Below are 72,089 nucleotides of genomic sequence, written 5' to 3'. Positions count from 1 at the left end.
CAGAAAGAGGATCACTTGCGGTTACAACCACAATGGAAACAGTGCCCTATTATACCCACTATTGTCTCCATGAAGCATTTTTCGTCTTTGGTAACTAAAGTCTCTAACCAAGAAAATATACCATAATATATTTATATTTGGTATTCTATAGATAAAGAGCTATATGTAGTATTTGATTTACTCATGTATTAGCCACATCCATTGCACCAAAATTTTTCTATTCCTACTAGGAAACTATGGGTGTGTATACGACTGTATGTGTGTTTGTATATAAATAATAAGACTTTGCTTGGATGCATAACCCTGGAAGGAATTGTGGCATGTGGAGAACACTGGCTTCTCCAGGTAAATGTGTGAAATTTGCTCAAATAAGCTAGACTCTTCCTCTGGAAATAGGATGGATAATACTGCTACAGAACAGACCTGGCCGGCGGTGGGGGGGGGGGGGGTGTGGAAGTGAGTGATATACTATAACCGAATGGCCCCACCCTGGTGCTACGGGGTCCCCCATCCCATACTAGGTTTGCCTTCCCCACCACCAAGGAAAGACATCTCTCATGCCAGAGACTGGTGAAAAGGAAAGGGATTATTTATTTAAAGAGTTATACAAACTTAAGAGCAATAACTTATTGTCTTCATTGAGATCCCAAAGTCCTTTAGACTACTCACAAATGCACAGTCCTTCCTTTCCCACTTTGCCCAGTCTTGGGTACCATATCTCAGAAAAAGAAATAGAAGTCCGTGGTTTTTCTTTGCCCACACTGTGTGATCCCAAAAAAGACCTGTGGTCCCAAAAAGACACTGCATAGCTGCCAAGCCTGGATTTAAATCCCAGCATCAGTCTTTCTCTGCCACACCATTTCTGACTCCTCCCACAATTGGCCACAGCTACCAGCATTCCCATATTTTTCTAGCTCTACTGGGCTGCCACAGTAAGTGCAGGCAGGTGTGGCCCTGTGGTGTGGAGCCAATCATCTCCAAGCTCTTACAAAGGATCTGTGATTAGGGGGAGTTGCCTCCTAGTTACATCATGGGTTGAAGTCATTCCCATCCCCCTGGCTCAAAGCATGGCCACAGCTGTTTAAAAAAATCTATGAAAGCAGTTAAAGGTTATAGATATGTTAAGTGACCGTTCTAGAGGTTATCTGAGAAACTATTGTTATTCGAAACAACTCTCAATGGTCCTGCTCCATGTGTACCATCCCCCCAGCTCAGACTTGTGGGGGTGAAATCATACTATATGTAATATAATATATATAAGATATATATAATATTTTCTGGACACTGAGTCCTGGAGCTGATTACAAATCCTTACGTGCACCCCTGCCAGCTGCACCCTGTTACAATACCACGCGTGTTCTACCTCAGTAAAAAGGTCTGGCACTGCTCGTGAGACGGCAGCTCTTCGTGCTGTTGATAGAGGAGCCTGCCTTAGGGAAGAGCTGTCTTCTCCACAGACAGAGTATACTGCCTGAGTTCCACAAACAGATGTGTCTGTGCCCTGGCCTGTTTCAGGAACCTTTGACTGCCCAATCCACCATCCCTGCTCAAACAGCTCCCTCTTTTTTTAATTTTTTTAATATATTTTATTGATTATGCTATGATTGTTGTCCCATTCTCCCCCGACCTGTTCCCCTTTGTCCTGTACCCCCCTTCCACCCTTACTTCATGTCCATGGGTCATACATATAAGTTCTTTGGTTTCTAGACTTCCTGTACTGTTCTTATCCTCCCCCTGTGTATTTTGTGCCTGTCATTTATGCTACGTATTCACTGTACCTTTCCCCCGTTTTCCCCCACCGCCCTGCTGATGCTGCCTCTTATTCAACATTGTCAGCTTCTCTAACAGAGGAAGCCAGTTAGAGAAAAGCACAGGGACTCAAAATAAGGTGTCTAGACTCCCCACTCTCACCTTATTTAAACCTGGCACACATCAAAGAAACTCAACCTTAGCCATGGGAGGCAGTTTCTCCGAAAAAGGAGGAGAGAAATCATTAGCATGTTTTAAATTAATGTGTTTTTTAGGAATAGAAGAATGACAGTCTATTACCTAACTGAGCTTTTGAAGGACATTATAAAATGGGGGAATGTGAATTAACAAGCAGCCATGGGAGGGAAATGTCTTGGACTGATCAAAGCAAAAGTAGAAAAGAAACTTCTAAAAGGCAGTGAAGGAAGGAGGTGGCTGCAAGGTGGCAGCAGGCTCGGATCAGGACGAAAGCCAACCTGAGTGACATATACAGGCAGATCTTAATAGGGTTGGGCCCCAAATTTTCCCATGACTGCAATTTTGAATGTGTATGCATACTATGTACTAACTTTCAAATCAGAAAACTAGTTTAGAGGGAATGTGGGAATGCCATGTGTTACAATACCACAGCCACACCGCACACATACACCACCACCACCACCACCAGGCAGCGATAACTAGAGAGCTAAATGCATAATAAGTGAGCTAAATTTGAAAATGTGGAATAATATTGTAAAAAACATAAAGAAACTTGGGAGATAAGCACTATATCAACTTCACAAAGGCCTGGAAGCTTGTCTTCCCTCATGTTCTGTGGAATTTATTCTTTACGCTCTCCTATGTTATAGAAGTATATACGGTGTTTGGAGGATATACAATTTGTATGAAAGAGGCTATAGAAAAGAAAGATGATTCATCCTAAACATATATAACCTGCAACCTTTTCTCCTTTTCCTGTATGTCACAAAGGAAGAAAGTGAGCCTTATCTGATATATGGCATTGGGCTTAAAAGTCAATAAGAATGGTTCACAGGGATCAGCAGCCAATATATGCTTGTAGGTTGTGTATTAATTTGAAAAATATTTTCAAACGGTTTATGGTGAGCAGTCTCAAATCAATTGCAATACCATTATTATTAGGAGGAAAAAAACCAAAAGACTGAATTCTGTCTTTTGTGAAGGTTAAGCTGAAGATAGACCTGCCTGTTTGTTTCTGTAGTCCTGCCTTTTCAAAATGTTAAAGGGTGAGCCCTAAAAGGCAGACGGAGTAAAGGGGCAGTGAGCGGATCTTCCCTCCTCCCCAAGGTCACATTCCTCCTTAATGACTCTCCTCTTCAAGTTCCAATATAGAGTGCTGGTGTGAAATGGCCTCAGTGTGGTCTGAACTTGGAACTTTTTCTAATTAAATTTTGAAGTGTATAGTGTGTTTTCATTTTGGTTTTCTAATTTGATAGGTCTCATTTGTGTCATTACTATGGATTTCTTAAACCCTTGCTTCGGTTATTAATTTCTCAAATTGTCCCAGGCCCAGTTGTTACGCTTTGATCTACACATAACAGAGAAGAGAATTGGAGAAATTATCCAGAGAATTTAAGTTCAAGTATCAAGATTGTCTGAAAAAGCCTCCATTTGAGATAAAGTGTTTGGTTTACATAAATTACTTGTGTGATGCCTTGACCCTCCACTTCTCTGAAGGCAATCGTACCCTTAAACTTCAGAGAACTGACTCTCCTTCTAATGATTTAGAGGAAATTTGGGGGTGGGGGATTTACAGTTACAAGATTGTAACTCATGATTTCAATCTGAAAGAAACCTTGTCATGTCAGGAAGGTCAATTATATCTATTGAGCAGTTTCCTGTGTTAATCCCAAATAAACCTTCATGGATCAGTTCTCATTTAGCTCTTCTGGATACTATGGGGTAGAGGTAAGGCAGCAGACGAGTTACCCTGCTGATATAAATCTTCAGAGGGCTTTTCTTTATAATTTATGACAAACAGGATCCTATATTCATGGGCCTAAACAGTGGACTGAATACTGGTTATGAAATTCTGTTTGCTATGATGTGTTAAGAGAATTCACATTTTTCTTGCTAGCTTAAAGAGATCAGGTTAACAAATCCTGTAGAAGAACTATAGCAGAAACTTGGAAAACTGAAGCATCCTTTATCTCATGGTGTCTCTGGGTCAATTCTTGCTTATAGTTGAGGACATCAGGAACACTGCTGCCTATAATCTCTTATGAGGGAGTACTGTTCCATTTTCTTGAGGAAGGTAAGACTTTCCTCAACTTACATATTGATCTGGGAGTGAGCCACTATTCCCAATATGCCCTGTCCCCATGACCTCCATTATAGAGTGGATTTGCTGTGACTTGTTGAGAGAAGGACTAATAATGGGTCTGGGGTAATGAGGCTTCTGGATTGAGTTAGACCTTTTAAGGGGTCTTGAGAAACCAGAAATGAGAAATCTTTGGAAATAACATCTCAACATAGTCAGTGGCTAGGAGCACAAGAAAGAAGTGGGGATGCAGGTAATGTGTAATTGTGTTAGTTGGTAGAGGCGGTCCTCATCGGAGGACACATGTAAAACTCTTACTTGAAAATTACTAAGCATGTATACATTACCTCAGTAATATTGCCAAGTCTCTGCAAGGATAAAGTGTTCAAAAATTGTAAGGAAGTTTGCAGTAAAAAACATTAAACATTTCATTTAGGTTGATGCAGAGAAAAAAATCTATACTAAAATTGTTTGAGGTACTAATTTAACTAGCTAAATCACACTACCTATTTTCATTAACTTCCATTATTTTTTTTCTGAAAGAGGTCAGGTCTTCTTTATATAAACTATATGCTATATAACGTTAACACATTAAACTGCTACATTACCAAAAATCCCCCTACCTGCAGTGCAAGTAGCATAGGTCAAAAGACAATTAAGATTAGTGGATCATATGTTGGCAGAACCCACAACGCTCTCTCCTGAGTACTAGAAAGTTAATTAGATAATGCCATTGCATTTATCAGAGACTTTCAGCACAAAATACACAGCACACTTGCAAATGGGGAGCTTTCCTATTTCTCTTCCGCCATGCTGGCTTTAGAAACTTCTTGGTCCAAAAGGTGGATGCTAATAATAGACATAATCAAGTCCCTTTAATCGACCCCCAGGCACTCCACCGGATGTTGTGGATACACAGATAATTAAGATACAGGCTCTACCTTTAAGAGAGGCAAATATGAAAAACGTTACCACATTTGGTGGTAGGTTCCACAACAGAGGAGAGTTCCAGGTGCCTTTGAAGTGCATTGGAGGGTGTACCCTACCAGACTTAAAATGAGAGATGGCAGAAGTGTAGAGAGAAGTAAGGGGAGGTTTCATTTACAGGAAACTTTTCTCCTGAGAGATTAGTATCAGCCCCACCTATTGTCGTGGGAACACTAGCAAATGTGAGGTGAGGAGGCAAAGAAGAGCATAAAGGATATTCATTCCAGTAACTCTTCCTGAAAGGAAGCAGGAAGATAGTGCAGAAGACAGAACATTCTTGAGTGTATTTATATTCTGAGAGAATGAAACCATTCGAGAGGGAGAATTTGAAAATCTAGGAGAAAGAGAAAAGTGGCGGTGCACAAAGACCCGGGCGGGGGCGCGTTGGAGAGGGAGCATAAGGAATACAGAAGTTCGGACTGGCCACTGATGTGACTGAGGACCCCAACCCCCAACACTGAACAGTGAGTCACAGCCCTGTTCACACGTATCTGCCAAATAGAGTGTGGATTGAGAACCCCGTTGTGGAAGGGAGTTCATACCACTGCTATCAATGTAACCCAGATACTGGAGTCTGTATCTTCATTTGCTGCTTTTTCTACAACTGTGTCTAAAGAATACCACTATCACTGCCAGAATAAAGAAAGTAATCCCTGTTGGCCATGGATTTAGATTTACTGATATTCTCAGATAATATTCATAGAGACACCACAAAGTGCTATCATATTGGATGCTTAAAAACAGGTTAAGGATTGGGGGGAGCTCCCATATGATACCCATTCCAGCAATCACAGGCAGTTACTGCAGACACACATTAAACAAAAAGGAAGTTCAAGACGAGTGGACAGACATACCCTTTTTGAAGAAGGGTGTCACAATATGCAGAATGTTATGCCCTAGCTTTGAAATGTATTCTAAAGAAACTACGTGAATTTATTCTATCTCAGAATGCATGGCTTATTTTCTTTCATTTATTTTTAGTAGTACATTTTTATTGTATGTTTTCCATTACCATTTATCCCCCTTATACCTTCCTCCACCTCCACCCACCCCCTGCCCTCTGCAGAAACCATATTGCTGTCCATGCTCATGAGTCCATTTTCTATTTCGCCTGTTCCCGCCACTCCCACCCCCATCGTCAGAGCTGTCAGCCTGCTCTCTATGAGTCTGTCTCTATTTTAAACATTGCACTAAGTGAAATAAGCCAGTCAGAGAAAGACAAATACTATATGATTTCACTCTTATGTGGAATCTAATGAACAAACTGAGCTAATATGCAGGGCTTATTTTATGAAATGCCAGTTTGCTGGATGAGGAGAGGAGATATAATTTTGTCCAAAACATCATGCACAGTATGAGAGCTAGATTGCAAACTATGTATCTAAAGCTTCCATTTTTAGGTTTGGAAAATTGACCCTATGTAAGTTAACCACAGTGGTAATCCTTGGAGGGACACGGACAGGGTCAGGCAAGTGCTTGGTCCACAAGAAACTTGCAATCAGGGCAGAGTTTCCAAATTGCATTATGTAGAACTATGAAACATTGCTGTCCCCTAACATGTGGTTAGGTATTTGATCAGAAAAGATTTTTCTATGGTCCAGAATGACATTTCCTAAGGATTCATTTAAAAAATATTTAATTTGCTGTGGGCATTTCCCAAAACCTTCACTATGAACAGTACTTGATCAGGGTGAATCATCACGAGGTGGGTTTCCTTCAAAATGTACCTCTAAATTTTTAGAACATGGAATAGTTTTCCTCATTAAAAATACAAGCAATATCTTGTACAATATAAAGATACTTTCCAGTGTAATCCCAACTGCACCGTAGCTATGTCACCATAATGGGAGCACAGCTGTAACAATGTTTGTCCTGCAAATAAATATATGGCTGAACTAAATGGCTCAAAAAATGGACACTGTTCTTTCAACTAAAGAGGGTTGGTATAATATTGTAAAATGAAATTGACCACTATCCAGTGAGTTCTTCTGAAATAAATCCAATCCAGGTAATTCAAGCCATTGTTAATATTTTTTTTCTATGTTATAAACGGATTTATGTAAATTCAGTTTTCACTTGACACATGAAGAGACAATGTTTTTCCTTGCCTTTTAGATCAGGGACCACAAATAAATGAAGACTAGTGAAGCTCAAAGTAAATATAGTAAAAAAAGGAGAGCAAACAAGTGAATCTCAGGTTTTCAGGTAACTGGTCTATTAGTATCTGTTCCTTTTTTCCTTGTGTCCTGATGAGACTGTCACCCTTACAGAGTGTGGTTCTAATTCACTCCCTCTCTGCTCCCCCACTAAACTCACTTGGCCGTGTGGCAGTCTGGTTTTCAAGTAGATCTGGATATGTGGGATTTTTAAAGGGAAATATTCATAACATACTTTTTTCTTTTTGTACTCCTGACCTTCAAGTTTTCATGTTTAGCAATTAAATGAAATTTGAAAATGGCAAGTTCTACATACCAAATTAATCAGTTAGGTGGTACTCTAAGTATTAAAGTTTGTTTTTGATAAATGACACGTTTTTCCCCTTCCTTCCAAACAGTGTATGCCCACTAAAACTCAGGAACTCTGCTACCAGAACAAACCAATATCCCACTCAGTCTAAAATCCTAATTTCAATAAGCTGTTAATAGTGAATGCTTCAGAGGAAGATGAAAACATTTAATAATGATCTCCATCCAGTGGAAAAACCTCTGCCTCCTGCAAAAGGAATACTTACATTTAGCAATGAAATGTGGAATGAATCTGGTTTTAAGCAGGTAGCCTCAGTCTTTAGTTAATACACTATATTATTTTGAAATGTGATTTTGTTCAAGTCGATACAGAACCAGTGGTGCAAACCTGATCCTAAAATGAACCAAGCTACTAACNAATTCAGTTTTCACTTGACACATGAAGAGACAACATTTTTCCTTGCCTTTTAAATCAGGGACCACAAATAAATGAAGACTAGTGAAGCTCAAAGTAAATATAGTAAAAAAAGAAGAGCAAACAAGTGAATCTCAGGTTTTCAGGTAACTGGTCTATTAGTATCTGTTCCTTTTTTCCTTGTGTCCTGATGAGACTGCCACCCGTACAGAGTGTGGTTCTAATTCACTCCCTCTCTGCTCCCCCACTAAACTCACTTGGCCGTGTGGCAGTCTGGTTTTCAAGTAGATCTGCATATGTAGGATTTTTAAAGGGAAATATTCATGACATACTTTTTTCTTTTTGTACTCCTGACCTTCAAGTTTTCATGTTTAGCAATTAAATGAAATTTGAAAATGGCAAGTTCTACATATCAAATTAATCAGTTAGGTGGTACTCTAAGTATTAAAGTTTGTTTTTGATAAATGACACGTTTTTCCCCTTCCTTCCAAACAGTGTATGCCCACTAAAACTCAGGAACTCTGCTACCAGAACAAACCAATATCCCACTCAGTCTAAAATCCTAATTTCAATAAGCTGTTAATAGTGAATGCTTCAGAGGAAGATGAAAACATTTAATAATGATCTCCATCCAGTGGAAAAACCTCTGCCTCCTGCAAAAGGAATACTTACATTTAGCAATGAAATGTGGAATGAATCTGGTTTTAAGCAGGTAGCCTCAGTCTTTAGTTAATACACTATATTATTTTGAAATGTGATTTTGTTCAAGTCGATACAGAACCAGTGGTGCAAACCTGATCCTAAAATGAACCAAGCTACTAACCAAAAGCTAAGAGATATAAATTTATTGATTATTTTGCAGAAAATTTCTGTTCTCCTTCAGGAATTTTGGTGGCAGTGACTTTTATTCATCTTTTTTTTATTTGCAATTCTCACTTGTAGCAAAGTTCCAGAATGTAGCTGTGGAATCACATCAAATATAATTTACTCTTAAAAAACAGAAATATTCACTGATCCAAGTCTTCATGTATGCAAGTATGTGTATTATAAAGTCAATATACATATATAAATATGTGGACTTTATATATGCATAGAATGTATACACACATTTCTTTTTTTTAAATTTTTTTAATTTTATTTATTTATCTTTAGAGGGGAAAGGAAAGAGGGAGAGAAACATCAATGTATGGTTGCCTTTGGTGTGTCCCCTGCTGGGAGTTGGCCTGCAGGGAACTGGCCTGCAACCCAGGCATGTGCCCTGACTGGGAACCAAACCCAGTTCGGTCCTCTGCGAGGACCGATCCTCTGGTTCGCAGGCCTGTGCTCAATCCACTGAGCTACACCAGCCAGGGCCTTTTTTAAAAGAATTTATTTATTTATCTTTAGAGGGGAAGGGAAGGAGAGAAATATCAATGTATGGTTTCCTCTTGTGAGTCCCCTGCTGGGAACTGGCCGGCAACCCAGGCATGTGCCTTGACTGGGAATCGAACTGTGATCGTGTGGTTCACAGGCCCGCGCTCAATACACTGAGCTACACCAGCCAGGGCTGTATATACACATTTCATACCTGTAGTATTTTGATAGTTTCAGCATCAGTCTCCAGCTTAAACATAAAGTTATTCATATCTTCTTTAATTTTATTTTAAGTTGAGGGATTTACAAATGGAGGGAAAGAAAAGAAAAATTTTGTTCTATTAATATGTGTAGAGTTCAGGGCATTATAGGTCAAGGAAGTTGTGATACATTGATTTCCACTATAAAATGTGTTCACATTATTGTACATCCCCAGGACCAGACAATGCAATTAATTCAAAACCTGCACATTGAGTCTGACAGGCCCAGTGGTCTTTTTGGAGGATAAATGTTAAAAATGTCAACTCCATAATATGGTAAAACCTGATTTCTCTATACTAAGGATACCACAAACTATTTATTGATTAAAAAAAGAAAAATAAGAGGAATGATGTACCAATTGAGTAGGAAGTTGGACAATCCACATTACAGTTATGGAACTGAAGCATTGGATCTGACAGGACCACTGATTGCAAACGACTGCCAGAACATGCAGGAGAGTAGTTGCCCGCCCACAAACATAACCTAACCAAGCTTGTGTCTCTTAGAGCAATGAAGTTGCTGAAAAGAACAGTCACGGGGAAAACAGAAAGCCAAAGGCCAAATTTATATTACCTGTTTATTGTAGTCATATTGAAACATATTTTAAATTTCAAAGTTCACCAGTGGCCAGTGGCTACTGAGGGAATTTTGTTTCAATTATACTCTCTTATTGAATGGTCTGACCATCCAAAATCTGTATGCAAAATGAAATTATAATTTATTGTAGTAGATAAAAACTGATCTCCTCCTTCTTGGCAGCACAATCTTTGCTATGTGACTTAAAATTTATCCACCATCATCTAATACTTATTGATTGTCCATTTGATTAATAATGTTACATAAAGGTGCTTCTAGAAAAGCTTGTTGAAATGAAACACCAAAAGATTTCGTATTTAGACATGGAGATGTTTGGGGAGTTTATTAAGCAGATAACTGAGTAGTGATCATATTGAGAGAAAACAGGTTATTTCTGAAAGATACATGCGTCAAAATTTAACTCACTCCTTTATCTCCTCCCTATGTAAGGTATGGGAGTGGAACTGCGTACTAGCCATGGATTCTGGTTGTCAATGTGGGGAGATGAGGACTCTGTGAATGATGCCGTCTCTGGATAGTGAGAGAATGTTTGTGAAATGCTGGCATCACCCGAAGCCATCCTTAGAGGAGGTGAGCTTGCTTTCCTGAAGCAGCATACTTCCTCCTCTTCTAAGAAATGGGTCACTAGCTGTGGCAGGAGCAGAAGAGAAACCTCTTGCAGATTGCTTATATTTTGTGTTGTTTGGGGTCCATTTTCACAGGAAGAAGTGAAACCTGCTTCTTATCTGCTGTCTCTCTGTAATGGCAAAAAGTTTGTAAGGACCTTTAATAACGAAATAAATGGAAGTTCAGTTTCTGACCCACATGAGTTCAGGGCTCTATTTTCCTATTAACACAGAGGAGCTGCTGTGGCTGCCATGGGATACTGACAGTGACCCATTCAGAGTTCAGCAAGGTCCTTCAGATCCAGGGCCCAATGTCTCTACATAAAATTAAGTGGAATTTCCTGCCACTCATAGGGTCACTGAAATCATGGGCTATTTCTACGCTCCCTATCTGCAGTGTCCAAGGAACTGTGAAACATTAACTCTTTGACCCCATTTCCTAATACTGCTTTGTGGACATCTCCCATACTAGAGGAGCCCAGAAAGTGAAAACCACGGATCTTCAATCTTGTAACCTGGGTTCAGAGATACTTTATCTGATTGTTCTACCATAACTTTCTGTGACCCCTCATGACCCACACTAGCTACCAGGTAGAAATGTACTTTTTGTTGGCACACGACACTAATCACCAGTTGTTAGATCCACCCCACCAAAGTTCAATGACAAAAGTCCAGGACACATTTTCTTCTGAAATATAAAGGCTAAGGCTCTTATCAGCACCAATAATTATCTTCATTTTAAATAATTCAATAAAAGGCTTAGGTAATAACAATAACAATACACAGTTGAGGTATCTTTAAAAATATAAGGTATTTGCAGAGCATTTTAAAAAGTGCCATAGAGTTTTTTCAATAACTTTTGTGCTCACCTAAAGATACACATCTTCTTCAGCTAAAAATTGGGAAATTGGGAGAACATATGAAGGAGAAAGCTTGTTCAACCCCTTATTCTGGGAGAATTGGTTTCCATAACAACTGGCTTTATTTTTTTATTCCTGTTCCCATGTTATCTTTTCTTGTCAGTATTAGAAAGTCCCTTGCCGTAACAACAAATATCATGTAAAAGGCTGCCAGATCTTGTTGGTGAGCATCTTTTGCTTTGCAAGCAAATGTGTTATTCTTTAAAAAGATTTTAAAAAACAAATGAATGACATTTGGCTAGGTAAAAAATATCTGTGGTGATATTTATTTCTTCCTTTATTTAAAATCCATATTTTAATTACTTACTTAGAAATGGAAAACAAGTAGTACCCTGTGAAGTTAGAGATTCATCCAGGAAAAGAGTTCATTTTATGTTGTTTTATGACTCAGTTCTGCATGGTAGCATCAATATTATAATGCTCGTTTACACCACACAGTTCTATCAGTCTCTCTCATATTAGTGGGGTAAGAGAAAAAAACGAGCATGATATTGGATGGTTTAGAAACTCTCCCAAATTTCTGAATATGTAATATATCACCATTTTGCATGAGAAAATTAGCATGCAGAAAAAGTAATCTACAGTAAAAAATCCTATTAAAGGGAGGAATCCGATTTCGAATCTAGTTGCTTAGGTTCCAAAGGCTGACTTCTCTCTAGACCAACTTGCTGAAAACCACATAATTCTCCTGCTCTTGTAACTGACACCCGCCAGGTGTATAGCTTTTTACCACTGGCTTAATTCATTAAAATTTATGGTATGTTCAAATGTGTTTGAAAATTCTGATTTGTATGATGTAAGTTTGTATACAGATAGCTCTTACTTTCTTTTTCTCCCCTCCATGTCAAATCTAACGAATCAACAACAAACAGATTTGTTCCCCATGTAAAATGACCCCACTTAAGAATGTTAAAGCAGAGGTGGAAAAAGCTTAGGTTATAGAAGTAAACACGAAGTAAAAAAAAATGCAGATATGAAGTAGATCTCTGCTCCCATCATATCTATTTTGAAGATGGGTTCAACTTATTTGATCATAAACTTTTGAAGGAAATACAGTGTAAAAGTGGAATCCTTAAGTACCACAAACATGCACGCCTATTAATTCATCTTACTTGGCATATCACAGGGGAGGACAGCACAAAGAGATGGGAGATTTCACTCAAAGTCACAGGAAACGCATGTACTTTTAAGGCATTTCTTTTGCTTTAAGATGTTGATGTTGTTAGCAGACCATCATTCAGTTTGTTTGTTGAGATTGGGAAAATAAAATGAAGGAGTTTGTTCTTAGTCCTCAAGAAGAATATACTTCATGGAAAGACAGACATGCAAACAGTCACAATGTAACTTCATAGGCAGGAATTGTGATGGGTGCAGACTTACTGGGGTATTGCCACAGTTTCACAGAAGAAATGATTTCTGTACATGGAAGATGCTCCGTAAATATGTGCAGAACGAATGACTTGCAAGAATATGTGGTTTCATCTGCATTTTCTGTCTGCACTAATTTACATATGCATCCAGAAGTGTCTGAAAGTCTGAAGATTATTTCTGGGTACAGTGGCACGGTAATGTTAAGGCCAAAGTTACAGAAATAAACCTGCATGTTTTTCAACCCAGACTCTGGACTTACAGACTAATCTCAGAATTGGGGAATTTGATAGTGTAAGTCCTCTCTTTTTCATCAGACTGATTATACTTTGTAGCTCTCAGATGAATATTTTGCAATGTTTTGACAATTTCGTTACTCAAGCTTAATTTTGCTGCATGTGTTATGAAAATTTTATTCTATGCTGGCAAAAAATAACGTGCATTCTCGGAGAACAGAAACAAATTAATTTTTAATTGCTTAGAGATGTATTTTATTTTTAGGATACAGTGAGTGATACTTTTACTCTTTGGCAAAACAATCCTTACGTGGAAAACTAGATAGTGGGGAACACTACCTGACCCGTGTTGCTATGGCTGGGCCTCCTCTCTGAAGCTTTTGGAGAGTGGTCAGAGACCAACTGAACTGAAAAACAACTTCACATTATGCTTATTTCTCCCTTTATTGTCACAGAAGTTTGCAATCACATGTAAAGAGTTCACATGGATCTTAGATACAAATTTCACTCAAATTGTGTCCATGCTGAAGAGCATGATTTTAGAGAGGAATAGAGAAGGCGGATCACAAAGAATAGCAAAAGTGGCAATGTTTCCCAAAGAAGACTAGAGGACGTCTAGTCCACTTTAGAAAAGAATTGCTAAAAACACCAGACAGGTCAATTGTCCTATGTGTCTACTAAGAACAAAAAGTCTGTTAAGCCCGTAGCCTCACTGATATAAAAAATGATCATAATAACAAACAGGCTACCAAGAGAGATAGTTGAATCGTCATCTTAGAGTATTCTTAAAATAAATGGAAGCTATATTCCACTCAGGACTTCCTAATTTTGACCACACGAGGATGCTTTTCTTTACTCCAATTATTGAAATTTCTAGGCATGGAACTATTTTTTTCTCTGTAACAATGGTCATAAAAGGAGTGGGAAGGAACTTCCACCCCCAGACTTGTTCCCTGCAGTACCCCGAATGCCAGCAATCTACCAAGATGTGACAAAAGCATGGGACCCAGGCTGAACATCATTCGTATGTCCCCACATACTACTTTCAGGCATTATTATTAATATCTACCTGAATATGCAAGTGAGCCTTCCTGTTCTAGATTTCTGCAATGCTATAAAAAAGAAGAGTCTATTGATTCTCTGTTTGAGATGGAAAACTAATGTACTTTTAAAAGAAATTATTTCTATTTGTGGTAGCTCAAGGAATAAAATCATGAGAGACAACAGGGTAAATAGGAAACAAGAAACAGATAAATTCAAAATAAAGACTTGAAGCAGGGCTCTGAAAATAAAGAGTACTTCATAACTGCTTACAAAAGAACAAATAGCTTTCAAGATGCATTCTGAATAACCTGCCATGAAAATGTCTTGTTCATTCTATACAGATGGCCTCAGAAAAATGGCAACAGTGTACAATAAACTTGTCGAGAGGTAATTATCGTATGGGCAGATTAAGCTGTGTTTCAAAACCAACTAGTGTTTCTTCAAGATCCCTCAACTCCAAAAATGGGTCAGAAACAGGCTGGCCCCTGGAAAGAGAGTAGGGACATAAACATAGATGAAAATTAACAATTTGGAGTGAAGAATTATGTTTCATACTACTCGAAAGTCTAATCCCAGAAAAAGGTAATGCATTTTGGAAGTAGTCTCTGGTCCTAGGGCTATGCTATGCCCTCGTATAACTTGATGTGTGTCCTGGGAGTCATAAATGGTGGTGAAATAGCAAAAGATTTTTTTCTAGAAAACAAAGATGTGACCTGTGACATACTGAATTTTTAATATGACAGTGACAGACTCTTATACATGACCAACTGGGAAATTTTATGTGTATGTGTTTATTTGGAGGGAGGAAAATTAGAAAGAAAGCATAGGATGACAGGAATAGAGAGAGGGAGATGGAAGAAAACAAGTTGAAACTGTGGTCACTCAAATTAGTTATAATATGACTTTTACATAAATTATTTTTGTCTTTTTATAATAGTCAACTTAAGAGGAAAATAACTATTCAAAATGCAATGATTAAATCATAACACTTTGACAAGTTAAATGAAAGAATTAAATGAGTCTATATTTGCAAGAATAAAGCCTTGAAGACTTGAATTTAGGTTGTTTTTTGGACATGTAGTGCTCTTTACTTTTTGTCTCCAAAACAACCACACAGAATAAGACCCTTAGCACAGGACCTGACATACTGTAAAAACTCAAAAAAAAAAGCATTGATGATGCAGATGGCAACAGGATGATGTAAGGGAACCAGATTGGGAAGGGTCTAAGAAATTAAGGAGCTAAAGAAAAAGTGGTACTTTATGGTCCCTTGGGGGTCACCGAAACAATTAATTATAGGAATATCACCAACAAAGTAAACCTAAATGTGGATTATGGAGGGAAGCCATTGGTAAGATTATTCAGGGCTGGTGGGATGAGATGCTCTTACCTCTGGAAGGTGAGAATGGAAACCATTTTCTTCTAGCAGGAATGCAGGTTTTGTGGTTAGAAACTGCAGAGTGAAAAGAAGAGATCTATTAAATGTGTTGCCTCCCATCCCGACCATTCACAGTTTATCATTTCTAGCTACTGTGATTATTTTGCATGAAGCACAAAGATGGCAATCTGACAGATTTTTGAGCTCTGAGACTCCAACAGATTGAGGTTGAATTCTTTCTGTTTGTCAAGGAAGCAGAACTCGCCCCCATCAGTCAATGTGCCTTTTCTTACCTTGTTGAAACCATTTCTGTTCTATGCTAGTGCCAGTTGCATCTCTCAGATGTGGCTCCAAAATACTGTAACAAAAGTTGCTATTTAATTTGAAGTTGTTTTGGCAGGTGAGCTCTGCTGTTGTAAATTGTGATTCAAAATCAATAATTTACAGAGGAGCAAGCCCTTGCTGAAATATGAATGTTATTTAACGTCTAAAAAAACTAAAAAGCTATGCAGTCAATCATTTAATCAGTCTGATAATAATATTTGCTGAGTACCTACTAGCCATTGAAATCATAGCTTGTGCTTTGGAGAAATACAGAAGAAAAATGTCAGTTCTTCTCTTTAATGAATTTCTTCATTTAGGAAGGCAGAATATATTCAAATAACTAAGGACATTTTCTGCATTATTTGATTTTGTAAGAGAAGAAAAATAGTGAACACAAAATACTAGAATGTGGTTCATTCTTAAAGAAAAATGCAATTAGGTGAGTGAAAGCCAAAGACATTGTGCAGTGACGAGTGTCTCACTACTATATTTCTATGTTATATGACACAGCTCATGAGATTGCAAATACTAAGAGCAAATGAATATAAATAAATGTATATTCCTCTTACAGTGGAATAAAGCTATCTATGTATTCCAGGTAGTTACTTTCTTTAAATACCTAGTTTCTTTGGAGAACTGAGCATGTAAGTGCCAGGATGCCTGACTGAATGCACCAGTTGGCACAGAGATATGTGAAAGTTCCCAGCAGAGTAAAGACGCCTGATGTGATTGGGGCAGCAGTGAAGACATGACAGCCTCCCATTGTGCTTCCTATCCCTCCAGAACATTGGCCGCCATGATTGTTGAAGAGGCGAGCTTGGAGGCGGTTGATAATGGAACACAATGCCTGGGCTATTCCAATGATCCTATGAGAAAGGTTATACTGATAACTCTACAAAACAGTTAATACCTGGCTTGAATATCTCTGTAATAAAGTTCTGTTGTCGGGGAAGTAAAAAGGGGAGGCAAAAATAGAAGAAAAGAGAAAATGGCTATGTTTTGGCCTCTACCATAGGTTTGACTAATACTCTTGAAATCTTGGAATGAATGTAAATGTGTAGTAGGTGTTTCTCAGCCCTGTTTACCAATCTTATTTGTTTTCTAGAACTTTTTTTAATGCGTGTCCACTTGCATATTTGTTTCCCTATCTTTCCTGCTTTCTAAGACAATTCTTTATCTTTATGCTTCTCCACTCATTCCCCTTGGTGAACACTTTTGAATCTTCTGAGTCTGTTTTCTAAAGTCATGATTTGAAGTAGGTGGTACTGGAGGCAGGTTATATTAAATTTCACCTGGAATCAACAGATGGGGCCTCTTGATGGAGGAAGAATACATACCTGGAACCCTCAAGCAAATCAGTCCTATTCAGCCCTGTTTAACAATGCCAGAGCTTTAGAAAAGGTTCAACATGTAATTTGTTTAGCAAGTGTACAATGAAAAAATGAAACTCATTTAAGAATTCTTCATTGAAGTTGGGGCCATGAGAGGACCCTGTGTGTTTGAGCACTTTGAAGATTCTAGCCCTCTGTCCTCAGCATTTCCTCTTTGATACTTGTGTGGTAGGTGATATATTGAATAAGAATGTCTTACATTAATGTATACATTTCCATTTAGAAAGTATTATCGATACATAATCTGTTGCTTTTTATTCTGGTCACATTCATGTCGATAGGTAAGTTAGAGAAGTATATCCTTATTTTATAAATAGAGAGAATTAGCCTCAGAGAAGTTATGTGGCTAGGTGGGTTATATTAGAATCATATTCAACATTGTTCACTGAGCATCTAATAAGTATTGGGAAATTTGAGACACACAGACAGGTATTCAGTTTATGTTCCTGTTCACAACAATCCAGTGACATGTGTGGTGTTACTTGCACTGAGCTAATAAGTTTGAGAGCATGCACATCACTGTTGAGAATCGCGCAGCTCTTAAGGAACAGAGCTGAGATTTCAGCCCAGGCAGAGTGAATCCAGTTCCATTGCACTTTATACCGATGATGCTGAAAGTAACACTCTGAGCTGTTACTATGGTGTAGCATCTGGGGTGACCAAACAATTGCTCCAATCTGGTCCTGTTCCTACTGATTTCCTTCTAGATCCATGCCCCCAAATTCTTTTTTCATAATGCCAACCAGACAGCAGAAAGCAGACATAGCATCATAATTATATTAAGAATAATGGTAATAAAAGGAAGCTAGCACTTACTGGACATCTATCTGCCAGGTGAACTGTGCTAAATTTTTATATGCCTCAATAAAGAATGTATTTAACGATTAAAAATAAAATAAAAGAAACATGTTGATCGGGAAAAAACATAAAAAGTTCTTATTTCCTAACTGTTCTTTAAATATATCTTTATATTGAAATATAACAAATAGTCATAGGAAGAAAAAATAAGAGAATTCATTTTTGATGTTTCATTGCTGACATCTTTCAAGACCCACCACTCCTGCCCATAACTAGGCAAGCTGCTAAGAAAGCCTGGCTCCTCCCACTTTGGCTCCAGCAGGAGTTTCAACCCATGCACTCCCGGGCCTGTGCAAGAGGAGCCTCACCTCAGCCCTGCTCCCTAACCAGCAGAAAACTCTAAACCAGTTGCCCCCCTCTGCTCTCTTAAGTCATTTTTGGACCAGCTTAGGAACCTGCCCCTGCTCCTCCCATAAAGCCTTATTATACAGATGAGCAATAATCCTTTTCATGCTTACTTGGGGTGGCATGATCAGTCTTATCTGATAAGACTGATCAAATTTGCAGTGAGAGGTTAATCCTAATTCTATAGAGTCCTCAAAAGTACATTTCTACTAATCCTGCAACCATGCAGTTATTAGTACCTGTTTACAGAGGAGGGACCTGGCACACAAATGAAGAACTAATGCTCCGGTCTCTCTGTGTGTGTGTACAGAGTGATAGAAGTTGGCTGGGTGGCTAAGGAAGGAATTGGAAAGGAATTTGTTTGTACAAGCTTAAGAAAGCTTCTTAGCTTTCCCTGAAAAACAGCAACTTGAAAGACTTGAAATATCAGGTGACTAATGCTTGAGGTAGATAATGTTTAATGAAATTTTATAAGGTCTTTGGTAGGTGTTCCAAAGACAAGTGTAATGAAAATTGATATTTCACAAGTTTTTGCCCATTTATAATCAAATTGTGTCCTTCAAATGTATAAAAGCTCACCCTCAAAACAGTTTTTAGGTATGTTCTCTGAAGAAATAGATTGGAAATATATAATTCTGGCCCAATTTTCTCTCTTTGTTGATCTGGAGAAAGTATAATTAAAAAAATCACCTCCTACAATCATTCATCAGAGTTTCTGTGAAATTAGAATGCTATACACACTCTTTCCTTTCCTATCCTTTATACCCTTCCCCTAATGCCCTTCCAAAACCCTATTGTAGCACTATGCTGAGCTCCTTTTGTCACTAGTGGCTGTGATTCAGTCATCTGACTGACAGAAGCATGCGTAGACAGTGAGAGTCTCAAGGCTAAGAATCAGAGAGAAATACCTACTCGTTGCCAACATGAGAGCATTCTCTGAGTGTCTTGGCCCTAACAAATCAGAGGCATCTGTCATGTAAGGCCTCGAAGACAACAGTTGTAAGAGATATTTCTGAGAACTCAAGGCAGAGTCCATGAAATGCTACCTACTTTTCATTTTTCTTGTTAAAAATGATTGCACAGTTGTTTTGGTAAAAAATCGTGAAGCATCTTCCTAATTTTTAACTTATTGTAATGTATACTGTTTGCAATTAGTTATTCTTAAGACATGGCTTTATTTTCTTAACACCAGCTCTGTTCCAAAGTATTAAATTCCTTTGGCAATCTATATTTCTTTATAATAGTTTTCTTATACAACCATCATTTGCAATAGTCATAGATTTATTTTATCCTTAACTATAGAAAACATATCTTTATTTTTTTGCCATTGCACATTTTTATTCTACAAACTCATTTTCAACATATCTTTTCCTCTAACATACTCTTAATATGTCTAGTGGAAGGGGGTCTCTTGGGCTTCTGTAATTTGTACATAGGCCAGGCATGTGTACAGTGACTGTCTGACTATAGCTGATAAGACAGATAGGAAAAGCTTACTTCTTTGAATTCTGAGAAACTCCAAAACAATAGCTTCATTTTCAAATTGAGTGCAAGTGAAGACAACTCTTAAAAGCCACATAATTACATTAAGTATTACCAAAGTAAACCATTATTCTATACTTGTTGTTGTTTACCTGCAGTACTTACTGTGTTAGGCCAGATCTCTAAGCACACGCTGTGGAAAACAAGCACGTTACCTGACTGCCTGTAGTCAGGTCTGTGGAGAACAAGGGTGACAGAAGAGGTAAAAGGAAGACTGGGGTCTTTCAACAGTCAAGAAATCACTCATTGGTCACTTCTAGAGACTTTAGAGGATAATAATTGGTACCATGCTAGTGACACAAGGAAGTTCTTTAAAAGGACAGTGTAACACTGAGTTTGGGAACAGCTAGCTCTATCACTTATCATCAAAGCATTTTAAGTTCCTTTTGCTCAAATACAGGGCAACTAACTTCCATTCATCTACTCTCCAGCCCATTGTGTGTGTACAGTAGAGAGGGAGGTTATCTGGAGTCTAGGTACATATTCAGAGTTAATATCAGGATATTTGGATTCATATTATACAAATATCTTTATTTACTCATTGTATAGCTAAGGAAGTCCCTTAATTTCTCCGAAATACAATTTTCTCATCTTTCAAATGGGAATATTATACTCTATGTCATGGCAGTGTTGTAAAAGTGAAGTGAGATAATGCTTTCAGATCATGAACTTTAGAAAATGTTTGTTTTTCTCTCAATTTTGACTATTAGAATCCACTTTCTATTATTTGGGTGGTTTTTGAGTGTGTGTAACTGTTTGTGTATTTGATTTGATGGTAAGGATGTTGTTGGAAATAATGGTATTTTTTTAAATTTTTTTTATAAAATTCAGCTAAACAGCCAAAATTTTCCTTTCTCACCTCATTTCCTAAGTTGTGTTAAAATCTATACTGATATGGATCACAAGGACAAATGCCATAGACCAAGAAAGGGCAGATAATCCTAGGTAGCACGCTTGAAAATAAACCAGAGGGTACCTTCTTTATAAAGTTGTGCCAGGATTAATTAAAGCAAAATTTAATGAGCCAAAAAAAAAGACTTTATACCCGGTAGACATAAACACTAAACATCTAGCTCTAAGCTAGGAGTTAGAATGCCCTAAAGATCTCAAAATTATTATCAAAAATTGTCACAGTTCCAAATGTCCCAAGAGGTACTTAGTTTTAAAAAAATGAAGAGTGGGGAGGGAGCAGTAAAGTGGAGAAAAGAACTACTATCACCGGCTCTCATATCACTGTGAAAACTGAAACACTTTCACAAATCATATTTTTCACATTTGGAATCAAAATGCTATGGATGTAAATCATCTTTGCCTTGGGAGAGCCAAACATCTCAACCAAAGTGTATAGAGTGTGTGTGTGTGTGTGTGTGTGTGTGCAAGTTATATATAACTCAGAGAAGTAAGTTGATCTAAATTCACGGAGTAGATACTATAGGGAGGGATTGAAACATACTTCATAAATGTCAGATAGATGTGCCTTTTTCTAGGCAGTTTGAAGTATAAACTCCTAGATTTCATTTTTTAATTTAATTTGGCCTCATGTTCTTAGGCATTCAAGGTGTTATTATCACCTTATGGATAAAGGAGTAATGTCAAGAGGTATGAAGTGGCTTTGCCGAGGTGGTATAGCTACAAGTTCCAGAACCAAGTTTTTAAATTCAAGTTTTCTTATCTAGTAAAGTTGTTCCTCTTTATCTTGGCATGTTTTTACATGTTAAGGGGTATACCTGTTTTACTCAACTAATTTTATTAATAGCCTTCTCAGAGAAATAGGAACACAGCTTCCTGGGAAATTCAGGTTTATTTAGCCCAGAGGATAATGAGACGTTTGTCTGGTGCCCTGCACCTGTGCCCTGGCCAGGACTACATGGAGCCTTCTCACTGTGCAGAATCTGCCTCCGCCTGGCGATGCGGCACCCATGAAACGAGCCCTGGCGTGCCAAGCCCTACTTTCGAAATGTCGAAGGGTCAAGTCCCAGTGGATGATCTGCTATAATGACCAACATTGCCTGGAGACACTAGAGACATTTTGATAGATTTGTAGTCTTCATGTACTCTTATTCTGAAAAATCATCTGAGAAGTAATTTTAGTACTGTTGTTTTCATTGTTAGACACTGTTTTGTATAAAAGTATTTTAAAGCAACTTCTGCGTATTTAACTCTGGAATGACATAGTATAATACTGTACCTCAATAGATCGATGTGTATAATATGTACACATTTATGTCTTTCAGTTATTAAAATATACTAGATTTGCTCTTCTAATATCCTGTTTTGAGAAACCAAGAGGATCATATTGAAAGTGAACTGATTTTTTTTACTGAAACAAAAAAAATGAGTTATCACAAAAATTGTTATTATAAAGAAATGTGAAAATAAGCCAGCAAAAAAATACATATAAAGTGTCATCCTATTTTTAAAAAATGGGCATGTGCTCGGTAATTAACGGATGAAGCAAGAAGACCTTACCCTGCCCCATGTTTGGATTCGGTAACAGGCCTCCAAATCGCACTTCTTTAATATTCCAAGTTTTATCTTCTTCCCTCTTTTCATTTCTTGCAGAGTTTGAATTGACCTTCTAGAGAAGGCTATGGATGATAGATAAGACCAACAGCCCAGTTTGGGGTGAGAATGTAGCCTTCTTTGTTCTTCGAGTGGTGGCTGACACAGGGGAAAGGAACAGGCAGACCCAACCACTATGAGTGTGGGCTTAAGAAGCGTCTCTCCGGCCTATGAAGGACACACATTTTGTGAGGAAATGTTTTCACAATCTGAACATTCTGGGCCACCGTACTGTGTTGGTTAGGAAGCATTGCAACAGAACTACAGGCATACCTCGTTTTATTGTGCTTTGCTTTCTTGAGCTTCATAGATGTTGGAATTTTTTTAAAAATTGAAAGCAATACCTTCCACCAGCAAAAGTTTACTACTCAATGTGTTGCCATACTTACTCTATTGGGGTGATCTGGAACAGAACCATAGTACATCCAAGATATATGTGTAAATGCCAATTGAAATAGACCCAAATGCTGATGAGGGAATGGTATTATAGGTAGCATAAGGACAAGCTCTGGGGCTTAAATGGACTGAGATCTAATGGTGACTATGCTGCTTTCTAGCTGAACAATCTTGAGCACATGTTAATTAGTCTCAGAGGCTTAGTTTTCCTATCTATAAATATGGCCAGTAATGTTATTTTCCTGAGTAATTATTGCGGCTAATTATTATTGACTTAAATATGCAGTATATATTCAATCTTACTATCCATAAGTCTAGAACACCGTCTTCCTTGTAAAATTTGTATGATTTGTACAACGTTACAAATCACCTCCAACAGGAGAGGATCACTTCCATCTGTCACTCCCTCTTTCAAAGGGTGTAGATGAGCAACTGAAAACCTCCCCTATGTACGGGGTTCTAGAACACATTGTCCAAACCAGGTGATGAATACATTAACATAGCAGTTATTTTCTTCTCTTCTGTGAAAACAGTAACACCAAGCTTTAATTATTTTCCAGCCATTCTTCTCAATGCCATTAATTCACCTGCCAGGGCCAGTTGTGATCAGAATGAGCGTGCTCTTGGCGCAGGTGCCTGTGGCGCAGAGAGGGCGGTGCTACCGTGTGAAGTTTCAGACACAGAACCCTCCAGTTTTCAGTGCCCTCTCCACATTGTGCTAGGGAACAGTCCCAAGCCCAAACCTGCCTTTCCTGTTTGAAAATGGCCTGGACAAACCCTCTCTCACAGAAGTCAGGCTCAAGCACCTGAGGAGGCACAGGCACGCTTTTTTGCCTCCCCTTCCTGTACCTTTCCTCCCTCTCTCCATCGCTCAGGTACCCTACTGAAACATCCTGCTACTTGGAATTGAGTAAAAGTGGTGGCTGTGTAAAGAGGGCAATAAATGTAAATGATACCTGTGGGTAATAGGTTTGAAATTGCTGTGTTCCTTGGTAACTGGATATAATTACAAGTACCCTGGATTCCACCAGGCTACGGTGCAATTATCACTCTCATTTTCAGAATAAAAGAGAAGAATTGCAACAGTGTTGCCACAATTCAGGAATGTGAGAAAAGGGATCTGAGCAGAAAGATATCAGTAGTCCTACATATTTTTCTCAGTGCTCATTTCATATTGGGAGCCTGTGTATTTATAAGTCTAAAAGCACACAAATCTATGTGATTAAATCCGAGTAAGTTGCAATACATCACCATTACAGTATGGCTACTGCAGGGTTCCTCAGTAAGTTAAAAACTAAAAAAAAAAAAAAAAATGTGGAAAAGTCATGAGTGATATCACTGCACTGTAGCTGTGGGCAAGTTACTATATGTTTTGGAAGTAATTAAAGACAATTGAGTGATACCTCCTAGCCTAACGAGTGATTCTGCAGAAGCCTCACAGCAGGGAGACCCCTGTGTGTTTCTGTGTGTGCCCATAGTACTCACTGGGGTAATGACTGTCATTGCTGTGGTGTGACAGCAGGGTGCACTGCTCCCTGTGTTTCCCAACAGCTCTGCCATGATTAGAAGGCAAAAGTGATTGCTGTTTTGCTAAACACCAATCACAATCTATTCCTGTCCTGTTCCATAGTAATTACCAGATGACATACTGCTGCTTCACAGGAAGTTTACTTTGGAAAAACAAGAAGATAATTTAAATTAAATGTAATAGTATTGTTATTTTATGGCTTAATGACATCCTTTCTAATTTGGATGAATATGTAATTTTGAAACTGTTCCTGAGTGGTAATCGTTGAGTCTTATACCAGGGTTGCCACTGCTTCCTAGGTTGCCACCACGGGGTTGCCACCAGGTTGGTGGCATTGGTCAAGCTTCCCTGTTCAAGCAGGAGGGAGGGGATGGCAGAAAGCAGGAAAATAGACTTGTCATACATGCTTATGCTGTACACTTTAACAGTAATATCTGAATATTCCAGATCCACATGCCCCTTCTTACAGTCTCAGAAGAGTACCAGTATAGCAATCAAGAGGACACACCGTCAGCAGAACAAAACCTCAAATCTGTCAATATTGTTCTTTGACCTTAACATGATGCTATATAGAGGACTGTCTGTGTTTAAAATATTTTGATTCTGTATGCATGCAAAAATAACTTCCTCCCACCTTTCTACATTGTTTTGGCTGGGCTAATAACAAACTGACATAAGGCAGATTAACATGAGAAAACAACCAAATTCAATACATATGTACATATGTATATATGTATGATACCAGAGGACATATGTACATATGTACATATGTATGATACCAGAGGACAGATTGAGTAGCTGAGGTTTATAAACCATCTTGAGCTACATAGAAAGCAGGGAGGAGAGTGTGGTTTGGGTCTTCAAAGAAAAGACAGGCCATTCCCTTGGAGAAAAACTAAAATTTCTGGTAAATAAATGTTCCCTGGGCCAGCTTTAACAAAGGGACACAGAAGACTTTGAACAAATGGGCCTTGCTAGATTCCTCCCTGCTTATCACACTAAGCCTGTTACACTACAGTGGTGTGTCCTGCTATCTCCCTTTCTAGAGCTTGTGCTCTATTGAAATTCCTTTTGGGCAGTTACGGGGATGGTCTTTTGTTTCTTTAAAATAACCAGCTTAAAATCCTCAATATTCCAAAACACATATTTTAGGGTTGCAAACTCCGCTTCCCCTCAACTTACTGTCTACATCAATGATTATACTGTCCTACGGATTCTGACGGTTTTTTTTTTCACTTCAGAATCTGTCACTATCTTAACGCTGTATCTTTGTCTGGGAAAATGTGACTCGTGTTAGTGCAGGAGAAGCCCTTTGGGTGGCAGGTTGGAGTGTGTGATTCTGGGCTGGTTCTACCTTTATAGAGGTTGCACCCGAGCAGGGATGGTGACAGTAGGAGATACAGGCCTTGGTTTCCAAGGGCCTGAGTTTGAGGCCCTGCTTTACCACTAACATACGAGCAGGGTCTCTGTGGGAAAATGTCTTAACCTCTCTGTACCTCAGTTTCCTCCCTTGTAAAGAGGGAGTAGGAAAGATTTCCTTAAGATTTCATGGGAGAATTATGTCAAACATTTATCAAAATACCTATACAGAGTAGGTTCTCATCAAATGTTAGCTATAATTATTATTCAATGTGAGTCTTAATAGGGAAGTGTTACTTGCTCCTTAAGGTCCCTTTTATCTACACACATTTTGGATTCAGTAATATTTTATCTTTGTGGATATATAAAAGGCAGAAAATAGATACATACACATAAAATTAGAGCTACTTTGTAAATGGAAATATCTTGTTTTCTCAGCTCTCCACTTTACACACAAGCCAGTCAGTAAATCTGAATTCTGAGCTCCAGCTGTAGCAGAAACAAAAGAGGAAAGAATCTCAGACTGATCAAAGAGGAAGTAAGAAAAGCCCATCCACCCTTGGCATTGGTATTTATAGCACTCCATGTGGAATTAAACTCAGAAGTGGCAGCCCAATGAGAGAAAGCTGTAATGAGGTCAAATCGGTGAGGTATGTGGAATGTTCTTCCTGTAAGAGTCTGTAAAAAGTGTTGAGATTTCTCTAATTTTTAGAACTTCTCTAAGGAAAGGATTTTAGGTTGAACACTACTCACCTATCTATTTTTTCCCAAGTACTATTTAGTTTCCTTGTCAGTTTCTTCAACTTGGCTTTACACCATCAAAGATCCTGGGGCTAAAAGAATCTCTCCCATTGCTACATATCCCAGAGACTTAGAAAGTGACCTCTCCAGAGAGAGGCTAGAACTCTAGTCAGTGCCTAGAAACAGAGTTCTGTAGTTAGTATTGTAAAAAGTAAGAATGGGAGAGCGAAGCGTTTATACTAATGGTTCTGCGCAATGCTAGACCTTAGGCATTTGATGGCAACTTTACACTTGTGTAGAACTGAGACACCCAAAGAATGATTCTGAATTTCATGCAGTTAGGGATAAAACTTCCTACATACTGAAGCTGACAGCAAACGGCACAAAACTGANAGAGAGGCTAGAACTCTAGTCAGTGCCTAGAAACAGAGTTCTGTAGTTAGTATTGTAAAAAGTAAGAATGGGAGAGTGAAGCTTTTATACTAATGGTTCTGCGCAATGCTAGACCTTAGGCATTTGATGGCAACTTTACACTTGTGTAGAACTGAGACACCCAAAGAATGATTCTGAATTTCATGCAGTTAGGGATAAAACTTCCTACATACTGAAGCTGACAGCAAACGGCACAAAACTGGACGTCAAGGAGTCTGCCAATGATGCAAACTGGGCAGAGAGAAAAGTTAGTAAGACATTTTAATTTCAAGGGTATGAAGTTAGCCCTTTGGCTACGTGGGTATGGGTTGCACCAGCCCATAGCCTATACTACCACAGTGTTGTGTTTATAATAACATGCATATTATTTGTTCAGTAAATCAGATGTGTTTTAAATCTCAGTGAATGGTTCTCAGAGTGTGAGTTAACCCATTTTATTGTCTTTATAAGGCCTTGGAAAAAGAGGTAAATGGAACAGACCAAGACGATAGCTGTGGAAAAGGATTCTTACATGCAAAAAAGTCAGGCTCGGTGCATGGTACCCACGCAGAATTCTTCCTCCAAGGGCCTTCTTTCTTGACTAGGGAGGTGATGAGGCACATGTGGCCCCTGCAAATCTATTCCCTGCTAATGCCGCATCCTTCATCATTTCACTGTGGCATGCCCGTCCATCTTTGTGAGCACAATTTTTTATTAATCAGCGAAACGTTTGGGCCTTTGAAATTGAAATGGATTTCAGTCTTCTTTATATATTAATTATTGATAAATGGAGCCTTGGAGACAAGAAAGAAGCCTGGCATGATTAAAGACAGATAGTTTTTAATTTTATGTCTCTTGCAGTGACAGAGAAATTTAGTTTAATAGGAGTAATTTTTCAAAGGAGATGTAATCATGAGGGAGGGCATATAGAAAAACGGGCAAAGCACACTAAAAAAGAAGGAACTTTAGGAGGCATTGGCTGATTCTGTGGATTACCTAAAAATTTCCTAGAAAGCATTATCAAGAGGCAGGGGTAGAAAGTCTGTGAAAATTGCAGATATAAACTGTAATCCAAGAAGCAGATTCCATAATATCATGTTCAAAAGGCCTATATTTTCAGCCAAGATTATTTCATATCTTTTACATTACTTCAGACTTTCCTAAAACATACAAAATCTCAAGCAGCCTTAATTGTATAATGTCCCAAACATAATATAAAAGTGCCGTGAGATACAGTAGGAAAACTATCATGCAAATAGGATTGCTGAGTTTCAGCCTAGTTCCATAATTTTTAGCATGCTTTGAGGCAGTTGCTTAACTTGATGGAGTCTCAGTTTCTCCATATGGAAAATAGAGATTCCATCCCTTCCACCAGGACCATAGGTAGTCTCTGAAGATGACATAAAGAGATGATCGCGAATAGTTTCTGAGGCTCTTCGCACCTCAAGAAATTTAAGATTTTCAAGTAAAATAAAAATAAACCTTTTCATAGATCCATCAGTTACTATTTCACACCAACATATTTCTTTGTTATTCTCCACAAATATATCCGAGCCTTATGATGCTGTTCCATCTGAAGATTTTAAAAAGGAAGAAAGGAAAAGAAAGCATAGTCTGCCCTTGTAAGGATTTCTCACTTCTCAGATCTCATTTACTGGTGAAAATTTTGCATTTTGACAGGCTCCTACAAAATAGACAGGACCACCCCTCACCCCAGCATTTCTAGTTTAGCATGAAACCTCCCCCTGGAAGGGGGAAACAAAGCATTATATTAGGATGGTTGAATGAAACTGGAAGAAGGGAGTAGAGAGAAAGAAGAAGAGGAGGAGGGTTTGCTTTTGTTCATAAGTGTCAGAAGAGCTCTGGGCACTGGGTGAGTCTGCATTTTAAGTCTGCGCACTTCAGATTTGGCTGTCTCATTGATGGGGGGAAGTCCCTATGGACCACCCAGCCTTGCCTAGTTTCATGATTATCTCTTAACTGCTTTCCTATATTCATCTTCCTCTAAAACTTTTTCATTATGTTCTTACCCTGCTCAAAAGCCTTCCATGGCTCTCACTGGCACCACACTAAATCCATCTTTCTTTATTTCTTGTCGCTTGGCAATATCTTTCCCTTTTCAGTTCATTTTATATTTGCTGTGTCTCTTATCTCCTCAATAATATTGCCAGCTTCCCTGGAGTATGAAACCTGTCTTACACAAGTACTCCCCTGTAACTTGTGTAGAGTCAGAAGTCAATAAATGTTTCGTGATTGTTACTTTGTAATTTAGCATTTGCATTTACTGTTTTGTATTTCATTCTAATTTTTGTTAGCATTACTATTTTCACACTGGATTATATATTTTAAAGTTGTAATGTTAGCTGGAAACTTAATACACCTGAATCAAATCAGCATTTGATTTTAAAGAGGTCTTTGCTAATTGATTGGTGCTAAGATATATGGTTTGTCAACAATAAAGCCATTTTTTCTTAGTGAACTCTTTAGAGAAAATATTACCATATGACTTTTTTTCTGATCTACATCCTTTCTTTAGCAATCCAACATACATGTGCACACAAGTAAACAGAAATCTAGCTAAGGATAATTATTGTTAAATCTATATTCTATAGAAGACATCACAACCCCAGTTTTTCTGCTCTGGGTGCCAGAGTCTATATTCCCTATGACAGAACTCCACCTGGCACAGATACCTGTCTATAACACCCGAAAGCATACTTTAACTAAGGACTTTAGGGCAACAATAAATATAGTAGTTGAGAAAGACTAAACCTACACATATAATGAGAAGTTTATATCCTTTTTTTAAAAGATTTTATTTATTTATCTTAGAGGGAAAGGGAAGGAGAGAGAGAGAGAGAGAAATATCAATGTATGGTTGCCTCTCGTGCGCCCCTGCCAGGAACCGGGAACTGGCCTGCAACCCAGGCATGTGCCCTGACTGGGAATCGAACCGCAATCGTGTGGTTTGCAGGCCCGCACTCAATCCACTGAGCTACACCAGCCAGGGCAGAAGTGTATATCCTTTATCACATAGTTTAAATATACAACTAATGACAGATACTACTTGACATTCATGTAACAGTGGAAAATTGTAACCGTAGGAAATTTTAACCCACCTCACCATTCTTTTGACATTTTTATCTGTAAGTACGGACTCTGACTAATGCATAGCTTGTAGATAAACATCGTGTTTGCATAGGAATTCTAGGAATTAACTTCAAAAGATATAGACTCTGACCTTCAGGCATCCCAGCTCTGGGAGGTTTGCTGACCTTCCCCTGTGGAGCCAACATGTAAAGCAGGATGGTGTGAAGACAGGATGACTAAACCAGGGTGATGCGCAGTGTACCATCACTTGCCTTATCAGAACGGGCTGTGCGCGTCTGCACATCCAGAACCTGTCAACCTTCTCCCTCGATCTCTTTGTTCTCTTTCCCTCTCCCTCCTTATAAAAACCTCTACCTCCACTGAGGTGTGGAAATGGGCTTTCAAGCAAGAGTTCTCCATCTTCCAGGTGGTTGGTACCTGAAAATAAACACTTTCTTTTACATCAGCACCAGCATCTCCAGTATTGGCTTTTGTAGTCACAGGCAGCTGGACCTGCATTCGGTTACATTAATAGATATGGACAAGAGATTAATTATGCTTCTGGTCCATTCCATATTCTCCTTGTATTGTTTAGGATCTGCATAGCTTCACTGGTATGGCCCACCTTTTTCTTATCCTTGCCAGGCCTGCTGGGATTAGTCAAGTTTCTGTATTGAGGTCTTATTGCTATTTTCAGAAAATTCTAATTTGTTATCACTGTTTTGCCAAAGGAGGCTTTGCTTCCCTCCAATAAACTTTGCATAATGCTGGCTGCCAGCCTTACTTACAAGGCTAGGAATGACTGCATGTACCCCAGCTCACCCACTTTCTAATCAAGAATTCTGGGTACTAGCCAATAGCATCTAGGCCCTGTTTTCTTTGTCCCCTGCTGAAGTTATGGTGGGGTTAGTTGAAATATGAGCTGAAAAGATGTTCTCCCACTAGATAGACCCAAACAAACTCTCTGCTGCAAATGTGTGTGTGTGGGGGGGGGGGGGGGGTGGGTGTGGTAGTGGATAGGAGGATTCTGTGTAATTATTGCTTGTGGCATTGCATCCACATGTGTTGGAAATAAGCTTTCTGTGAATCACCAAGGTCAGTCAGTTTCCGAGGACTCTCAGACTTGAATATAGACAAAGCACTTCTCATTGCCCTGCACACTACCCTTGAGGCTGAAGGAAGAAACATAGACCCCAAAGAAGCTCAAACTTACAAAAATGAATATAGGGCATTTGGCTCATTGGTAGTTTAGGTTCAGTTTAAAAAATGCAGATGACAAGAAGGAATGAGCTAGGGAATGAGAAAAAGCTATAAGGAGGATAAATGGTAGTGGAAGGAGACTTGACTTGGGATAGTGAACACCTAACACAATATGAAGATGATGTATTATAGAACTGTACACCTGAAACCTACATAATTTTATTAACCAATGTCACCCCGATAAATTCAATAAAAAATTAAAATAAAATAAATATAAGCAAGAGATCTGAATAGACATTCCATTAAATATAAATAGCAATTAAACACATGGAAAGATGCTCAATATCATTAATCACTAAGGATATACAAATGAAAACTATAATTAGATACCACTACCTAGCCACTAGGAGGACTATAATAACCGACGTTGCCATTTGTGACAGACAGCAAGGATGAAGCTGGAGGACTGTGTGCTGCATGAAATGAGCCAGACACTGAAATGCAAATACCGTGTGATCTCTTATATCTGGAATAAAGTTGGATTGACAGATGCTGAGAACAGAATAGTGATTGCCAGAGGCTGAAGGGAAGGGGAGATCTGGGGGGACCTTGGTCAAGGGTACACGCTCTCAGTTAGAAGACAAATAAGTTCAGGGGATCTAATGTACACCGTATTGACTATAGGGAAGGATACTGTGTATTTGAAATTTGCTGAGATAGATCTTAAGTGTTCTTGTCACACACACATACACACACAAATAACTATGTGAGGTGTTGGATGTGTTAATTAGCTGCTTGTAGCAATTTCGCAATGTATATGTATATCAAATCACTCATGTGTTATACCTTAAGTATATAGTTTTTATTTGTCAGTGTATTTGTTAATAAAGCTGTAAAAAAGACACTAAAATAAAAATAAGTAAAATGCATATGAAAGATACCCAAAGTTCAAAAGACACTTTGTAAGCTGAACCGCAGTACAAGTTGTGAACGGTACCATTCACTAGCGCATTAACTTATACACAATGCCAGATTTGTAGGAGCCCAATGAAAGATTGAATCTGGCTCAGTAATTTCAAACACAATTGGCTTCTTTCATTCTCTAATTATCCTCACCAATTCCAGGAACTCACCTTAACTTTAAATTACATAGGTTTCCTTTTTTGTATTTGTGTCGCAATTGTAGGCTACCTAAATGTTCGATGGTAGGGGGTTATGTTTTGCTTTGTTTTGTTTTTCTCTTTTTGCTGAATAGAAATATTAGTTCCTATTTATTATCATCATAATGACCCTGCCAAAAAATAATAATATTATAGACTGAGAGGGTCTCCAACCAGGCTATTGTGGGACCCCTGATGCCAGAGTTAGGTTGCCTAATCGAAAATCATATCTCAACATAATTGGCTACCGTGACAAAAAGAGAAAGTGAGAAAGAAAGAAAAAGTCAGCAAGTCTGATAGGGAGGTTGCAAGCTTTTATATCTGAATGCTCTCCAAATATACCATTTTATTCCTAATGACACAGTATTAGGAAGGGAATATAATGAGGTTTTATCAAATGTTCCAATAAATAGCCTGACCACACCTCCTTTCAGTACCCCTTATCCCTTATATAGATTTAGGCATAATAAAGTTTAAGGATTAAGAAAGGCAAATTTAGTGAAGGCTGAATGTTCTTTTTTTTTTTGGTCTTTTTTCCCACCCTTCTCTGCTATTAACCTTTGAAATAATCTCCCTTACAGTCCTGGTTTCACTGCTCTTCTTTTTCCCATTGCTTACTTTTTTGATGCCAGAGTTGACCAAGCATCTTGACAAAGGATGAGTGATTTCTGGCAATTGTTTTAAATTATCTGCAATTTCCTTTTGAGGTGAGAGAGCAACATCTGAATATGACACGTAGGGACACGTGAACATTTGCTAAAGGAGTTTCTAGAGCTGAAAACCACAAGTCTACAGTTTCCCCCACCCTTCATTTCACTAGCCAAATTCTACTAGCCCCCTCCTCTGAAATACTACTTCCTGCTGTACACTCTACTTGATCTACAACTCACCTTCTCTTTACTGCACTTACTTTTTCCTTTCTCCCCATCACTCGAACCCTCTAGATATATAATCCCTGATTTTTCACTCTCAGGGCATCAAGAACCTGAGTTCCCCAAGCTCAGGTAGAACAGCACTTTCCATGCATTTGTGTTGGGATTTGAAGTTAACAAATACCCTAGGCCTAAATATGATCTTCTGATTATTTGGTGGTGGTAGATCAAATAAATCATTTGTTCTTTCATTATATATATATATATATATATATATAGCCATTATGTGTAAGAGATTCTGCTAGACACCATGGAGATTAGGAAAGTGAAACAGATATATCCTTTTCTCAATTGTAATTTAGTAGTTCTTGTGCAATCTACATAAAAGTGATTGTCAGAGCCATGGAGTGAATGACGTCCTAGTGAGAGAGTAAAATGAAAAGAGTAGAAGGCAGAGGTTGGAGCCACAGGGGTCAGTGCATGCTTAAAATGCAAAATGAGGGAGGGTATGCCAGTGAGAGATAAAAATTGGCTGCAATGACAGTCGGAGTGTCAGAGAGATATGAAAGAGAATTGCAGGAAGGAGATTCACATAGCAGACTTTCAGAAAGGCCAAAGAAAATCACAACTGAGCCAAGGCAATAGAGAAAGATCATGGTGTTTCTGAGAAAGTGGTTTTTATAGATAGTGGGAGTGCCCCTGAGTTGCACAGGAGTGAAGAATGAGTGTTTGGTGGGGAAATAGGTGTGGCAAGTAGATTTTTTTGAGATTGTTTTGAGGTTAAGCAGAAAAATAGAGAAGATGGGTCATATGATAAAGTGGTTTGCATGCTTTGCTGTGTACTGTGTTGAAGGTGGTTGTTAGGGTTGTAGCATAACTATGATTGAGGACAAGAGTATACATGTGTGAGTAGAAAGGAGGATGAAGGGAGGGGTGAAGAAGAGAGAGAGAAAAGAAGAGAGAGAAAATATAGAGGGTAACTGAGCATCTGATGGAGTCAGATCTTGAAAGAACAGAGAATATGAACTAAGCTGGGAGATATTTACATATTTTGAATATTTACTTGAAATATTGAAGTTCCCACTGAAGTTCTAGAGTAAGAATTTTTAATCAAACAGTTGAGTACTGCATTATGCCTGTTTCTCTCATGCTGATAGACAACTAATAGTTATATGTACACAGCCAGGTAGGTAAGCAAATCCAGACCTCTTGAGGCTTACCTGAAAAATAGGTATTATAAGTACCTACAATATATTCCAGACGCTGCATTAGGCTTTATTAAGCACGGTTTTCTTATAGCAGCCATAGCAGATCACAGTAAACCTGTTTGGTCAACAGGAAAATTGCCCTAGAGAGATAAAGTAATTTGTTTCAGATTACACAACTGGTAGATTACAGAGGCAGAATAGTATAAAATCTTAGAATATGGAGCTTAATTACTTGGGCTTGAATTCTAGTTCTTCTATGTAAATTTGTATGAATTTCTTAATCTCTTAGAATCTTAGTTTCTGTATTATAGAATGGAGCTAATAATATTACTTACTTCATTTGTTTAATACAAGATTAAATGTGTTAACATATGTAAATTATGGCTGTTTTTGGCTTATTTTAATGTTAGCTACTAATCCTATCATCATCATCATTATCACCATCATTCTAATTTCCTGAGTTAAATTTTAGGATTTTTAAAAGTTTGTCATAATTTTCAAAAGCGTGCCCTACAACTGCAAATTACCTAAGTTGTTATCAGACAAAAGAAGATACCATGGCTATCAAAACTTGGGAAATGGGTCAAATTAATGTATTGGTTTACTGTAAATGACTTAGAAGTTCTAATAGGTTAATATATTCTCGGGACTTCTAATATGGGCTTATAACAAAAAATACTACTTAGCTGGAATCCATACTGAACTTATTTTTTTCCTTCAAGACACTTATTAATATTTTGAGAGTTATTATTTTTCTGTGAAATAGTAATTTTTGCTACTAAACAGCAATTTTTAAAAGGCAGGTCCATACCCAGCACTGTTGGGATTTAGGAACGTCTAGTCAGACAAGGGCTGATGAGCTCCTGAGGACTGTCTGGGGTTGGCAGAGTCAGGCTCACAGCGGGAGCGCGAAGTAGGTTCAAAAAATGGTATAGAGTAGGACATGGAAGTAAGAAGGTGAGGTAAGAGATAAAACTACAATATAAAGACCTTGAAGGTTGACCCATTTTTCATGATGACAAGACCCACTACATGAGATATCACATGCCTCAATTTTAAAAGAGGTAGAATTGACTGGTGTTGAAAAGGCCAAGAAGGTATGAGATGAAAGTTTCAGAAGGATATGGATACTGACATGTTATATACACCAACTATTATACACTTTTGGAAGAACAGAATTAGAGGGGAGAGAGACAGAGAGGAAGGGAGGGCTGGTTTGTATAAACAACTGAAAACAGGATTTGAATGTTATTAATTGTTATAATCAAGATACAATAAAACATCTTCTTCCTTTTTTGTGGCTTTTCCTTTTCTACAAGCAGGGGTGTTTGTTTTGTTTTGTTTTATTCTAAGGCCAATTTTTAAACTGAAGAACTTTATTTGAAAGTGCTTGGTGTCAAGAATCAAAATAAATTATTTGTTATTTGCATGACAAGGTATGATGCAAAATGAAGATGTTAAAAGTTATGAGGAGAGTTTAGAATGTAGGCGCACAAATTTAAACACCTCAACTATCTGAGATTATTTTAGCAAATAAGGGATGAAACTGAAAGGAATGACCTTATTTTCATGGTTAATTTACTATACATATAGAAAGGGTGGAAATGCAAGAAACAAACAGGACAACTTTATTTCTGTCTTAATCATTAAAAATTACACTCACCCTGTCCGAAACCTTTAGGAATGTCTGAGATGGTCCCACCTTGCATCGTTTTGGTTGATGTGCCTATTGACAAAATCAGTCAGGAGCAAATTTAGTAGGAAAGTACCTAATCGAGCATGGACATAATCTCCAAAAGCTATAAATTATTAGAAATGACATATATTTATTGAAGTACAACAAAAGTGAAAATTTGTTAACCATAATTACCATTCCTTTTCTTCCTTCCAATAATCCACTTATACCAACTCTGAGCCAAACACTAGGCTGGACATTGAAGATCAAAAGATGAGTAAAATGTAGCTCCTGCTTTTAAGAAACTCAGAATCCAATGGGGATGTAAGTCTGATTTCTCTCTAAATTTAATGAATGACCTCTGTGCATCAGGCAATGTTCTAGGAATTGGAGGTGCTAGTTACTAGCATTTTTTAACAACTGTTTAAAATTTTAAAGTTGAGGTGTCAAAGACTAAGGGAGAATAAAAAACAAATGGCTAAAATTAACCATAGGAAACAGAAAACTTTACTTTTAGAGTTACAAAAAGGGTACAAGTAAAAATACAGAGATGCCAAAGAGCAAGATACATTTTGGAAAGAAACTTCAAGTAGTTCTGTGGCCCTGGAATAAAATAGAAGATATGATTGGAAGTGACGGGAGATGAAGCTGAAACAATGAGAGAGGAGGGGTGGGGGTGAACAGGCTATGTGTATTGGGAAATGGCCCAAACATGGTATCTTTAGAGAAGATGGGTACAAATTGAATTCCACATGTGACAAAGGGATGCAGAAAGGCTAGAGGGAAAGGGAGGTGCCTAGAGAACCACTTGAGAAGAGAGGGGCTACAGGGAAGAGATGATTGTATAAGTGTGTAAATTAACCTGTGTGCCTGGAAGACTTCGATCAGACACACAGAAAAGATAGGTGCACTTAACGGCCATAGACCATGACAGAGGTAGGCCTTGAAATCCACAGAGTAGAGGTTTTACTTCACCAAGTGGGTGACAAGGGGCAGTTAGTCTCCTGAGAAGTGGTATGATGGTCCTAAAGTGGGATACTCTATGAACTACATAGATTCTTACTTCAAGAGAGCAGGTGGTTCTGGCAGAAACCTAACAGATGCCTAAGGAAGTTAAAAGATCAGATATAATTTAAACTATCTGCCTAACTCACTCCCTAGGGCAAGCCCAAAGAAAACCCAGGGAATGAAGGTATTCTTTAAGTAACGTGAACATTGGCTGTGCCAAATAATCAGGGAAATTAATGAGCAATTAAGGTACCCACTCTTCATTGGTTAACTACAATGATGAGTATATTGTGCACTGTGATGTAATGAAATAATGAAATTTTACCACTAAAATATTCAGGACATCAGTAGCCAATAAGAGAAATTTTCCACTATAAAATTATTATCTGGAAGAATTTTTTTTATTTATTCTTCTCTCTCATCATTATTAGCAAATTTTTAACCAAGGCATGAAAATAAACCTTACCCTGCCAGCCTAAGGTAAATAATTATTTATTTGCTTTTATTGCATGGAAATAAACTTTTGATATTATATGCTTTTTAAATAATAAAGTCAGACAGAATTATCCTTTTATCTCCTCTTCCCCTTTAAGTAAATATGTGGGCAAATTAAAATACATATATTTAATTAATTATACATTTAGTATGTTACATACATGTAATATCTAATATATTTCTTTCCAGACTAAGATAATTCAAATAACTATTGTTTTTTGCATCGTTTACATACACACAAGTAAATAAAGAAGTTTATTTTTATGAAATAAAAAGGAACTAGCTACCCATGGTTCTGAGTTAGGCTTCTGCCTGTGATCTAGCCCTTTCTCAGCAGGTGAAGTTCTTGCTAACCACTAGGAAAACTGTGTGATATCATCAGCAATACAATGGGCTTTCTGTATTTTGGGTTGAGAAAAAGTAGTTAACAGTCCAGTGCACCTCTGAGTCACTAACCTGGAGTAATGGTTATTACTGGACAAGGACTACTTATTAATGGTCATTAATAACCATTAATAACCACTTAATGGTTATTAATGGCCTATTACTGGACAAGGACTACTTAATGAAACTACAGAAACTTTTGTTGTCAGTCCTCAGAAGGCCAAGGTACCTGGAAGGTGTGCCCTACAGATTTACTATGTAAAAAATAAAATTATTTACTTGGACCTAAAAGAAGATCAGTTGTTCAAATTTATATAGCGGATCCCCCAAATCATGCTAAAATACATTAAGAAACATTTTTGAAAATTTGCATCATATAAAATGCCCAGGACCGAAAGGAAGGTGCTGTATGCATGTGCATTCAATTATTAGAAGATCAGACGTGCAAAGTCATAGATGCTACCTGAGTCCCGCTGTGCGTTCACTCACACAATGCACTGTATTGTGCTCTGGGCTTCGACTGAATCACGCATACATATATATCATTCCTGGGACTGAAAAAATAAAGTTTAGATATTTGGTCCCTACTTTAGTACTCACTCAACTATAATTCAGGCAAAAAGGATCTTTGTGGAGGAAGAAAAATAAACAGAGGTGTTTTAACTTGTTCCACTTACTATGTTAAATATGAAATGGTGTGAGAAGTGAGCACCTGTGTGTGTTTTCTCGATGCCTAGAAATTTAGGCCAGTTAACTGACAGTTGCCAAAGTGGAAAGGGCTTGGGGAACTTGGCAAAAAAGGTGAAGGGATTGAGAAGTACAGATAAGTAGTTACAAAATAGTCATGGGTATATAAATAATACAGCATAGGAAATATGGCCAATAATATTGTAATAAATATATATGGTGCCAGCTGGGTGCTGAAATTATCTTGGAAGCACTTTGTAACATATATGATCATCAAACCACCACACTGTACAATAATGCTGAAACTAGTACAAAGTAATATTGAATGGACACTGTAATTAAAGATTTTTAATAATAAAAAAAAAGAAACAAGGGAAAAGTAGCCTGTAAACTATTCTGCCAGCCTTTCTGGTAAATCTCTTGCTTCTTTGCCCAGTAGAAGAGGGAATTAAGGATTAGTCTCTCTCCAGGGAAAGGAAATGGAGGGGAACATAGAAATGTAATATGTACATAAAATATTGCTAGGCTGCCTAGGTCTCCCAGCAAAAGATTAGAAAGTCAGCAACAACTGTCTAATTGGCTTGGAAATGCCACAGATGCTTTCAGCAGTAATACTTTTACAAACAGACCTTGCATCATACCTTCAGAGAAGATCAGTTCTTTGTTCTTTTTGCTCTCTCCCTCCACTCTGGGGAAATCGGGGATCCTGTCAGTGCTGTGGTACCTGCATATTGTCTAACCTGTTTCAGTGGCAGGAGACCGCAGGGACTTGGTTTCAGATGAGATCTGAGCCCCTGGAATGACCACTCCAAGCTTGCAGGGAGCTGATTTCTTTCACTGTCATCTGTGTATTGGCTGATTTTTAAAAGCATCTGATAACATTTATGCCTAACGCTGAGTACACTAGTATTTTTAAGATTTGTGAACATATGAAGCTGTTCGCTTTTTAACATTTCTCAGGGACTAAGAGATAACATTAAAATAAATCTATTAACATCACAAACTCCATGCCTTGCTAAACCTGTTTTCTGTCATATACGAAGGTCAATAAGGGAGCAAAACTCTTTTAAATATTAGCAAAATGGACAAGTGTGACAGTTTTGAATCCTGATAAGGCTTTATGAGAGCCACAAACAGCCCAGGTCATTTGAACCTAGAAAAATTTTTAAAGAACCAGATTCTGTTTAGGATTTCATTCCTAAATCCATTTAAGACACTTAGTTTCTACATTTGTCATTGTGAATTACACCTACTTAGAAAGAGTAGAAAGGCTCCATTTTCAATTTCATTGAGGATTGTGCTAATACGAAGGACTCTATTACCCAAATAAATACCCCATTCCAGTACATTTTCCTCTTGCATTGGATAAAGTCAATGACAGCTAAGGGAAATTTCTCTCCTTGCTCTCGTCTTTACTGCCTTGCTCCTGCGTAGATGATGTGGCCCCTCTTTTTATCATCTTATAATGCATTAAAAATATGTCTTCACTATTACCCCCTTTTATTTATTGTTTTAATCTATTCTATTTTTCTTTCTTTCCTCCAGGTAAGTCCTGCTGCTTTCTAAATCTTACCAGAATGTGCTTTAGGAAAATGGTAAGTTTCTCCTATAATATGACTCCATTTTTCATAGTGGAAAGAGATGATCTTTTCTTAAAGCTGTATTTGGTATTAGCCCATTTCTTGGCTTTTATCCATTAACACTAAAAAAACACTTGGTCATGAGCAGGATGGCAACTTTCTATTTGATATGTCAATGGATCTTTGCTACTTTGGGTTTTTAGAATGTTGTTCTTAAGATTTCCTAGAAAATTGAGGGTAGGCTAGTGTGTTGTGTGTGGACAGGCTGCTCAGTTTCTCAGAGGTACTAAACTTCGAGTGGTCAGAGATTACAGGTGGCCATGATTGGCTTACTTTTTTAAGCATCAGATTTTAGAACTCAGCAAGTACATATTATTTCAGTAATGTTAGATAATAAAATCTTTTCTTAAAAATTGCCCATGAAAGTGACCAAAGGAAATGTGAAAACTGACAGTGCAAATGAGAAGCAAAACTCTACAAAAGCTGGCTCTTTTGTTTGGTGCTTCTGAAGGAAACCATCTTCATCTGCTGGAATTAGCTTCACAGTCCATTAAGAGGAGCACAAATTTAGCTTTGTATATTATAGTCCGCATATTCAGAGATGACGCAAGTTGCAAGGAATTTTGATTCATCTTCCTTAAGATGAGAGTGTGTATAACAAGCTAAAATTATGAATTCTTAGTGTTGTCAGCTCTTTTATTTTGTGTCCTTGGTTTCATTGCTATGTTGTACATAATTATACTGGAATCATATTCTGGGCTGTTCTAGAAGACCATTTCAAAAACAGTTCTTGGGAGGTTGAACATTCATTTGATGGCATCAAAACAAGATAACAAGCACATGAAAAGAGATTTAGTTGAGACCCCGAGAAAGAGTATTCAAGCTTTTAGCTAGAATTCTCTTTAAAAAAGAAAGACATTAAAAAAAAAACCCTCAACATTTAGATGCCAAGACATGGCATTTATATGTTATCAAGTCACATATGTTTTGTAATAATTGCTTCCAATAACACAATTAAAGAGAAATCACTAACGTGTAGATTCTGCTGTATGCAACTCTTTACAAACAATTTTGAACAAGAATTAGATCCAATGTGTATTCTATTACTTATGCCTCTTGAATTCTTTACAACTGTCTTGCTTATACCTACCACAAAATCGTCTCTTCCCCACATAGTCTCCTTTCAGTATCATTTAGGCCTTTTCTTGTTGCAAGTAAATGGAACATTCAAAGCAAACTGGCTCAAGCAACTGAAAATTAATAGGAATAGAAGTGGCTTCCAGCACAGCTTTAAGCAAATGTTCAAAGAATCCATTAGGACCTGGTTATTTTTCTCAGCCTCTCAAATGTGTTACTTCTGGGTTGGCCTGTTGGTTTCTGTAAACTCAGCTTCAAATTTCACACGGACAATAGAAAGAGAGTCACTTTGATAGGAGACTCTGTCAGAAACAGCCCCTCATTGGCTCTGATTTTTTCATGAACTTATCTGTAATAGGACTACAGTAAACTCATTGATCTAACTTATCTGCTTTATCCCTGATACAACTGGGTAGAAGAGCCCACCCAAACTTAGGGACAAAATGGAGAATGGGTGAATTCCCGAACTGTTGGTCTTGAATTAAGAAGAATCCATATAGAGAGAAATTATATATTCATTCATCCATCCATCCATTCATTCATTCATTCACTCACTCATTCATCTAATGTATTTTCTTCCCCCTTTTTAGGATGATATAATGAACCTGCCTAGTTCTGCCCCACCAAAACTGGCCACTGACATGACCGGGAAGCAGGGCACATGAGATAGTCAGATGGAGGTGTGGCAGTTTCTAGTATTTTTCCTGTTTGATCCAAAATACTTGAGTCAACATATGTAGCCTGAGAAACAAGAGATAAAAGCATTATAGTTTAATCATTTTCACTTCTCTCTTCTCCCCCTCTGTGTATGTTCATAACTTGAATGAGAAAACAATGTTGAGACTTTGTTGTACTCCTGATGTCATTCTTGTTTTAAAAATAAAGTTATTAAATACAAGAACATTGCACATGGGAATAGAGGTTGTGTGTTTCCTATACAAAGGCTAACTTAAAAGAAGAGATTTCTTCAGGACAAATAGCAATGATCAACCCATGGACTGTCTACTTTAACATCCTTAAATAATCCTTTATTTTATTTATTTAGAGGAGAAGGGGAGAGGGAGAGAGACTGAGAGAGAGAAGGAGGGGGAAGAAGAGAGAGAGATTCGTTGTTCCATTTATTTATGCATTCATTTGTTGCTCCTTGTATGTGCCCTGGCTGGACACTGAACCCAGAACCTTGGTGGTCTTGGTATGACACTAACCTACCAAGCTACATGACCACCCTTAAATAATTATCACTTGCCTTTCCCTACTTGTATTAACAGGTTGCCTGCTGGTTGACAGAAAATTTTCCTTGACAGTAAAGGAGAAATGTAATGTTGTACATTTCTTTGGAACCCCATGGAGACTGCAGGAGGGAGGTAGTGCCCCCCAAATTGTGCAACACCACAGCTTGGAGCCAGTGATTAAGAACTGACTTCAATCTCAAAGTGCCCAGGTTGCCACCAGAAAAAAGATACTGTTGTTTCTTTTGAAATATAAACTACCACTGTTTGGAGAATTAAGCTGTGAACAAATTTATGAAAATTTTATGGGCCTTATTAGAAAGCAATCTCTAAATGTATTTAGTGTAGTTGGATGAAATTAGATATTTTAATATCATTTTTGCACATTTATAACTTAGATAAAGCTGAACTATACAGCTCAGTGAAAGCCCTCAATAGTTGAATACTGAAAGACCATTTACTTCCTCAGATCTAGATTATGCATTTTTTAAAGTACATATATTCACTTTAGTTTTCTTTCTTTTAATTTATTTTTATTGTTGTTCAGTTACATTTTCCCCCACAGATTATGCATTTTCTAATCTTTGCTTTTCTTTTTTAAAAAAGTAATGTATTTTTGAATGTGGGACAATTATACCAAGAGTAATAATGTAAATGCTAGATTAATAAGGTTAAAACTGATTTATTGCATTAATATTTTCTTCATTTAAGGTGCTACAAGATGTACTTTTGAAAAAATAATTTTGTAAGACAAAAATGTGTTTTACAGTTTTTCATTAGATATAAGGTTATTAAAATATATCAGCAATAAACATTCTACTTGAAAACTATTCATCTTTCTATTCCCCAAAGCACTCTAACCAAATTTTGCACATAGAAGCTACTCTGCATTCTTAATTGGTAAATGTAGTAATAAAGAATGAATGGAAAAATGTATGATTTTTGGAAGACATATTTTCACATGTAAACCCAATATAAAATATGAGAAAACTTAAAAATATATGTAATAAAGACATGTATACATGTTTTGCTAATCATAACATTTTAATTTATATACCTGTTCTGAGATACAGCAATAATTCTTTTTCAAAATATTAACAAAACATGAGGAGAATAAAGTAACACCAAGTAGCATTATAATAACTGATAAATTTAAAAGCAGCTGTAAAAAAATCAAAGGACTAAACCCTGTTAGATGCAAGTTTTCTGACTTTTCAGGCCTGTGTGGGTTACAAGCACAGAGCCTTCTGTGGTTTCAAGGGACCATGTGCCCATTGTTCATCTCATTTTCAGTTTCTAAACCCATCTGTGAGAGCTGGCAGGGGTACCACAGTGTTTATAATATGCTTTATTTTTTAACTTAAAATATTACTATTTTTATTTAAGTATAGTTGGTATACAACACTACAGGGTGGGGCAAAAGTAGGTTTACAGTTATTCATGTGGAAAATAACACAATAATTAATAAATAATAATACACAAATAAACTATGTTTTGTGTCCTCACTACTGTAAACCTACTTTTGGCCCACCCTGTATATTAGTTATATTATTTTCAGGGGTACAATATAGTTATATGACATTTTTATACCTTATAATGGGATCATCCCATTAATCCTCTAAATCATCTGTCACCCTGCAAATTTACCACAATATTATTGATTGCATTCCCCATGTAATATGCTCTAGAAAGTAACAAAATTTACTGAGAGACAGATTTGAATTCTACATGAATCTTCTAGTATGATACATGAATATATGATAAATTTGGATGTTTAAAAAGCGAGAGCTTAACTTGGAACTATCGCTTCAACATATAAAGACCAGGGAAATTGGCACTCCCATCAACACCATCATCATCATCATCAAAATCATCAAAATAAAAACAGTTGGACAAACTGAAGATCAGTGACCCTTTCTTGGCCAATTAGAAAACTGAGGTTTCTGGGCAAATCTCCATCTCAAAACCTTGAGGAAGGGGTGAAACCTGAAACTCATAGCCAAGGTCTGATGATCTAGAAAAGAAGCTACTGGAGCCATAAACTGGTAGGAACAGTTAAATGACAATTTTGACTAATTTGTAGAGGCTGAATATGGACTACCACAGAGTGAGAAACTCTGGAGGGCTCTTGTCTTAAGAGAGCTAGAATTTGCCTTCAGGAAATAGATTTTCATACTGAAGACCAAAAGAAAAAAAGGTTCCCTTATGGCTCTGGCAGACAGAAGAGAAGAATAACCTGTGAAATAAACCCAAAGTCTTCTCCATAACAGTAGCTTACTCCCCAGAGGGAATGACTTCACCAGAGTCTCATCTCAAAGAAGAAACAGTCATCCCTCTCACTCCAGCTTTTTTAGCCTTCTAAGGTGGACGGGGTTGAGGATGTACAGGAAGTAACCCTTATACAAGACACAGGCCAGAGGTACAGGCTAACATATTAACATATAATTGGGAGATCATAGAATTCACCCCCTCTACCACACATTTATCACCATACCATATTTATACCAGAGCTCTAGTATATTAATAAGGGATGACATTAATTACACTGAAAGAACTACAAGATATAAATTCTCTCAGTTTGAGGAGTGTTTAGTTTAGGAAGCCCCAAATCAAAAGGTATAACCAAACCACAGACACCAGAGGAATTTGAAGCCTCTTGTACCTATAGCTACAGCATTCATCAATAAACGCTCAACTCCTACTCCTACAACATAAATCTTCATGATAAATGCCTACTTCCCTAAATTCCTGTTACCCAAAACAATATGTATAGCTACACAAAAAATTACAAAGCATATAAGAATCAAGAAAAATACACTGCCTGAGGAGAACAAGAAAGCATCAGAACCAAAGTCTTGCATCACATATGTTGGAAAAATTGCACAGGGAGTTTTAGATACCTATGATTAATACATTGAAGAATTTCATAAAAATAGACAACATACAAGAACAGATAGGTAATGTAATCAGAAAGATTGAAATTCTAAGAAAACATCATAAGGAAATACTAGAAATTAAAAACAAAGAGAAATAAAAAATATCTTTGCTAGACATATTGGTAGACTTGGCCTGGCAGAGGAAAGAATCATTGAGCTTAAATGTAGGTCAAAAGATTCTCCAAACAAAATGTAAAGAGAAAGAAAAGAGGAAAAGAACAGAACATATTATGCAAGGTTATGGAACAATATCAAAGGATGCATGCCATTGAGATATTAACAGGATAAGAAAGAGGAACAGGAGAAATGTGCAAAGTTATAGTGACAGGAGTTTCAGAAATTAATGACAGATGCCAAACCACAAATCCAGGAAGCCCAGAAAACACCAAAAAGAACAAATCATCAAAACATCCAGGCATATTATAATGAAATGGGAGGGAAAAGAATAAATATTGAAATAAGAGAAAAATAAAACGAAACAAGTAGTAAATATAGGATAAGAATTATAATGTACTTCTCATAAGAAATCATGAATAAAATACCATTGAATGAAATATTTTAAAATGTTAAAAAAAAGACCCAACAGCCTAGAATTATATACCCAGTAAAATATCCATTAATAATGAAGTAGAAAAAGACTTTTCCAGACAAACAGAAACTGAGGGAATTCATCACCAGCAGATGTCTTTGCACAAACTGTTTTAAAGAAATTTTGAGCAGAAAGAAAATGATGTAGGTTAGAAACTTTATTATATATAAAAAGGAAGAACATTCGAGAAATAATCAATGTAGGTTAAATAAAAACATTTATTTTTAATTGATCTAAACTGTTTAAAGTCAACACCCAAGTACTACAGTGATGTCACAAGGGATGAGAAGGAGAAATGGAAATGCAAATGGAATATACTGTTTGAAGGTAGAATTCAATTAAATTAGAATATGTCCTGTAAACTGTAGAGAAACCACTAAGTGTGTTAAAGTATAATCCAAATTAAAACCAGAAAAAATTCTGACAATGAATAGAAAAAGTAAAATAATTAATAATGGTTAATATTAATCCAAGTATACCAATAATCACTTTAAAAATAGATGGGGTTTATATACACCAATTACAAGACAGAGATTTTCAGAGTAGGTAAATAAATAAAACACAAATATATGTTTCCTACAAGAAACTCGCTTAAAAACAGACTCTGAATGGATAAAGGGAAAAAGATACCATGCTAGCACTAATTGAAAGAAAGCTGGTGTAATTATATTAATTTAAGAGAAATCAGAATTCAGGACAAGGGAAACTATGAAGTGTGAAAAGAGGCATTAGTAATGATAAAGAGTCAATTCCCCATGAAGGTAGTGAACTTTAAATGTGTCTGTACCCCAAAGCTGTGCATAAAATATAGGAGGCATAAACTTACAGAACTGAAAGGAGAAATAGGCAAATTCCCTATTAGAGTTGGAGACTTTGATATCTCCTTATCAATAATTGATAGGCCAAGAAGGCGGAAGGTCAGTAAGAATATAGTTGACCTCAACAGCAATACAATCAACTTGATCTAATTGGCATTTATAGCCTATTCAATCTACAACAACAGAATATAAATCCTCCTCATGCTCATATCCTCACTACAAGCTCACATGGAACATTCACTGTGATAGAGCACCTTCTGGGCCATAAGTCCAGCCTTCATACATTTAAGAGAAAATAAATCATGCAAAAGATGTTCTCAGACCATAGTAAAATTAAACTAAAATCAGTTAAAATCCCCAAATATGTGGAAATTTAACATTGCACTTACAATTGTCACGTGAGGCAAATAAGAAATCTCAGGTACAGTTGTCTCGATTTTCCTGCCACCACTGTACTTGAACAATAAAAAGTCTCAAAAGAAATTAAAATATATTTTGAAACAAATTAAAATTAAAATACAAATTATAGAAATTTGTGAGGTGCAGCAAAAGAAAATTGCAAGTTTTAAATGATTATAGTAGAAAAAAAGAAATATATAAAACCAGTAACCTAAGCTTCCATCTTAGGGAAGTGGATAAAGAGCATTTAAGCCTAAAGGAAGAAGAAGAAAAAAATATATAGAAAATAGAACATCATAAAATCAAAAACAGGAAAATAACAGAGAAAATCAAAAAAACTAAAAGCTGCTTCTTTTAAAAGAGCAATAAGTTTGATAAAAGTACAACTAAGCTAAGAAAAAAGATTGATATTGGTCACACAAATTACCGATATCAAGAAAGAAAAATAAATTTTCACTGCTTATTCTACAGACATTAAAAGGAAATAAAAGAATACTACAAACAAGTTTATATTCACAAACCTAATAAGTTAAATAAAATGGACCAATACCTTGAAAGACATAGACTACAAAAATTCACACAAGGAGAAGTAACCTGAATAGCCCTTTACTAAATAAATTGAATTAATAATTAATAACCTTCCAAAAATAAATCACCAGGTCCAGATGTTTCACTGGTGAATTCTGCCAAATATTTAAGGACAAAATTATACTAATTCTCTAAAGTCTGCTTTAGAGAATAGGAGGGAATGCTCTTGAACACCTTCTGTGAGGTCACTCTTTCATTGCGGTAGAAATTCAAAATGGCACAGACATTTTGGAAGGCAGTTTGGCAGAGTCCTATAAAACTAACCATATAATGCAGCCATCACTCTCCTAGGTGTTTACTCAACTAATTTGAAAGCTTACATCTATATATAATCTGTCTGTGAATGTTTGTAGCAGCTCTATTTATAATTGACCCATACCAGAAGCAAACAGAATGCTCTTCAAAGGTGAATGGAAAAACAAACTGTGGTACATATATAAAATGGGATACTTCTTAGCTACTAAAAATGTAATATCAAGCCACAAAAAGCATGAATAGAGTTTAAGCACAAAATGCTAAATAAAATCAGCCAATAGGAAAAATCTGTGTTCTGGAAATGTCAAAACCATTGAGATGGTAAACCTATCAGTGACTGTTGGGGGTCGGGGTAATGGGGAGAGGAAGGCCTGAATAGGTGGAACACACAGGATATTTTAAAGAAAAACTGTTGTACAAGTTACTGTAACAATGAATGTAAAGCATTAGGCATTTGTCAAAACCTATAGATTTTTACATCACGGGATTACTAGGGTTAGTGGGGTGATCACATTGTAAGGTATAAAAATGTTGAATCGCTATATCTACCTGAAATTAATATCACCAATATAATATTGGATACCAGCTATACTTAAATAAAGAAAAACTTTTAAAAACTGAAATTTAATCTTTTTAAGGTGTCATAACACCATTTAGGGGAGTTAGGAATCTCAGGATAGATGCAGAATGTGAGAAAATAATCTAAATATATTATAAATGTATGAAACAACCTCACTGAATGGGGTGAGAGAATAAGAGGCTATAGTGACCCACATAATAATGAGTCAGAGTGGACACAGCAGTATAAAATTGTGTGTAACTCAGCATAGATACAGATGCTGTACATAAAAGTAAACATATATGCTTCAGAATGGGCAAGAACATGGTGAAGCATAAATTTAAGAAAAAAACAATTTGAGCTTTTCTCTTATCATGGATCCTGACATTATGCAAAACAAACAACAATTAAAACAACAAACCCTGGCAGGTTCCCATACTCTCTTTAATGCAAATCCTCTTGAGCAAGAAATCTAACTGGAGGGAAGTGCATTTGAAAATGAGTTTTCGTTCAGATGAACTTTCATACAAAGATATGATTTTAAAATTACTCTGTTCTATGAAGATGAAGAGTGTATTTAAACTTTATAAAATGTGTTAATATTTATCAGTTGGACATAGGGCTATTAATCACATTCTAGAGGGATGCTATTCTGTTTGAAAATGAAATATTGAAGTCAAAACACATGGAAGTCATTGTTGGAGATTATGGTAGGGGCTAGAAATTCACATGTGATGAATTCCTAACATATTAAAGGATGAAGTCACTTTCAGTGTTCCGTTGTGGAGAAAAATGGTGCTCTTCTAGAAAACACCATTTAGCTCCACTGGAAATGACAAATATGACCTGGTGTACACTTTCTTCTTTTCTTTTTTTTTAGTTTTTATCATATTTTTCCCTTACCATTTAACCTCCTCATAACCCCCTCCTCCGTGCATTCACTACGCTGCTGTCCATGCAAATGAGTCCTTTATTCTTTTGGCTCCATCCCTCCATCTTCGATTCCCCCCTCAATCGCTGTCATCCTGGTCCCTATCTATAAGACTGTTTCTATTTTGCTTGTTAGTTGAGTTGTGTACTGCAATTGGGGACTATAGTTGATCAGAGTAAGACACTCATTAGTAGGGCTTTCTAAAAATATCTGCAATTTGCTAGGCCCCAGAACACCATTTCATGGTAACCAAACTTCTCAAGATGTTTAAGGAAGTGCAGAGATAGAAAAGGACTGGGTGGATGTAAGATAGTTCTAAGGACAGCTGATTTTTCAGAGGGAGAGAACCTTTAAAGAAGGATGAAGATTGGCTATGCAATAGTTTATTTTAATGTCTAAGTGAAAATATATATAAAACTGCATGGAGGGAATATTAGTGATACCCTAACAATGACATATACTTTCCTTTAGTTTCCGTGTACTAAATGACATGCACTCTTCTTTAGCAGTATTGGTGAAGGCTTGCTAGCCCATGGAGGAATGCTCTCCTTAACTTTCAGGGATCCATCAGCCATGTTATTCAAGGTAGCTAACCCTATAAACTCCAAGTAAGGGCTTACAGTATATGATCTTGGCCTCAGGAGTGTGGTCTTTCAATCCCTTATAAAATGTGTAAAACTTTGCACCTCTTTGTCATGCTTACTGGTCAAGATCTGCACTTTTAACACATTACCTACAAGTAGAAATAATGTCAATATCTTTAAAGTTGTATCTTTGAAATTCCAAGTAGAAGTAGAAAATATTTCCACTTTATCAAATTCTCAAGCCAGTTATGAGAATTAAAGATTCTCTTACAATACAGTTTTCTCTAAAATTAGGGAAGTAAAATCTACACTTTAAGATATATTAAAATATTAAAATAAACTTGAACATTTAAATTCACTTAGAAGAGTTGAATGTATAATTTGCCCAGGCTAACTTAGTTACTGTAATTTCATAATGTGTTTCCTATCAATATCTAGAAGTAGAGGCAGAAAAGCAAATGCAGTGGATTGCAAAGTTTATGTTATTAATAAGTGAGAACATGTCGGTTCTTCAGGAGCAGCAACATCCTTGTGCTGAACTTGGAAAGAAAATTTTCATGTTGCTTATTGGGAAACATAGATAGTATTGCCTTTATCAGTAATGCTTTTAAGAATTAGGGAAATTGCCATTTTAGGCATTGATCCTCGACTAGGCCAAATCCATAAAAGTAACTCACAGCTAGTATCTGCATTGGTCTAAACTAATGGGGTCCGAGAGAACATTGCTTTTTGGTGCTCTGACTTGATAGAAACGTGGTTAGCATCAAGTGTGGTGGATAACATCCCCCCTACACTATCTTTGTGGTATGAATCTACCCAGCTTGAAAGAATCAATTTGAGGTTCCAGCAGGTGGAAAGTTACTTTTCTGTGATGCTATTATTTGGGGTTGGCTGAGGAGTTGTTTGGAAAAGCTAGGAAACTTTGAATACTCTCTCAGAGAGGCTTTAGGTCCCCTTATTCTGTTCAGTTACACTTTTTTAAAAGAAATCATCACAACATATTTACTTCAAACAGACAATGTCTATTTTAAGATGCTTGATATTACTTTTGAAAAAGAAAGAGTTGCTGACAAAAGAATTGGTGAGTTTTTGCCAGGGTCAATGTCAGGGAAGTGGGGGATGTGGTAAGGGTCATTTGACCAGCAGCTCATTAACTTTCAGGTTCTTCCATACTCCTGATGAATAGTATTACCAGGGAATAGTAAGTAGCACCTCTGACCTCAATTATCTTCATCTATGTGTTTCTCCATTCCTGTATTAGTTTTTAAGAACCAATTTTAAGTTTTGGAAAGAGGTTTTCTGAAGTCGAATGTAGACATGGCTTTTGATACAAGGAGGTTTTCCTGGGACTGTAATGCTGACAAACAGGAAGTAGATTTAGTTGTGACTCTTCTTTTGTCACATTCTAGTCCCTTCCAGCCTCTTTCATTTCTCTTGGATAGCCCTGGTGTCTCTTTGTTNTCTGACCTCAATTATCTTCATCTATGTGTTTCTCCATTCCTGTATTATTTTAAGAACCAATTTTAAGTTTTGGAAAGAGGTTTTCTGAAGTCGAATGTAGACATGGCTTTTGATACAAGGAGGTTTTCCTGGGACTGTAATGCTGACAAACAGGAAGTAGATTTAGTTGTGACTCTTCTTTTGTCACATTCTAGTCCCTTCCAGCCTCTTTCATTTCTCTTGGATAGCCCTGGTGTCTCTTTGTTAAAATAATTATTTTTTCTCTGTGTGAGATTCTGTCATCACATGAAAGGTCATGGTTATCATATATATAAATACAGTGTGAAATAGATTGAAATGCATAGAGCAAAAAGACTTTCCAATTAAAAAACACTTTGCCAAGCTTGCACCAAACAAACAGCCATACAGACCGTGATTTCTCTTCACATATAATTAGCTGCCACTGAAAGTTAATTACTTTCAGGATCAAAGGAAACAAAACTAGAAATAAGATGGAAGAATTCCTTTTAGTTTTAAAGTTTAAATAAATCTTTGCCTAAGAAGCAGACCATATGCTGAGTTCATCCCAGAGGGAAAATGCACTTAAGATTCTTTAATACATATAGACCAACTTTAAAGTTCACTGAAGGTGGGCAAAGAAATGCGGCAGATTTTATTTCTTTTGGGAGTATCAACTGGAAAATTTTATAAGGGAGTAGCAAAGCTTCTTTATATATTCTCATTTTTTGTTTTATCAGCAGAACTGAAACAGATTGTACTTGGTCAAAGATTTATTCTTCAAGTCCTTTCTTCTAAGACGACCACTAAAAATTCTGATTTGATTTCTGATTTCTCTGAACAACAGATCTAACATATTTAAAAGGCTAATTCATTCATTCATTATGTGAGTAGCTCTAATTATGCACTTACCTATTTAAAACTGATACTTTTTGAGTCATGACAAACATTTTTATTATTTCACTCTCCTAAACTTAAAGCATTATTACCTTCTCACAGAAATGATAAAACAATAATCAACTATGAATATATAAATAAGAATTCTGCAATTTTTCAGTTTGTTTCTAAAAACAGGTTATGATGCTTTGCAAAATGCATTTCAGAATACTATGATCAATTTCTGTTTCTTAAGTATTTATTTATTTGATTTTTTATGAAATAATTTTTATTGTTATTCTCTTTTTGTTTGTTTTTAAATATATTTTATTGATTATGCTATTACAGTGTCTCACTTTTCCTCCTTTATTCCCCTTTGCCCTACATACCCCCTCCCACTCACATTCCCCAGCTTTATTTCACGTCCATGGGTCATACGTATAAGTTCTTTGGCTTCTGCATTTCCTATACTATTCTTAACCTCCCCTTGTCTATTTTACCTACCATTTATGCGACTTATTCTCTATACCTTTTCCCCCCTCTCCCCCGCCCACTCCCCCACTGATAACCTTCCATGTGATCTCCATTTCTGTGATTCTGTTCCTTTTCTAGTTGTTTGCTTAGTTTGTTTTTGTTTTTGTTTTAGGTTGTTGTTTTTGTAGTTGTTAATGATTGTGAGTTGGCTGTCATTTTACTATACATGTTTTTTATCCTCTTTTTCTTAGATAAGTTCCTTTAACGTTTCATATAATAAGGGCTTGGTGATGATGGACTCCTTTAACCATAACTTATCTGAGAAGCACTTTATCTGCCCTTTTTTATAAATGATAGCTTTGCTGGATAGAGTAATCTTAGATAGAGGTCCTTGGCTTTCATGACTTTGAATACTTCCCAGCCCTTTCTTGCTGGCAAGGTTTCTTTTGAGAAATCAGCTGATAATCTAATGGGAACTCCTTTGTAGGCAACTGTCTCCTATCCTCGTGCTGCTTTTAAGATTCTCTCCTCTTTAATCTTTTTTTTGTTTATTTTTTTTAAAGAGGGGAAAGGAGGGAGAAAGAAAGAGAGAGAAACATCAATGTGTGGTTGCCTCTCACATGCTCCCCACTGGGGACCTTGCCTGCAACTCAGGCATGTGCCCTAGACTGGGAATCGAACTGGCGGCCCTTTGGTTTGCAGGCCCGTGCTCAATCCACTGAGCTACGCCAGCCAAGGCTCTCCTCTTTAATCTTGACTAATGTAATTATGATTTGCCTTGGTGTGTTCTTCCTTGGGTCCAACTTCTTTGGGACTCTCTGAGCATCCTGGACTTCCTGAAAGTTTTCAATTTCTTTCTCTTCCTCTTTGCTTTCTGGCACCCCTATGATTCAGTTGTTGGAATGTTTAAAGATGTCTTGAAGGTTCCTAAGCCTCTCCTCAATTTTTTAAAATTTCTTGTTTCTTCATTCTGTTGTGGTTGAATGTCTATTCCATCTTCTCTAAACCATTGATTCAATTCCTGGTTTTCTTCCTGTCACTGTTGGCTCCCTGTAGATCTTTCTTTATTTCACATAATGCAACCTTCATTGCTGACTGGGTCTTTTTCTTGCTGTTGAAGTGCCCAGTGAGTTCCTAGAGCATCTTGATAACCAGTGTTTTGAACTGTGTATCTGATAGGTTAGCTATCTCTTTGTCACTTAGTTGTATTTTTTTCTGGAGCTTTGAACTGTTCTTTCACTGGGGCCGTTTTTCTTTCTTTTTTTTTTTCCTGTCTCAGAGCACCTGTTAAGTAGCAAGGGGCAGAGCTGTAGGTGTTTACCAGGGTGGGGCAACCCACAAGGCGGTGTTGTGACACTATGTGGGAGAGGCTTCCAAGAGAGAATAGTACCACTTGCTCTGCTCTCTGCCAATTTTCAGTCACTTTCCTGGCTACCCACAATCAAGTTGGGCCCTTCTGGTGATGATTCCTAAGTGGGTGGCTTGTGTATGTTCTAAAACCCCCTGGATATTTCTGGTGAACTCTCCTGTGAGGCTGGGAGTTTCTACTGCTGCTCCCTCAACCCCCACAGGTGTTTTCAGGCAGAGGCTTTGAGGCTTTATTTCCCCACACTGGAACCCTGGGTTGTGAGGTCTGCCTCACTCCCTGGTTGTTCCTCCTGGTTTGTCTGCATGCAAATGTGGGACCGCCCAGTCCTCAAGCTGCCAGCTTGCCTGCTCCACCAGCCACTACCTTGCTGCAAGTCCTCTCCACCCAGCTGCCAGTCTCCACCCCTCCTACCGGTCTGGATGAATGTTTCTTCCTTAACTCCTTGGTTGTCTGACTTCCATACAGTTTGATTATCTGTCAGTTCTGGTTGGTTTTTGTTTTTAAATTTATTGTTGTCTTTCTTTTGGTTGTTCGAGGAGGCACAGTGTGTCAACCAATGCCTCCATCTTGACCAGAAGTCCTTTATTATTACTCTGTTACTGTTGTCCCTATTTTCCCCCTTCTCTGCCCTCTCCCACTGTCAATTCCCACACTGTTGTCCATGTTGGTGGGTCATTCACACATGTCCTTTGTCTAGTCCCTTCACCCCTTCCCCTTCTCTCCACCATTATCCATGATCAGGTTCTGTAGTGTTTACGGAAAGGTTAAGAGAGTGTACACCTAAGGTAGTTCAGAACCTTGGACAGAAAAGTGCAGATGTGTTACGAGCAGTACTTCTTTTGCCTGTGTCCCTGATGTTAGGTTAAGGAGTTTATCCCAAGGTCTGGTTGCAACAATAAAGTGTATAGGTTTTCTTCAAATACTTACTTACCCATCATCTTCACTACCCTCAAAGCTTTCAAGAAGCGACCAGTCTCATCTCCAATCCTTTAGTTATACTTTCTCTTTCTGTCCTGCTGATGGTACAATTAAACTACTATTGAATCATTGCTTACCAAATGCCTTGAACTGATCTCAATGTTTCAAACTTATTGAAAAAATTATAATACTATTTACATAAGGTAAAAACAGCTATTAACCCCATTTTACCAAACAGGAAGCCTACTTGAGAGGTTAACTAACATGCTGGGTCCACATGGCTAGGATGAGACTAAACCAGACATAATCCTAGGTTAGTTGAAACCCAATGTCTGTGTTCATAACCACAAAGTGTTAATGTTGCCTTTCTGTAACATTATTCTATGATTAAAAAACACAACTTAAATTTTAAGATCTTAACTATTTTTAAGTATACAGTACAGTAGTGCTAACTATATGCATATGTGATGCCACAGATTTCTAGAAACTTTTTTTGCCTTGTAAAACTGAAACTCTATACCCATTGAATAACAACACTGCTTTTCTTCCTCCTCCCCAGCCATTGGTAATCACATTCCACTTTTCTTCTTTATGAATTTGACTAATTTAGTTATTTTATATAAGTAGAATCATGTAGTATTTGTCTTTTTGTGACTAGCTTATTTCACTTAGCAGCATGCAGTCCTCGAGATTATTCATGCTGTAGTATATAACAAGATTTCCTCCCTTAATCTGAATGATACTCTGTTTGACGTGTATGCCACATTTTCTTTATCCATTTGACTACCAATGAACTTTAATGTTGCTTCCATCTCTTGGTTATTGTGAATAATTCTGCAGTGAACATGGAGATGCAAATATTCCTTGGAGATTATTTTTTAAATTCTTTTTGATTTATACCAGAAACAAAATTGATTATTTATATGATAACTATTTTTAATTTTTTGGAAAATTTCTATGTTATCTTTTGCCTATTTTTGTGGGTTTATTGTTGCTATTGATTTGTAGTAGTTCTTTATATATTAATATCCCTTATCAGATACATGGTTTGTACATATTTTCTCCCATTTTTGTAGGTTGGCATTTCACACTCCTTTTCTTTTCGATAAGGGTGTTTTTGAGTTTCATGTAATCCTGCTTGCCTATCTCTTCCTTTGTTACTTTTGCTTTTGATGTCACATCCAAAAAAACTTTTGCCAAATCTATTATCTTGAAGCGTTCTTCCTATGTTTTCTTCCAGGCTAGGGGGGTTATAGTTTCAGGTGTTAGATTTAGGCTTTTAATTCATTATGTATTGACTTTTGTATATGATGTAAGGTAAGGATCCAATTTTATCCTTTTGCATGTGGATATCCAGTTTGCTTGACTCCATTTGTTGAAGAGACTTGGTAAGAATTATTTGACCAAATATGTAGAAGTTTATATTGGGGCTTCCTAACATGTTCCATTCATCTATATGTCTGTCTTTCTGTCTGATTGTTGTAGTTTTGTAATGTGTTTTAAAATCAGAAATGTAAAGCCTCCAGCTTGGACCTTTTTTTCTCATAGGGTGGTTTGGTCCCTTATGGTCCCATAAGAATTTTAGGGTTTTTTTTTTTATTTCTATAAAAATACTGTGAGAATTTTGAAGGCATTGCTTTTAATCTATAGATTACTTTGAAAATTATAGACATGTTTACCAATATTTGGTCTTCAAATCTATGATTATGGAATATCTATCCATTTATTTGTGTCTTCAATTTCTTTCACCATCACCCCTTTGATTAAGTTTACTTCTAAACATTTTATTATCTTTGCTGCTATTAAAAATTAGATTGTTTTCTTAATATCACATTCAGAAAAATTATTGTTATTGAATAGAAGCATAACAGATTTTTGAAAGTTGAATTTGCATCCTGAAACTTTGCTGAATTAGCTTATTATTTCTAATGGGTTTTTAATTTTTATTTTTTAGAATTTTTGGAGATTTTTACACGTAAGGTCATGTCATCTGCAAATATAACATTATATCTTTTTTCCTTTTGAATTTGAATGTTGTTTATTTATTTTAGTTGGACTTATAGTACCATGTTGAATAGCAGTAGTAAGAGTGACCGTCCTTGGCTTGTTCCTGATATTAAAGGAGAAGCTTTTAGTTTTGTTATTGAGTATGAAGTTAACCTTGGCCTTTCTATATAGGCCTTTATTATGTTGAGGTAATTTCCTTCTATTTGTAGTTAATTGAATGGTTTTATTGTAAAACAATGTTGAATTATATCAGATGCTTTTGTGGCATCAATTGAGATAATCATAGGATTTTTGTTTTTCATTCTGTGAATGTGATGTATCATATTGATTGTTCATGTTGAACTCTGCTTGTATACTAGGGAAAAATCCCACCTGATCATGGTGTATGATCCTTGAAATATATCGAATTTTGTTTGTTAGTATTTTGTGGAGGATTTTTGCATTAGTATTTAATAGGGATATTGATTTATTGTTTACTTGTAGTATTTTTCTGGTTTTGGTATGTGGTAATATTGGCTTCATAAAATGACTTTTGGAAGAGTTTGTGAAGGATTGGTGTTCATTTTTAAAAAATGTTAGGTAAAAAAATAAAAATAAAGATAAATCTTTTAAAAATTATATCCCTGGCTGGTGTAGCTCAGTGGATTGAGCACAGGCCTGTGAAGCCAAGGATCGTGGTTTGATTCCCAGTCAGGGCACATGCCTGGGTTGCAGGCCAGTTCCCAGTGGGGGGCACATGAGAGACAACCACACATTGATATTTCTCTCTCTCTCTCCTTCCCTTCCCCTTTCTCTGAAAATAAATAAATGCAATATTTTAAAAAAATAAAATAAAAAATTATAAATGTTAGGTAGAATTCTCCAATGAAGCCATCTGTTCCTGGGCTTTTCTTTGTGGAGAGCTTTTGATTATTCATTTAGGCTTCTTATTGGTTGCATTGACTTTCATCCAATGTATGTCCTTACATCTAAAGTGAGTTTCTTGTTGATAACATAGAGTTAGATCTAGTTTTTTTTATCCATTCAGACACTCAGTTTTTTTGAAAATTTTCTTTAATTATTTTTCAAGTACAGTTTTCTATTACTCCCACCCCATCTCACCCCCATGTCCCCCCCCCTCCCATTTCTACCCTTCCTAGTTGTTGTCCATGTATCCTTTATATTTGTTCCTCTAAATCCCTCCCCTATTTCCCCTGAAATTCCCCCCCACCTTCCCTCTGGTCACCGTCCCCCTGTTCTCTATTTCAGTGTCTTTGGTTGTATTTTGCTTGTTTGTTTGTTTTGTTGTTTAGCTTCCTGTTAAAGGTGAGATCATATGGTATTTGTCCATTAACACCTGGCTTATTTCACTCAGCATAATGCTTTCCAGTTCCATCCATGTTGTTGCAAAAGGTAGGAGCTCCTTCTTTCTTTCTGCTGCATAGAATTCCATTGTGTATATGTACCATAGTTTTTTGATCCATTCATTTACTGATGGGCACCTCGGTTGCTTCCAACTCTTGGCTATTATAAATTGTGCTGCTATGAACATTGGGGTGCATATGTTCTTTGGGATTAGTGTTTTAGGGTTCTTAGGATATAATTCCAGCAGTGGAATTGCTGGGCCAAAAGGCAGGTCCAATTTTAGTTTTCTGAGAAAATTCCATACTGTTTTCCATAATGGTTATACCAGTCTGCAATCCCACCAACAGTGGACTAGAGTCCCCTTTTCCCCACACTCTCTCCAACATTCGTTGTTTATTGCTTTGTTTATGATAGCCCTTCTCACCGGTGTAAAGTGGTATCTCATTGTGGTTTTAATTTGCATCTCTCTGATAGCAAGCAATATTGAGCATCTTTTCATGTGTCTCTGGAATCTCTGTATGTCCTCCTTAGAGAAGTGTCTATTCAAGTCCTCTCCCTATTTTTAAATTGGGTTAGTTTGGACACTCAGTCATTTGATTGGTTAATTTAACCATTTGCATTTAGTAATTACTGGTAGGAAAAATTCACTATTATGAGTTATGATTACTTTCTGTATGTCATATAACTTTGCTACCTTATTTTGTGTTTTATTGATTTTTTACTGACATGATTTGAATTCTTTCTCTTTTTCTTTCAGTATGTTCTATATGTTTTTGTGTGTGTGTGCAGTTACCATGAAGATTACATGTAATGTCTTAGTCATAAAAGTCTATTTGAACAAATATCTGCTATTTCACATTGGACACCTACTTTTTGTTCTTGATGTCAAAAATTAAATTTTTATACCATGTATTATTTACTCATGTACATATTTAATGCTTGTTTAGGGAGGAAGAGAGGAAGAGAAATGATTTTAAAAGCCCCCAGGATGTCTAGCCAGGCTTGTGCCTGCCCTGACTGGGACTGAACCTACAACCCAGACATGTGCCCTGACAGCTAATTGAACATGTAACCTTTCACTTTGTGGGACAACACTCAACCAACCAAGTCACTCTGGCCAGGGCATAATTATGTATCTTTCAACATAGTGTATAGCTATACTTGTTTTGAATTCTTTTATCTCAAATTTAATATTAGAGTTGAAAGTAATTTATGCACCACAATTACTATATGTTAGGATTCTGTGTTTCTCTGCATATTTTCCTTTACCAGATAGCTTTATATTTTTGTATGTTTTTGTATTGCTGTCTCACATAATTTTAGTAAGGTAGATTGAGTGGTATGAATCTTCTTCATCTTTTATTTATCTGGGAAATTTCTCCTTCATTTTTTTTAAATATTTTATTTATTTATTTATCTTTAGAGGGGAAGGAGAGAGGGAGAGAAACATCAATGTATGGTTGCCTTTTTGTGCATCCCTTGCTGGTAGTTAGCCTGCAAGGAACCGGTTTGCAACCCAGGCATGTGCCCTGACTGGGAATCGAACCGTCTCCTTCATTTTTGAAGGACTGTTTTTTCAAGTATAATATTCTTGGTCAGCATTGGTTTTTCTTCTAGAACTTTGAATGTATCTTTTTGTCTCCTTCTGGCCTATAGGGTTTCATTTTTTTAAAAAGATTTCATTTATTTATTTTTAGAGATGGGAGAAGGGAAGGAGAAAGAGAAGGAGAGAAACATGGATATGTGGTTGCCTCTTGCACGCACCCTACTGGGGACCTGACTGGAAACACAGGAAGGTGCTCTGATGGGGAATCTAACCTGGTGCCCTTTGGTTTGCAGGCCAGCACTCAATCCACTGAGCCACACCAACCAGGGCCTGGCCTATAAGGTTCCTGCTGAGAAATCTGCTCATTTCTTATTTGATTCTCCTTGTATAAAATGAATTGATTTTCTCTTGCTGCTTTCAAGATTTTTTTGTTTTTGTTTGTTGACAGTTTGATTGTCATGCATCTTAATGTGTGCTTCTCTTGGTTTATCCTAGCTGGAATCTGTTGAGCTTCTTGAATTCAGATGTCTGTTTTCTTTCTCAGATTTGAGAACTTTTCAGCCATTATTTTTTCAAATATGTTCTCCCAGTTTCCCTTATGTTTTCTTCTTATGTTTATCTAACTTGAAAATTTCAAATAACCTTTTTCTTGAATTTGCTGATTCTTTTCTCTGCTTAATCAAGTCTGCTGCTTATCCTGTCTAGGGAAAGTTTTAATTTAGTTACTGTATTCTTCTTGTTCCCAAAGTTCTCTCTCTCTTTTTTTATAGTTTCTATTTCTTTCTTGTCAACAAAGAAATTCTCATTTCTTTGTCGACAAAGAATTCTCATTCTGTTTATGTCTGTTTTCCTGATTTTGTTTTGTTATTTATCTGTTTTTTCTTTAAAATCACTGAATTTTAAAAGTTATTCAGAATTCACTGTCAAGTAATTCCTACATTTTTAAAGTTTTTTTTCTGAAGATTCATTTTGTTCTTTTGATTGTGTCATGGTTTTATATTTCTTCGCATGCATTGTAATTTTTAAAATCTATTTATTCATTTCTTTTTGGCAAGGCGTTGGCATTTGAAAGAAAAAAAAGACCTATTTTCTCCTAATCTTTGCTGGCTTTGTACAGGAAAAGATCTTCACCAAAGAGCCTGGCTAGACATTCTGGGACCTTCTAAAATGATCTCAGAATGTGTCTTTTCTGGGTTTTTTGGTTGTAATTCCCCAGTTATCAATGAACCAGTTTCTTTTTTAACAGCTCATAATCTCTTTCTCCCTCTGGAGTCTGTCTGGGGTACTGCTGGTTCTCTGGTTCTGTAGCAAGATACTTAAATCTCTTGTTCTCAGAGCTGCCCAGGTATCCAAAGTATTTCACTGTCATTAGCTCTTCCTGTGAAGTGAGACAGAAACCAGTCACTCAGGCAGCCTTCTAAATATCCAGAGTGTTAAACATATGTTTTATTCTTCTCTTTCCCTCCCAAGGGAGAAAAAATCAAGTTGGGTATTTTCTCTCCAATCAGCCTGAGCTATACCAGCTTGGGGGAGGGTGATTACAGGTAGAATTAAAAGGCTTTTCCTACCTGTTGCAATGTGGCTGCTTTTAGCTTTGTGCTCCCCTGAGATGCTGTGACTTCCTCCCAGGTTTCTGGAGTCCTTATAGAGGCATTTTGCTTTACTGTACTGTCATTAATTTGGTGTTTCTATGGAGGGAATCAGGGCAAAACTTCTGAATCTTGCTGACATCCCACTCCCCTCCCATAACTTTCTTTTGATATCACAGCAGGATTGCCTTGTTTTAAAACACAAAATGAGTCTGATCTAAATGTACTCCCCTCGGCTCATGTGTCTGGTAAACATATCATTAACAGTTTGCCTTAAACAAAATGAACAGGTTAAAGGCAAAGATAGAGAGAGAAGTTTGTTTCTTTTTTTCCCCTGCAACCAAGAAAACCTTAGCCAATCATTAATGAACCTCATATAATAAGCAACTAATGTTCTTAAATCATTTGATTCTAGCAAGAAAAAACAAAAATAATTTAATGAGCTCATTATTGACAGATATTTAGGTCTGTGAGATAACATGTTTTGGAAATCTTCCAGGTGACTTCTAAATGGTTTATAAGACAGCTATACATTTTACAAATCTCATTTATGAAGTGTAGTCTAAGTCTTGCTCTGTACCCAGTTATTTATGAAGAGAATGTTATGGATGCATTAGAAACATATCAAATGCTTAGTGGATGTAGATGTGTATGTGGTCTCAGTGGCCACAGCCATGAAAGTTCTGATCACAAACACAGCAAAAACTGAGATAAACAAAGAGGGTATATTAATAATGACAGAAAAGTTAGGCAATAGGAATAGCTCATTGTAGTAGCTGATACTTAAATTCTAGACTCAACATTACCTTCCCCTTTTTCTTCCCTTTTTTTCTTTCAGCTTCTTGGATATGCTAAGATAATATTTAGGTCTCAGCTTGAGAAAAACAAGCATTGACTCCTTTTGCACTAACTATGGTATAACCCAGGGTAAGACTGTGTTTAAAGACGCATTCAGTAGATTTAGCAGTTTCCACTGAGGATAGGTTAATGGTCCCTTAATATCTCATCACCTTTTATATTCTGCTTGCCCTTAATTTGATCTTTATTGTGTTTTAATCAGGAGCCATCATGGGAACACTGTGAACAAAGGTTAGAATTTTTTTTTGTAAAATAATGAGATAGGGCATGAGAGGAAAGAGACTGATAAAAATAAAGATTTGAAAAATAGTACAATTCAATTTAATAATATTAAGTTGGAAGTACCTGGATATTCATTCTTCCAAAAATCCTCTGGCTTTTTCACCCCCAGTCATGTGGGCCAAATGGTAGGTTAATGATACTTTTACTAATCTGCTTTCAGACTATTAAAAGACCATATGGGGCAATGACCTTTGTAATTATGCTAATAGAAAAATCTTTCTTTATATCAGAAACTATCTGAGGCTATGAGACTGAGCCTACTTTCCTATGTTGACTCTCTATAAACTCTTCATTTTAGATTAAATACATCAACAGGAAGAGTTAGATTCTCTCTGTTCCTTCCGTCCCCTAATTATTAATAATCATGACATGATATATTTTTGTTTGTGCTCATGCATCCCATTATTCTTGTTAGGCAGGGAAAAGTCACTTTACTACACTTTCAAAAGTGAACGAACACTTTATGAGAAGGACATCGACATTAACATTCCTGGTGCAGGACCCTAGTGAACTGAGTAAAAATTAGACAAATGCTAAGAGATTGGTAATCTGGAAATGTTTGGGTGCTAGACCCAACTCTGTGAATTCTTGACTATGTACCTTCAGGTAAATTAGGGAAAATTTATATGACTTTACAAATCTAAAGTACAGACATCATTTAGTGGCACAGTTATGAATTATGTGGAAAAATACAAAAAATAGAATGTAATTCTAAATCCCTCTGCCCAGGGGCGATAACTATTAAAAACATGGGGTATTTCCTGCTACCATTGCTATGTAAGTACACACAAATACCCGAAGATGCATACACACAATAGAATCATGATAGATCTATACCTTCATGACTACCTTTTTCTTAACATAACATTATGTATATTTTCTTATACATATACATAATCACCACCATTATTTAATGTATATAAAATAGTCCCTTTTGAAATTTATTTTATAATTTATTTAGAAAATCCTCATTTATCTGATGTTTAGCTTATTTACTTTTTGAATTTTGTTATGACAAATACAGTTTTTAAATGTTTTATTGTATTTTTGCATTGCCATTTATCCCTCAGTCACCTGCAATCACCACATTGTTGTTCAGGTCCACAAGTTCCTTTTTCTTTTTGCTCAATATTCCCCCATAGCTGTCAGCCTGCCCTGTATCTATGAATCTGTCTCTATTTTGCTTGTTAGTTCACTTTGTTCATTAGATTCTGCATATGAGTGAAATCATATGGTATTTGTCTTTTTCTGACTGGCTCATTTCACTTAGCATAATGTTCTCCAGGTCCATCCTTGCTGTTGCAAAAAGTAAAATTTTCTCTTTTTTGATTGCTGAGCAGTATTCCATTGTATAAATATACCATAGCTCTTTTATCCATTTATTTACTGATGGACACTTAGGCTGCTTCCATATCTTGGTGATTGTAAAAAATGATGCAAAGAACAGAGAGGTGCTTAATGTTATTTTGACTTAATGTTTGGGTTTCTTTGGATACATTCTGAGAAGAGGATTACTGGGCCAAAAGGCAGTTCTGTTTTTAATTTTTGAGGTTTCCCCACACTGCTTTCCACAGTGGCTGCACCAATCTGCATTTCAACCAGCAGAGCATCCCCTGTCTACATATCCTCAGCAGAATTATCTGTTTGTTGATTTATTAATGAATGCCATTCTGTTTGGTGTGAGGTGATATCTCATTGTGGTTTTAATTTGCATTTCTTTGATGATTAATGAAATAATCACTAATCATCAGAAGATTGAAAATATTTTCACATCTGTTGGCCATGTGTATATTATTCTTGGAGAATTGTGTATTCAGATCCTTTGCCCATTTTTAGCAGGATTGGGGTTTTTTTTGGTGTTAAGTTTTATAAGTTTTTTATAAATTGTGGCTATTTATCTCTTATTAGTGAATATGTTTTCTCATTCTGTGGGTTGTCTTTTTATACTATTGATGGTTTCCCTTCCTGTCCAAAAACATTTTAGTTTCATGTAGTCCCAATTGCTTATTTTTTTGTTTGTTTCCCTTGCCTAATGAAATGTATCAGATAATATATTGCTATGAGCAATGTCTTATTTTTTTACAGCCTATGTTTTCTTCTAGGATTTTTATGGTTTCAAGTCTAACATTTAGGTCATTAATCCACTTTGAATTTGTTATTGTGTGTGGTGTAAGAAGGGGGTCTATTTTCATTTTTCTGCACCTATTTAATTTTCCCAACACCACTTACTGAATAAACTATCATTAGCCCATTGCATGTGCTTGATTCCTCTCTCAAACATTAATTGACTATAAAGTGGTGGGTTTATTTCTGGGCTCACTGTTCTGTTCCACTGATCTATGTGTCTGTTTTTATTCCATCACCATGCTGTTTTGATTACTATAGCTTTAGAGTACAGTTTGATATTAGGTAACATGAATCCTCCAATTTTGTTCTTCTTTCTCAATTGCTGTTGCTATGCAGGGCTTTTTGTGGTTCCATATTAATGTCTGAAATATTTGTTCTATTTCAGTGAAATACATCCTTGGTATCTTGATGGAAATGACATTGAATCTATATATGGCTTTGGGTAACATAAACATTATAATGATATTAATTCTTCGTAACCATGAACATAATATATGCTTCCACTTATTTGTATCTTCTTCAATTTATTCCTTCAGTGTCTTATAATTTTTCAAATTATAATGTATTTTATATCCTTGCTTAGATTTATTCCTAGGTATTTTGTTGTTTTTGAAGCAATTAGGAATGAGACTGTTTTCTTAATATTCGGTAGTTAAGAAAACTTTTCGATAGTTAATATTAGCATATAAAATGCAACTGATTTCTGGATATTAATTTTGTATCCTGCTACTTTGCTAAACTCATTTATCAGTTCTAATAGTTTGTTGGCAGAATCTTAATGGTTCTCTATGTACAATATCATGCCATCATCAAATACAGTTTTACTTCTTTTCCAATTTGGATGTCTTTATTGCTTCTTCTTGTCTGATTGCTATGGGTAAGGCTTTTAGTGCTATATTGAATAAAAGAGGTGAAAATGGAAATCCCTCTTTTGTCCCCAGTCTTAAGGTGCACTCTTTTAGTTTGTGCCCATTGAGTATGATGCTAGGAATATGTCTGTCATATATGGCATTTACTTTGTAAGGTATGTTTTCTCTATTCCTACTTTGTTGAGAGTTTTTATCATAAATGAGCACTGGATTTTATCAAATCCTTTTTCTGCATCTTTGATATGATCATGTTGTTTTTATCCTTTATTTTGTTTATGTGGTATATCACACTTATTGATTTGAAAATGTTGTACCAACCTTTCATTCCCAGAATAAATCCCACTTGATCATAGTGTATGATCTTTGTGATGTATTGCTGTATTGTTTGCTAATATTTTGTTGAGGATTTTAGCATCTATGTTCATCAGGAAGATTTGACTCTTTCTTTCAATTTTCATCTGGCTTTGGAATTAGAATAATACTGGGCTGGTAAAATGAACTTGGGTGTCTTCCCTCTTCTTGAATATTTTAGAATACTTTGAGAATGAGAGGTGTTTCTTATTCCAGGAATGTTTGGTAAAATTCATCTGGTCCCAGGCTTTGGTTTGTCGGGAGTTTTTTGATTACTGCTTCATTTTCACTGGGTATAATCTGACTATTCAGATTCTGTGGGTCTTCCTGATTTAATTTTGGAAGATTGTATGTTTCTAGAAATTTATCCATTTCACCCAGGTTGTTCAATTTGTTGGCATATAGTTGTTCTTAACATTTTCTTACAATCCTTCACATTTCTTTGGTATCAGTTGTTATTTCTCCTCTTTCATTTCTGATTTTATTTATTTGGGTTCTCTCTCTTTTTTTCTTGGTGAGTCTGGTTTTTAAAAGTTTGTTCATTTTGTTCATTTTTTCAAATAATGTGCTCTTGGATTCATTGATCTTTCGTATCATTTTTTAGAATCTTTTTTTTAAATTTCTGCTCCGATATTTATTATTTCCTTCCTTCTACTCACTTTGGGCTTTATTCATTGTTCTTTTTCAACTTCCTGTAAGTGTAAAGTTAGACTGTTTATTTGAACTTTTTGTTGATTCTTGCGATAGGTCTTATGTTATGAATTTCCCTCTAGGGATTGTTTTCCATATGTCCCTCAGAATTTGGTTGCTGTATTTTCATTTTCATTTGTTTCAAGATATCTTTTTATTTCTTTCTTCATCTCATTGTTGACCCACTCATTGTTTATTAACATGTTATTTGGCTTCCATTTTTTGTGTATTTTATGGGGGTTTTTTTGCAATTGATTTCTGTTTTCATGGCATGGTAGTCAGAGGAGATGCTTGATATGATTTCAGTCTTCTTAAATTTATTGAGACTTGTTTTGCATCCTAACATGTGAGCCATCTTAGTAAATGTTCCATGTATACTTGAAAATATGTATATTCTGCTGCTTTGGGGTGAAATGCTCTGTAGATGTCAATTAAATCCAGCCCTGGATGGTGTAGCTCAGTGGATTGAGCGCGGGCCTGCGAACCACATGATCATGGTTCGATTCCCAGTCAGGGCACATGCTTGGGTTGCAGGCCAGTTCCCAGTGGGGGACTCATAAGAGGCAACCATACATTGATATTTCTCTCCTTCTCTCCTTCTTTTCCCCTCTAAAGATAAATAAATAAATAACCATCTTGTGTGGGGTTCTCTGTGCTTCCTGGATTGTGTGTCTTTTTCCTTCACCAGATTAGGGAAACTTTTGGTCATTGTTTCTTTCTGTTTTTTTTAATTTTTTAAAGATTTTTGTTTATTTATCTTTAGAGAGGAAGGAAAGGAGAGAAGGAGAAAAATATCAATGTATGGTTGCCTCTCATGAGTCCTCAGCTGGGAACTGGCTGCAACCCAGGCATGTGCCCTGATTGGGAATCGAACCGCAGTGGTGTGGTTCACAGGCCCAAGCTCAATCCACTGAGCTACACCAGCCAGGGCTGGCCATTGTTTCTTTAAATAGGTCTCTCTTCTTCTTCTGGTATTCCCATAATGTGGATATTGTTATGCTTCATGTTGTCCCAAAGGTTTCTTAAATTCTCCTCATTTTAATATATTTTATTTATTTATTTTTAAAGAGGAGGGAAGGGAGGGAGAAATAGAGGGAGAGAAGCATCAATGTGTGGTTGCCTCCCATGCACCTCCTACTGGGGACCTGGCCTGCACCCCAGGTATCTGCCCTGACTGGGAATTGAGCTGGTGACCCATTGGTTCAAAATCCAGCACTTAACCTACTGAGCCACATCAGCAGGGCTTATCATTTTTTTAAAGTCTTTTTTCTTTTTGCTGCACTGCTTGGGTGTTTTTTTCTACCTTGTTTTCCAAATCACTAATTCAGTCCTCTGCTTTATGTAACCCACTATTTATTCCTTCCAGTGTACTATTTATTTTAGATATTGCATTCTTTATTTCTCATTGGTCCTTTTTTATGGTTTCTATATCTTTTTTCATGCTATTGAGTATCCTTATAATCATTCCTCTAAACTTTATATCTGATAAATTGTTTGCTTCCATTTCATTTAGTTCATCTGGAGAGTTATCTTGTTATTTTATTTGGGAGCTATTTCTTTGTCTTCCCATTTTAGCTGCCTTTTTGTGTTTGTTTCTATGTATTAGGTAGATGTGCAAAGTCTTTAATGTGAACCTATATCAGATGCTGCTTGTGACTGGCCCTGGGCAACCTGTTTGGAGCGACAAGCAATCCACAGCTTGTATCTCCCTCTGCCTGGTTTGGGCGTGTGCAGAAAGAGCCAGGCTGAGCACCAAAGTCGCTTTTACAAGCACTGGGCCTGGGGGAGGGTCAGCTAAAGTCTTAGAGCTCCCAGATATCCACCTTAACTTGTAGGCTTTCTGTTGATCTTAAACACTGAAATGGCCTCCAGCTCTGTTCCTCTCCAGCCCAATCTAAACTCCATAGGGTGGGCTCAGAGGGCTTCCTGTGCTTGGAGGTATTGCTTCCCCTCCGCCTGATGCTGTGTGAAGGGAAATGTTCTGCCTAAGAAAAATGGCCATTAGAGTATGGGGAATGACTCAGGACAGGGATCTTGGTGGCTGACCCTTTGGCTCTCTCCCCAGAGCCACCTACCTCAGGCTCTCCTCTTGCAGCTCTAGTCCACTCTGCCCTCTCTCTGCTGGAGCCCAGGGTTAGTGGCTACAAACCAAATTTTGAGAGTTGTCCCTTTAAGAGGCTCTCTACATCTTATAGCCATCTCTCCCTGATGGACAGAAACTCTCCACTGCTTTTCACAGCTAAATTTATTTGGCTTCCTGTCCTGGTTCTGGTGCTGTAAGCTGGAGAGCCTAGCTTTGGGTTTAGAGCCCACATTTCTCAGGAGGAAGGCCCCAGCCACTGAAATATTTCTCTGGATCTTCACCTGCTAACCATAGAGGCCCCACGTACCCTCTTACTCCTCTATGCTTGCTTCCAGTCTCATTATGGTGATGTGATTTCCTCTATAAGTTTTTGGTTGAGTTTCTCTCCAGCTAGTGTTCAGTTTGTTACTAAGGATGATTCTTCTATAATGTAATTGTAAATACAGTTTGGTCCTGGGAGGAAGTTAGAGTAGCTTTTTCCTACTCCGCTGCCTTCTTGGAGCCCTCTACTCCAAATGCAGTTTTAATGAATGCCTTTAGGCATACTTTGAAACTTAAAATTAACATGAATATAATGAAGTCCTAGAATTAAAAATGTTGTGCTACCCTGGTGAGTGTGGCTCAATTGGTTGGGGCATCATTCCATATTCTGCAAGGTTATAGGTTCAATTCTCAGTCAGGACACCTGCCTATGTTGTGGGTTCAGTCCTCAGTTGGGGTGCATGTGAAAGGCAATTGATTGATGCTTCTCTCTCACTCTCTTCTTCCTTCCCCCTCTCCAAGCATATTTTCAGGTGAGAATTAAAAAATGCTGTGCTAAAAGGTTTTTTTTTTGTATATATTTAGACTTATTGCATACATTGCAAACAATCTAAAGAAAACTATGTAAAAAGACATAAACCAGTTCATCTTGATGGAGGAAACACTGTGGCCAATAAATATATAAACATTAATGATTAAGAAAATGCAAGTGTAGACATTGGTGATAAACCACCTAATACTTTTTCAATTGGGATACATACACATCTGATACCATCAGGTTCTGGGTATGTTTTACTGGGTCTTTTAGATATGTACACTTTTGAGCCTGATAACTTGGTAACGTCCTTCCCATGTACCTAAAGGAATTTTTTAACATGTACAACAGGATACATATGCAAGAATGTTCCTGATACTAAAAATCTGGACATGTCTCAAGTACCTATCATTTGGAGAGTTGAAAAAACAAATTGTGTTAGATCCTCTCAAAAACATATTACATGGCAGTCAATATGACTGAATTATAGTGACATGAAACAATATGGATGATTGTTGATAGAATAATAGCATGTGAAAAAATAAAACTCTATATCCCTAAACAACAGAAAAACTAAATTAATGTGTATGAATATATATGTGTATGTGCTTGTGTGCTCTCTCTACACAAACATACACATATATGTGTATTTACATACATATATAAGCAATAAGATAATATTTTAAAAGACACAAGTAGAATTATCATTATGGGATTCAGTTGTAAAAAGAAGAAAAGATGATGAGATGCAAAACACACTCATACACACACACAAATAAAACTGCAATGACAAAACTGTTCACCAGAGGAATCTCACCAGAAAGAATACCTGCTTTATTAAATTGCAAAAGTTCTTAAGAATATAATTCTTTTCCCAATATTTCCCAATTTGATGATTGGAAAGAAATAATCCATTGATATTTTTCTTTGTTTATCACTATTTAGCTTGCACATTTTTTCATGTCTTCATTTGAATAAGGGAGGGAGGCTATTGATAATAAATTGAATTTTGATATGGGGAAAGAACTATGCTTGAGTTTTGTGTACATTATTGTCCCAAGAACTCTCAGAAGTGAAAATATTCTTTTAATTTTACAAATAATAAAATTCTTGGGGTGGAATGGCCCACGTTCTAGCGGCTAATGTGGCTGCCCCGTGGGTGTGTATAACTGCAGAGTGTGAACACAAAAGCACTGGGCCATACTGCCTCCACATTTGTATAGTTTTATCCCACTTTTGTGATATGAAAGTGATGAAAATTATTCAATGTGCAATTCTTATCAAGGGATTATGTCACAAAAGCCCTGGAGTCTAATAACAATGTCTCATGAACAAAAACAAAGGAAATTAAAGTATTTAAGAGGGATGAGGAGTAACAGAGAGAAATTTAAGTTAGCAAATTTTTTTTCAGTGGACTGCTATGTATTTTGAAGGATTTAATAGCATGGATTCACAGGGAAATATGAAAGTATGTGAAAACAAGCCTACAATAAGGAGGTAGTAAATACAGGTAGTAAATACTGCTCTCATCTATTACAAATGAGAGCAGACACAGAAAATGATTTGCAGATATAGAAAAAGACCTTTAGAAATAGCTGCCTGGTAAAATAGGTCAAAGACAAAATGACCTTCTGAACCATAACCTTATGGTAATATTTTCCCAAGTTGGGGGTTAGGAATTAATCATGACCCATGGATCTGAAGAGTTATTGTTGCCTGAAAGACAAATTGTAGGTTATATTGTAGGGGAGGAAGAACCATTCAGAGCCAGGAAGGGCCGTGAAAGTTCTGGTGGATTAGTAGGAGGTCTTGGGAAAATCGTGCTCTAATGTGTTTTTCTGGGGTACTATTTTTTTTCATCCAGAAAGTAAGATTTTATATTTAGTCTCCTTCTAAACTTCAGATTCTTTGATCTGCATGCTTACTTTTGCCCAATAGAAAAATAACACTTTCTG

This window comes from Sturnira hondurensis, unplaced genomic scaffold (genome assembly GCF_014824575.4).
Source record: "Sturnira hondurensis isolate 20B ecotype Veracruz unplaced genomic scaffold, ASM1482457v3 Scaffold0004338, whole genome shotgun sequence".
In the NCBI taxonomy this organism is placed as follows: domain Eukaryota; kingdom Metazoa; phylum Chordata; class Mammalia; order Chiroptera; family Phyllostomidae; genus Sturnira; species Sturnira hondurensis.
This window is presented reverse-complemented; position numbering follows the sequence as displayed.